The following is a 72,089-nucleotide window of genomic DNA, read 5'->3' on the forward strand; positions in this document are numbered from 1 at the left end:
CGAAATCCCACTTCGATAGCCATTACTTCTCGGGGATGAAATGTAGTTATAGCTTGCGCACACGTCGCACCCTGATATGACAAAACTAATCTTCCAAACTCCTTTTCTTCATTAATTGGTTTTATTAAAGTAGCACAAATCATAGAGTAATAAATCAGTTCCTGTATTTTATCAACTGTTTCTTCAAACAATATCTAGAAATTCTTGCAGTTATTACCGTATGGTTCTTACAAATATAACCGGTGCGAGCGCATGGTAAAGAACTGTATGCTCACCATCCTCCGAGTCTAAACTGACCCACAACCTCTGTCGACACGCTAGTCTCTCCCATCTAGACACTCCCAATTATGCATTAAGTCACACCCACAAGCAGGCAAAAAAGACATAAACTAGAAATATTAAAACAGCCATAACACAATGACAATAACTGAATTAAGCATAAATGGCTCCTACAGATGGAGACAGGACAGGGGTGTTCCTCTCCTAATGTCCACCATTAACTCCTCAGTCTTGTCTGTGTTGAGCTGCAGGTGATTCAGCCCACACCACTCAACAAAGTCGTTGACTACACCTCTGTATTCAGCTTCCCTCCCCTCACTGATGCAGCCCACAGTTGCAGTCATCCAAAAACGTCTGCAGGTGGCAGGAGTCCGAGTTATATCTGAAGTCCGAGGTGTAGATGGTGAACAGGAAGGGGGAGAGGACCCTGCGTTGCTCACTACCATGTCCGAGACACCGTTCTGTAGCCTGACATACTGTGGTCGGCCAGTTAGGTCGACAGCAATGCAGCATCCACCCGCATCTTTGTTAGTTTGCTCCCTAACAGTGCAGGCCATACGGTGTTAAAAGCACTGGAGAAGTTAAAAAAAACATGACTCTCACAATGCTTCCCGGCTTATCCAAGTGAACATAGGAACGACGGAGCAGGTGGATGATGGCGTCCTCAACCCCCATCTTTGGTAAGTGAACTTCAGGGGGTCCAGGTAGGGTTTAACCAGGGGTCGTGGGCGAGTGAGCACCAGCCTCTCCAGGGACTTAATGATTTGTGAAGTCAGGTCTGTAGTCATTCGAGGTGTTGGGGTGCGTCCATGCAAAACTATGCAAAACTGAAATAATCTTGGGGAATTGTACTGTGCTATGCGAGACAATTTTTTCCAGATCTGGTGACAATAGTGAGCAACACCATTACATATGTTACGGAAAAAAGATATTAAATTTGGAATGGAATACTTTATTGTCACATGTGACTAGGCACAGTGAAATTCTTTGCTTGCATACACAATGCATCTAAAAAGCAGCTACCTATGGCGCTGACAAAGTTACAAAGCACACCGGCTCCTCCTTTTGTTCCCCCCGCTGGGTCCGCATTGTTCTTCGTTCTCTCCCCACCTCCCTCACGGTGGTCCTCCAAGCCGGGTCCTCCATTGTTCTCCCCCCCCTTCACGGTGGTCCTCATTGACTGCCGACCGGGGGTCGACCCGTGAGGCATCACTGCTGCCACCGTGAGGCTTCACTACCATCCGGGCCCCATCGTCGCGAGGCTTCACCGCTGAGGCCTCACCGCTGTCGACGCCCCACTTCACTCCTCCGTGATGCCGACCCCGGGCCCCAGCCGCGGGCTCCGACGCCATAGTCGACCCGATATTTAAAATATTTTAAATAAAGGACAACGAAGCAACCAAGGAATTACAAGCGAATTTCTGCAATCACACAACATACCGGAGGAGATTGCCAGAACACCGGGCTCCCCGTGGATTGTTTTCGACCTTGGCGAACGTCGAAGGAGGAGGAGACACAGGAAACAAAAGCGCGGATGCCGGTCGGGTCTACTTGCTAGACTAAAGAAACAACCGCATAAACCACCTCTTCCCAGCGTATTTCTTACTAACGCCAGATCCATTACCAACAAAATGGACGAATTACATCTACAGATTTCCACGAACAACCTCATAAAAGACTGCTGCATCCTACTAATAACAGAGACGTGGTTAAACTCGTTCACACCCAATGCCGCCATGGAGCTAGCAGACTGCACAGCGTTCCGTTGGGACAGAAACAAACACTCTGGTAAGACCAAGGGCGGTGGGGTTTGCATCTACATACACAACGACTGGTGTACTAATACCAACATCGTAGACAGCCATTGTTCTCCTGATCTGGAGTACCTAGCGGTCAAATGCAGGCCCTTTTACCTTCCTCGGGAATTTACTGCTATAACTGTTACAGCTGTTTACATTCCACCGGACGCTAATGCTAGCACAGCTCAAGACTACCTACTAAACGCCATAAACTCTCAACAGAAGACTTATCCCGAGGCTGTCCATATTATAGCTGGTGATTTCAACCATTCAGACTTAAAAGCAGTTCTCCCGAAATTTCATCAACACATTAAATGTGCAACTAGGGGGATAAATACTTTGGACAAAGCCTATTCAAACATCAAGAGTGGCTACAGGACAACATCACTACCTCACTTGGGACAATCAGACCACCTATCCATACTCCTAACCCCAGCATACACCCCCCTAAGAAGGAAAGCCCCCCCTGCCATCAAAATTGTTAAAATGTGGCCTGAAGGAGCATCCTCGCAGCTTCAGGATTGCTTTGAAAGGACTAATTGGGACATTTTTGAGGACCAGGATTTGGAGGAGTACACATCAACAGTACTCTGTTACATTAAGAACTGTGTTGACATCCGGGTGCACTCAAACCAGAAGCCCTGGATGACAAAGGAGGTCAGAACTCGATTAAAGGATCGTAATGCTGCCTTTAGGTCCAAGGACAAAGCCCTCTACAGCGTGGCTAGAGCCAACCTTAAGAGAGCCATCAAAAGAGCAAAAGAAAATCACAAAAAGGAGATTGAGGACCACTTCACCCACATGGACCCACGACAACTTTGGCAGGGAATCCAGCACCTCACAAATTACAAAACCAGCAACTACAAGGTCGCTGATGCAAACGTCTCGTTGGCAGAGGAACTTAATGGCTTCTTTGCCCGTTTTGAGGTGAGAGCGGCAAAGTTAGTTACACCATCTACACCTGCCTTCAACAGCCACATGCTCACGGTACAGGAGCATGAGGTGAGGCGTGTGCTCAGGGCTGTCAACACAAGGAAGGCTGCAGGCCCGGATGGAGTGACGGGAAGGGTGTTGAAAGAATGTGCAGACCAGCTCTCAGTGGTCTTCACGAAGATCTTCAACCTGTCCCTGTCTAAAGCCATCATCCCATCCTGCCTGAAATCCGCAACAATAATCCCACTGCCAAAGAAACCAGTCATCCGTGATCTCAACGACTACCGTCCTGTTGCACTAACCCCAGTCATTATGAAGTGCTTTGAGATGCTGATCCAGCAGCACATCAAAGCCAGCCTCTCAGCCACTATCGACCCACACCAATTCGCGTACAGATCAAACAGGTCTACAGAGGACGTCATTACTACTGCCCTACACACCGCACTGACCCATCTTGAGCGGCAGGGCAGTTACGTGAGGATGCTCTTCATAGATTTTAGTTCAGCATTTAACACGGTCATCACGGACAGACTGGTTTCTAAACTAACTGATTTAGGACTCTCCCAATCTATCTGTAACTGGATTAAGGACTTCCTGACCAATCAGCCCCAGATGGTCAGATTAGGCCCTCACACATCCTCCACTCTCACAATCAGCACCGGCTGCCCACAAGGATGCGTGTTGAACCCCCTTCTCTACGCCCTTTACACCCACGACTGCACCCCCACTCATCCTACCAACACCATCATCAAGTTTGCGGATGACACGACTGTGGTTGGACTCGTCTCAGGAGATGACGAGACAGCCTACAGAGATGAAGTCCAAAAACTGATAGGATGGTGTGCGGAAAACAATCTGGCTCTGAATCCTTCCAAGACAAAAGAACTCATAATAGACTTCCAAAGACACAATACGGGCTACACACCACTGCATATCAGCGGGGTTTGTGTGGAAAGGGTCCCTGCCTTCAAGTTCCTGGGCACGCATATTGCTGAGGATCTCTCCTGGACCACAAACACCATAGCGGCAGTCAAAAAGGCACAGCAGCGGCTCTACTTTCTGAGGATCCTCAGGAAGAACAACCTGCAAGAGCAGCTGCTAGTGACTTTCTACCGTTGCACCATCGAGAGTGTGCTGACATACTGTATTTCTATGTGGTACACCAGCAGCTCAGAGGCAGACAAGAAAGCCCTTCAGAGGGTCATCAACTCTGCAAAGAAAATCATTGGTTGCCCACTGCCCTCTCTAGAGGAACTTTACTCCGTCCGCTGCCTCAGCAGAGCAGCCAACATCCTGAGGGATCCTTCCCACCCTGGTCATCAGCTGCTCCAACTGCTGCCATCTGGTAGACGGTTCAGGTCCATTACATCACGGACTAATAGACTCAAGAACAGCTTCTACCCCAGCGTCATACGTGAGCTGAACACTGCCAGACACTCACATAAAACTGGATGGAAGGAATGGAACTGATCGGAACACTGTCAGTTACTTGTCAGAAAACATAAGCCTCAATTTAATACATGTTTACATCCTACTGCACTTATATTGCTTAACATTTGCTAAACTTATTACCTGTTACACCCGACCGCACCTTATATTTAATTACATTATTATTTTTTTTTTTTTTTAAACGGCACTACCGATGCATTTGCAATATGTTAGCTCTCATTGCTGTGCAATAACTTGCTGTCTTGATTGCACTGTACACTGCCTTGACCATATTGTAATTGTTTTGTCAATATTGTATTAGAAGTCAGTTTGTTTAATTCAGTAGATTAGGTTTAGCTTGTTATAGATAAAGGTTTGCCCTTTGTACTGTCTGCTGTGCGTGATTGCATCATCTGGACTGCTTTAATTTCGCTGTACTTTGTGTAGTGACAATAAAGGTTTTTTACATTTTTTTAACATTTACATCTCAGCCGACCCGGACTGTGACCCGGACTGTGACCCGCGAGGGCCGGTCTCCTCCAACCGTCCCGAGGGGCCCCGGCCGGGTCCCAACCCGGGCTTCTACGTGGCAATCCGGGAGGCATCAAGACTGCGGCACCTCGATAAAGGCCTCCTGCTCCGTTCCCAGCCCACAGCCGCGGCCCGTCGGGAAACTATAAATGCTATAGATTTGGGGCATAAAACAGCAAAATACGTAATGAGTCCTGGAAGCAAGTCTTTGCTAGTTCACAGATACAAGAAATGAAAAGGTAATCTTCATACTGTAAATAAATAAATACCTTCGATACCTTTTGTGAATAAATACCTTCGATTTGTACCAGCATCTGCAGTTATTTTCTTATATCTTTCATACTGTAAATAGTAGGTGAGGCAGCTAGTAGAACTGCTATCTTACAACTCTGATAACTTGGGTCCAATCCTGACCTTGGGACTTTGCATATTTCCCTGTGACTGTACAGGGTTTCTCCAATGTCAAAAATATTTGATTGTCATATGTCCCAAAACTGAACAGTGAAATTCTTGCTTGCAGCAGCACAACAGATATGTATACATAGTAGTATAAGAAAATAACTGCAGATGCTGGTACAAATCGAAAGTATTTATTCACAAAGTGCTGGAGTAACTCAGCAGGTCGGGCAGCATCTCAGGAGAGAAGGAATGGGTGACGTTTCGGGTCGAGACACTTCTTCAGACTGATGTAAGGGGAGGCGGGACAAAGGAAGGATATAGGTGGAGACAGGAAGATAGAGGGAGATCTGGGAAGGGGGAGGGGAAGAGAAGGACAGAGGAACTATCTAAAGTTGGAGAAGTCGATGTTCATACCAAGGGGCTGCAAACTGCCCAGACGAAATATGAGGTGCTGTTCCTCCAATTTCCGGTGGGCCTCACTATGGCACTGGAGGAGGCCCATGACAGAATAGACAATAGACAATAGGTGCAGGAGTAGGCCATTCGGCCCTTCGAGCCAGCACCGCCATTCAATGTGATCATGGCTGATCATTCTCAATCAGTACCCCGTTCCTGCTTTCTCCCCATACCCCCTGACTCCGCTATCCTTAAGAGCTCTATCTAGCTCTCTCTTGAATGTATTCAGAGAATTGGCCTCCACTGCCCTCTGAGGCAGAGAATTCCACAGATTCCACAGAAAGGTCAGACTGGGAATGGGAGGGGGAGCTGAAGTGCTCGGCCACCGGGAGATCAGTGTGGTTAATGCGGACCGAGCGCAGGTGTTCAGCGAAGCGATCGCCGAGCCTGCGCTTGGTTTCGCCGATGTAAATAAGTTGGCATCTAGAGCAGCGGATGCAATAGATGAGGTTGGAGGAGGTGCAGGTGAACCTTTGTCTCACCTGGAGAAGACTGTTTAAGTCCTTGGATGGAGTTGAGGGGGGAGGTAAAGGGACAGGTGTTGCATCTCGTGCGGTTCCAGGGGAAAGTGCCCGGGGGATGGGGTGGTTTGGGTAGGAAGGGACGAGTGGACCAGGGAGTTGCGGAGGGAACGGTCTCTGCGGAATGCAGAGAGGGGAGGGGATGGGAAGATATGGCCAGTGGTGGGGTCCCATTGTAGGTGACGGAAATGTTGGCGGATAATTTGTTGGATCCGCTGGCTGGTGGGGTGGAAGGTGAGAACGAGGGGGATTCTGTCCTTGTTGCGAGTGGGGGGAGGGGGAGCAAGAGCGGAGTTGCGGGATGTAGAAGAGACCCTAGTGAGAGCCTCATCTATAATGGAGGAGGGGAAGCCCCGTTTCCTGAAGAACGAGGACATCTCTGAAGCCCTAGTGTGAAACACCTCATCCCGGGCGCAGATGCGGCATAGACGGAGGAATTGGGAGTAGGGGATAGACTTTTTGCAGGGGACCGGGTGGGAAGAAGTGTAGTCCAGATAGCTGTGTGAGTCAGTGGGTTTATAGTAAATGTCCGTCACTAGTCTGTCTCCTGTGATGGAGATGGTGAGGTCCAGAAACGGGAGGGAGATGTCGGAGATAGTCCAGGTATATTTAAGGGCAGGATGGAAATTGGAGGTGAAGTGTATGAAGTCAGTGAGTTCTGCATGGGTACAAGAGGTAGCACCAATGCAGTCGTCGATGTAGCGAATGCAGAGTTCGGGGATGGGGCCGGTGTACGTCCGGAACAGGGATTGTTCGACGTACCCGACAAAGAGGCAGGCGTAGCTCGGGCCCATGCGAGTGCCCATAGCTACGCCTCTGGTTTGGAGGAAGTGGGAGGAGTCAAAGGAGAAGTTGTTAAGGGTAAGAACCAGCTCTGCTAGGCGGAGGAGAGTGTTGGTAGATGGGAATTGGCTGGTTCTACGGTCGAGGAAGAAACGGAGGGCTTCGAGACCATCCTTGTGGGGGATGGAAGTGTAGAGTGACTGGACAAAACTGTAAACATAGTACTCAGTAGACATCATAAACAAAACAAAAAATAATAATTAAAAAATATTACAAAAATAATGCAAAAAATAAAAATAAAACCCCAAGTATCTAGTGCAATCAAGGCAGTTCAGAGTTTAGTTGGAATTTCTGGAATCAATAGCATGATTAAATTGCCAGTTTCCTCCTATATCCCAAAGATGTATGGATTTAGCACAAGTCAGTGCGTAAACTCGGTGGGCTCATGATTGTTTTGTGCTATGTGATTCTCTGTTACAGCAAAAGAGCCAATGGAGAAGGCACAAAAAGATATACATAGAAGATAGACATAAAATGCTGAAGTAACTCAGTGGGACAGGCAGCATCTCTGGAGAGAAGGAATGGGTGACATTTCAGGTCAAGACCCATTCCTTCCTTCAGAAAAGATATACATATTTGGGAACAATATGAACAAACTTTCAAGTGTCTATCTATCAGTATCAATCCCTTTGTTAAAATAACTGTGATGGGTGAACTCAACCACAGTGACATAACTGGTAGAATTGCTGCCTCACAATGCCAGAGACCCAGGTTAGATCCTGACCTGTGTAGAATTGGAACGTTCTCTCTTTTGTTTTCCTCTGGGTGCTCCGCCATCACAAAGACATGCCAAAGACATGTTAGGATTAACATGTTAATTGGCCTCTGTAAGATTGTCCCCATTGTATAGGGAGTAAATGAGTAAGTGCAATAAAATAGAACGAATGGGATCGGGAGATTGAAGGACCTGTTTCTATGCTACATCTCTAAACCAACCCAGTGTTATTCTTTGGAAAAATCGTACTGACCATTCAAAATGTGGAATGAATCAGACAAACATTTAGATGAAACCATGAGAATGTACTCTGAGCAACAATTTGAATTTTCAGTAAAATATGGTTTTGTTAAATAGAAAACTGAGTTGTTAAACCACATGGGTGGACGAGACAGAATATTTTGTCAAACTTCACGACTAACATTTTAAAACATTTGGTCCTGAAGGGTACATAATACCTCAGTGTGGTCTACCGTCTAACACTCTTGGAATTAGTATGATTGTGCCTAATGTAGAGTAGGATTGTCACTGAACTGCATGCAAAAAATAAATTTTACTGTAATTAGATACACGTGATAATAAAGTACCAATGACGAATGTTCCAGTATCGTAAGAATGAGGGAATTGGCAGGAATACTGTTTATTGACCCGGACCTTGAGAATCTAGTAAATGTTTGTTTTTTATCAACATTTCCGAGCCAAGCCAGTGAAAAAATAGTTAGATTTGGAAATGGCCAAGGAGATCATTCCGAAGAATATACATTGATTATTATTAAGAATGGGATTGACACCAGAATAGTTGGGTAGCCACTTGAAGTGGGTTTTGTACTACAGCAGAATGCACAAAGATCTGTGACACTTTATCTCACATCATAGCTTATTGAGAGATTTAGTTTATTTAATTTCCATTTAACTGCCCATATGATATGATTGATGCACATGCTTATTTCACCATTTGATCTTTGCACCAGTGATCAGTGAGAATCCTCCAGTAATTGTTACCAGGGTTTCCAAGTCAAACAAGAAAACATCAACTGGCAGAAGTGTTGCTAGCCTGCAGAGGAACACAACATTCCTAATCAAGTTATACTCCTGCAAAGCATGAAAAATTCAGATGTGATTGAACTCAGCTCAGATATATCTCGAGGGCAAATGTGATTAGTGATTCATTCTATTCCTGTTCTTAATTGCTGTTGGAATAGGAGCCTATTTTAATATTACAATGCCCCTCCCTCCAGATGGTTCCTTTGTATGCAAAGCACAACATTTGTTTCTGCATCAGGAATGTTGTGCGATCCACCTGGATGATATGGTTCTGTTTGAGGTTGAGGCAAATAACATTCAACATGAGGTAAAGGCACTGCCATGTTGATGGGGGTGAAGGGGGCACTTGTACTGTCTGAATCTGAGCAACAGATGAGCCTAAAGGAATGAGTATTTAGATACGATATTTAAAGCAGTATTCACCAAAGATGACCACTGATGAGTGAATGAACTTCCTGACTGGAGTTTCTTAAAATTAACATTAGCAGTTTTCACTACCTCACAATCTGGATCTTCAGGGTCTGCTAACCCATCACCAAATTCCTGGGGGTTTATACTCTCCCATTCTTTTTCAATGTCCAAATAACTTGTAGACTGATTGCTTGAAACTTCTTCAATCACATTTAATTTTATCGCTTAAAAGTTACTAATATTGGAAATATTGTTTGTGTAGCAATTACTCTGTAATTGTAACATATTGTAAGTAAATCAACAACAGATGCTGAGAAATGTTAATGGATTGAAACAGCACACTCGTTTGCAAGGCACTCCGCCCACAACCATTCAGACATCTTTAACCTCTCCCTACTCCACTCTGAGGTACCCACCTGATTCAAGAAAACCACCATCATCCCAGTGTCAAAGAAAAGCAAGATGCCATTCCTTAATGACTAACGCCCAGTGGCCGAGACATCCACCATCATGAAGTGCTTCGAGAGGCTGGTTATGGAACGCATAATATCCAGCTTGCCAAGCAGCCTTGATCCAATGCAATTCACCTTTCACCACAATAGGTCCCTGGGGCTGATGTCATCTCCCTGGCCCTACCCTCATGCCTGAAACACCTGGATAAGAAGGATACTACATCAACCTCCTACTCACAGACGGCAGCTTTACTTTCAATACCATTATACCAACCAAGCTCATGTGCAAACTCATGAAACCTGGAATTAGCATTCCCCTCTGCAACTGGCAAATCATCCTCTACGATAACCCTCAACACTGGTGCCCCCGACTATACTTGCACATCTATAACTGTGTAGCCAAATACCAATCCAACTCAATGTTCAAGTTCAAAGATGATACTACCATTGTCGGCCTGATAATAAATAATTACAAGACAGAGTACAGGAAGGAGATTGAGAACCTCGTAACCTGGTGCCAAGACAACAACCCCTCCCTCATTGGCAGCAAGACAAAGGAGAATGGGTGATCGACTTCACGAAGCAAAGTAATACACAAATACATTGATGGCCCAATGGTTCATTATTGTCACGTATGCACAGCACAGTGAAATTCTTTTCCACGACCCACAAATGCAGTCGCCACATTTTGTCGCCGTTTACAAAGAAAAAGATCCAAGTCCAAAGTCCGGTCCACGTGCTGGAGGTACTGGAGTACCCCCCATCCAGTGAAGCCCCAGGCTGCTGCTTGCCCGTGACCAGATGATCCTTTCCTCCCCCAACCGCGTCTGTTTCCCGGGGGGGGGGGGTGGGGGGGAGGGGGGGTGGGGGGGAGGGGGCACCTCCTCCTCCAGCCAACCTTGAAGGTGATGGAGGCAATACCCCAGTCCCTCTCCTACACCACTCCCACTCCACTCATCCTTAGTTGCCAGTGGCTCCCTCCTCGATTATCTTCAGGGCTTCCGAGCTTCCCAAACAGCAGTAGTGAGGTTGAGGATAGCATCAAACAGGAAATTGGGGATGGGTGTAGCAAAGGCAAAGCATGGGTGACTTTAATCGACATATAGATTGGGCTAACCAAATTGGTAACAATCTGGAGGAGGTAGATTTCCTGGAATGTATACAGGATGGTTTACTAAGCAAATTATGGAGAGGAACCAACTGGAGGGCAGGCCATCCGAGACTGGGTATTGTGTAATGAGGAAGGTTTAGTTAGCAATCGTGTTGTGCAAAGCCCCTTGGGCAACAGTGACCATAATATGGTAGAATTCTGCATTAAGATGGAAAGTGACATGGTTAATTCAGAGACAAGGGTCCTGAACTTAAAGAAAGGCAACTTTGATGGCATGAGATGGGACTTGGGTAGGATAGATGGCAAATGATACTCAAAGGGTTGACGGTGGATATGCAATAGCAAAGATTTAAAGATCGCATGGATGAATTACAACAATTGTTCATCCCAGTCTAAAAATAAAACAGGGAAGGCGGCTCAACCGTGGCTAACGAGGAAAATTAGGGATAGTGTTAAATCCAAGGAAGAGGCATATAAATTGGCCAGAGGAAGCAGCAAACCAGAGGACTGAGAGAAATTTAGAATTCAAGAGAGGAGGACAAAGGGGTTAATTAAGAGAGGGAAAATAGAGCATGAAAGAAAGCTTGCAGAGAATATAAAAACTGACAGTAAAAGCTTAAATAGATATGTGAAGAGGAAAAGATTAGTGAAGACAAATGTAGGTCCCTTACAGTCAGAAATAGGTAAATTTATAATCGAGAAACAAAGAAACGGCAGACCAGTTAAACAAGTACTTTGGTTCTGACTTCACGAACGAAGCCACAAACAATTTTCCAGAAATACTAGGGGAACGAGGATCCGGTGGGAGGGAGGAACTGAAGGAAATTCATATTAGTCAGGAAATGGTGTTAGGTAAACTGTTGGGACTGAAAGCAGATAAATCACCAGGGCCTGATGGTCTGCATCCCAGATTACTCAAAGAGATGGCCCTAGAAATCGTGGACGCACTGGTGATCATTTTCCAGTGTTCTATAGACTCTGGATCAGTTCCTGTGGACTGGAGGGTAACTCCACTTTTTAAGAAAGAAGGGAGAAAACAGAGAATTATACACCAGTAAGCCTGACATCGGTAGTGAGGAAGATGCATGAGTCGATTATTAAAGATGTAATACCAGCGCATTTGGAGAGCAGTGACAGGGTCGGTCAAAGTCAGCATGGATTTATGAAGAGGAAATCATACATGACTGATCTACTGGAATTTTTTGAGGAAGTAACAAGCAGAATGGATAAGGGAGAGCCAGTGGATGTGGTGCATCTGGACTTTCAAAAGGCCTTTGACAAGGTTCCGCCCAAGAGATTAGTGTGCAAAATTAGAGCACATGGTATTAGGGGTAGGGTATTAACATGGATAGAGAACTGGTTGGCAGACAGGAAGCAAAGAGTAGGAATTAATGGGTCCTTTTGAGAATTCCAGGCAGCGACATTGGGGTGCCACAAAGCTCAGTGCTGGGACATCAGTTATTTACAATATATATAAACGATTTAGACAAAGGAATAAAATGTAACATCAAGTTTGCGGATGACACAAAGCTGGGTGGCAGTGTGAGCTGCGAGGAGGATGCTATGTGGCTGCAGGGTGACTTGGATAGGTTGGGTGATTGGGCAGATGCATGACAGATGCAGTATAATGTTGATAAATGATAAGTTATCCACTTTGGTGCCAAGAACAAGGCAGATTACTATCTGAATGGTGTCAGATTAGGAAAAGGGGAGGTGCAACGAGACCTGTGTGTCCTTGTACATTAGTCACTGAAAGTAAGCTTGTAGGTACAGCAGGCAGTGAAGAAAGCAAATGGCATGTTGGCCTCAAGAGAATTTGAGTATTGGGGCAAAGAGGTCCAACTGCAGTTGTACGGGGCCCTGGTGAGACCACACCTGGAGTATTGTCTGCAGCTTTGGTCTCTTAATTTGAGGAAGGACATTCTTGCTATTGAGGGAGTGGTCCATTGGTCCATTGTTGACTGTAAAAGAGGTGATAAAGAAGGGAGATGAACAGTGAAGCTAGCAGGGTGACCAGGGAGTCTATTCCTTCCTATTCTTGTTATTGAGGGAGTGTAGCGTAGGTTCACCAGGTTAATTCCTGGGATGGTGGGACTGGGCTTGTATACACTGGACTTTTGACGGATGAGAGGGAATCTTATAAAAACATCTAAAATTCTTAGGGGATTAGACAGGCTAGATGCAGGAAAAATGTTCCCGATGTTTTTATTTTTATAGCATCTGCTGTTTCTTGACAAATACATGTTGGCCCTCCCATACATCCTTCTTCTCACAGCTTGTTCTTTAGAAATCTGTTACATAGTTCTTTAGTTCAGTAAGAAATGCTGGAATATAAACATTGGTCAATTTCTTGATGTGTACAGCACACAAACTGCCTTTTCTGAACAGCCACCCAGCCTTGTTAATGTTGGTACAGTTTATTTGCTGCTTCCTGCAGGTATCAGTGCAAGACTTTGAAAATAAAGTTTGAGTGAAGTATGTGAAGTTTGTGAATATTTGGGAATAGTTATCAGGCTATTAAACACTACAACCTCCAAATAATCTCCGAACTACGCAGATTCGGGGGCATTATTTTTGTCTTTGCTTTGTTTGTTTGTTTGCTATTGTTTGTTTGTATTATATATTCTGAACCTTTTTCTGTTGCTTAATATGGGTTTTACAGATTACTATCGTTACATGTTTGTTGAGCTGCTGCAAATGAGAATTTCTTTGTTCCGTTTTGGGACATAGACAATAGACAATAGACAATAGACAATAGACAATAGGTGCAGGAGTAGGCCATTCGGCCATTCGAGTCAGCACCACCATTCAATGTGATCATGGCTGATCATTCTCAATCAATACTCCGTTCCGGCCCTCTCCCCATACCCCCTGACTCCGCTATCCTTAAGAGCTCTATCTAGCTCTCTCTTAAATGCATTCAGAGAATTGGCCTCCACTACCTTCTGAGGCAGAGAATTCCACAGATTTACAACTCTCTGACTGAAAAAGTTTTTCCTCATCTCCATTCTAAATGTCCTACCCCTTATTCTTAAACTGTGGCCCCTGGTTCTGGACTCCCCCAACATTGGGAACATGTTTCCTGCCTCTAACTTGTCCAACCCCTTAATAATCTTATATGTTTTGAATAGGATATTGGTGGCAAGATGGCGGCGCGCACAGACGCAGCGGCTCACAGCTCTCCCTTTCGGTGCTTTTTATGTGTGTTATCTGTGTTATGTCTGTTAGTCAATTTTAGTCATGCAAATCAGGCAAATCCTACTTACAACCGCAAGGATCTTCTGATCATAGGATTCCAGTGCAATCGGGACCTTACGAGCGAATTGCTACACCCACGAAATATACCGGAGGAGATAGCCAGGACGCCGGGCTCTCCGTGAATAGTTGTCGGCGTGAACAGGCGTCGCAGGAGGAGGAGAAACAGGAAGCAAAAGCGAGGACGCCAGTCCGGTATACTTGCCAAGCTAAAGAGACAGCCACACAAACCACCGCTACCTAGCATGTTTCTCACCAACGTCAGATCCATCATCAACAAAATGGACGAATTAAAACTACAGATATCAGCAAACAAACTCGTGGAGGACTGTTGTATTCTCTTAGTAACAGAGACATGGCTTCATCCACTTATCCCAGACGGAGCCATTGAGCTAGCCGGGCGTACAGCGTTTCGCTGGGACAGAAACATCGACTCCGGTAAGAGCAAGGGAGGGGGGGTTATGCATTTACGTGCACAACAACTGGTGCACTAACATCCAAATCATGGATAGCCATTGTTCTCCTGATCTGGAGTTCCTAACAGTTAAATGCAGGCCTTTTAACCTTCCTCGTGAATTTACAGGGGTTATAGTAACAGCAGTCTACATCCCACCGAATGCTAACGCTAGCACAGCTTTAGGCTACCTGCTCGGTGCAATAAACTCACAACAGAGCACATATCCAGAAGCAGCCCACATCATAGCCGGGGACTTCAATCATGCAGACCTAACGACAGTTCTCCCGAAACTTGAACAACACATAAGATGTGCTACCAGGGGGAAAAACACACTAGACAAGGTTTATTCAAATATTAAGAAGGGTTTCAGGTCAGCACCACTACCACACCTGGGGCAGTCAGATCACCTGTCCATATTCTTAACTCCAGCATACACCCCACTCAGGAGGAAAGCTCCAGTCACCATAAAGACTGTTAAGACATGGCCTGAAGGAGCTTCCTCGCAGCTGCAGGATTGCTTCGAAAGGACCAACTGGGATATTTTTGAGGATCAGGACTTGGAGGAGTATACATCAACTGTACTCTGCTACATCCAAAACTGTGTTGACAATGTCACCGTCGACAAACGTATCCGGTTGTATCCCAATCAGAAGCCCTGGATGACAAAGGATGTCAGGTCTCTCCTCAAGGACCGTAACACCGCCTTCAGGTCTAGTGATAGAGCTCTATACAGTGCTGCTAGAACCAACCTGAAGAGAGGCTTCAAGGATGCCAAAGCATCCTACAAGAGGAAGATTGAGGACCACTTTACCAACAATGACCCACGGCGGGTATGGCAAGGCATCCAGCACATCATCAACTACAGGACCAGCAACCACACGACTGCCGACGGCGACGCCTCGCTGGCAGAGGAACTTAACTGTTTCTTTGCTCGTTTCGAGGTGAAAGCTGCAGGGGCAGACATAACACCCTCTCCAGCACCTGACAGCAACACCTTCACTGTGCAGGAGTATGATGTTAAGCGCGTGCTCAGAGCTGTGAATCCCAGGAAAGCTGCAGGCCCCGATGGTGTGACGGGCAGAGTGCTGAGGGAATGTGCAGACCAATTATCTGAGGTCTTCACAAAAATCTTCAACCTGTTCCTTTTAAAATCCACCATCCCTCCCTGCCTGAAGTCCGCCACAATCATCCCACTGCCGAAAAAGTCTGTCATCAGCGGCCTTAACGACTACCGTCCGGTAGCACTCACACCGGTCATCACAAAGTGCTTCGAGAGACTGGTCCTGCAGCACATCAAAGCCAGCCTCCCACCCACCTTCGACCCATACCAGTTTGCCTACAGAGCAAATAGGTCTACAGGGGATGCCATCGACACTGCTCTTCACACTGCACTGACCCACCTTGAACACCAGGGGAGCTATGTGAGGATGCTCTTCCTCGACTTCAGCTCTGCCTTTAACACGGTCATCCCGAGCAGACTGGTCACCAAACTTTCTGACCTTGGATTTTCCCAAACCATCTGCCAATGGATCAAGGACTTCCTGACCAACCGCCCCCAGACCGTCAAAATAGGCCCTCACCTCTCCTCCACCATTACACTGAGCACCGGCTCACCACAGGGCTGTGTGTTGAGCCCCATCCTTTACTCCCTCTACACTCACGACTGCGCCCCCACCCATCCCACCAACACCATCATCAACTTCGCGGATGACACGACTGTGGTTGGACTCATCTCAGGAGGAGATGAGACAGCCTACAGGGATGAAATCCAAAGGCTGGCAGCATGGTGTTCAATGAACAATCTTGTCCTGAACTCCTCCAAAACAAAGGAACTTATAATTGACTTCAGGAAAACCAGTGCAGAATACGACCCACTCTACATCAATGGGGTCTGTGTGGAAAGGGTACCCGCTTTCAGGTTCCTGGGTACGCACATCGCAGAGGATCTTACCTGGTCTACCAACACCATCACCACAGTGAAGAAGGCACAGCATAGACTCCACTTCCTGAGGATCCTCAGGAAAACCAACCTGCAGGAGAAGCTCATGATGTCCTTCTATCGCTGCTCCATCGAGAGTGTGCTGGCATACTGTATAACCACATGGTATGCCAGCTGCTCAGAAAAGGACAGGAAGGCCCTTCAGAGGGTCATCACGACGGCCCAGAAGATCATCGGCTGCTCACTGCCCTCCCTGGAGCACCTGTTCAGCCTACGCTGCCTCAGTAGAGCAGGCAAAATAATAAAAGATCCATCCCACCCCGGCCACCGTCTGTTTGTTCATCTGCCCTCTGGTCGACGTTTCAGGTCGATCAAATCCCGAACAAACAGACTTAAGAACAGTTTTTACCCCAGGGCCATACGAGAACTGAACACTACCTTCTGCACTAGGCAACACTGTTAAAACTTTTGTACTTAATATAATTGTATTTATTTGTTTTTGCATTTATTGCATATATGTTTTTACGCACCGTCAGGATTGGCTATTTTTTTAATTTCGTTGTACTCGTTGCAATGACAATAAATTAATATTATTATTATAAAAGAACATTCTTGACTCTTGAATCAAGTAATTGCCTTTACCCTATGTCCCGTGCTGTATTATTTTACAGTTTCTGGGATTGCTTTTAGAAGATAATGTCATACGTCAAGGTTGACAACTGTTGCCGTGGCAACCGTAACACATTATACTTTGGCTACTCCCAATAATAAAGCTGTTAGATTGTGGGTTGAACACATTTTCAGTCAGTGCACAGGAGAAGAAGGACGGAACCACAAAGTTGCTGAGTGAATAGTTAAATGGTAAGTTTTCTTTTTCATATTGTTAAATACTCTGTGCTGTAAACCCGGAACTGGACTCGAGAGTGGAAGAAATGCTTTTCATTTTGTGCGTGAATGTTATGTTTTATGTGCTCCATGCTGTGCGGTATGTGATGTGTGTTTGCTGCACACTTTGTGTGTGTGTGCGCGTGCAATGTGTGCTTCAAGGAGAAGCTTAGGATCTTTCCTAAGGGAAAGACATTGTGGCCTTCCATCACAGTGAGGAGAGAGAGGACTGGAGGAGACTCACTGTGATGGATGTTTCTTTGATGGATGTTTCTTTTTTGTGTGTTTTTGGGGTTGGGTGGTTTGAGTGCCTGTTTGATGCTTTTATTGTTGGACTGTGTTTTTGGGGGTTTTGGGGTGTGTGATTTGAATGCCTATTTAATGCTTTTATTGTTGGACTGTGTTTTGGGGGGTTTTTGGGGTTGGGTAATTTGGGTGCCTGTTTAGTGCTTTTATTGTTGGACTGTGGGTGATTGAATTAACATTTTGTTCAAGATGGCCGCGCCGTTGTGTTTGGCTGCCTGCCACTGTATGTTTCTTTTTTTTCCTAGTCAGATGTGCAGCACTTTGGTCAACGTGGGTTGTTTTTAAATGTGCTATACAAATAAATTGACTTGACTTGACTTGACTTTCCTGAGAGCTGAATCATCTGGAGCCTGTCACTGGAACTGGGGCAACAGCTTTACCAGCTGCTCCACTGGGCCAGCAGTGTTTACATCTTCTGCAATGTCCCGTTCCATGGTAGAGAATCAAAGGCTTCCACGACCTTGATGTAAATTAAATTGATTGTTTACAAGAACTTGGTCACGACAGAAAGTTAAGTTGTGGCACTAAATATGGTTATGATTCACAAAGGGCGGCACAGCTGGTCGAGCTGAAGAGACAGCACCAGAGACCTGGGTTTGATCCTGACCTCGGGTGCTGTCAGTATAGAGTTTGCATGTTCTGTCCATGATTGTGTGAGTTTCCTCCCACATCCCAAAGGCATGTGGGTTTATAGATTAATTGGCCTCTCTAAATTGCCCTAATGTGTAGGGAGCGAATACAAAAGCAGGATAACATGGAACCGGTGTGAACAGGTGACCGCTAGTCAGCGTGGACTTGATGGGCCAAAGGGCCTGTTTCCATGCTCTATCTCTAAACTAAAATAAACCAAAACATAAACTCCCTTCCCTGAGGAGGCATCTTTTATGATATCTGTGTGGTTTTAAACTAAGTAGTGGGGGGAAGGGGTTGACAAATTGGGAATATGAAGATGGAGTTAAAGGGGAAGCGAATACAGGAGAAATTGCAAAGGACTCTCGAATGAATGGGAAGGGAAGTTCTGGAAGGGATAAGAGAGTAAGGTCAGGGCCAATTGTTACCGGTGTGAGAGGGGAGGTGAATACCGAAGTTAAAGTGTTGTATTTAAATGCGCGAAGTATAAAAAATAAAGTGGATGAGCTTGAGGCTCAGTTAGACATTGGCAGGTATGATGTTGTGGGAATCACTGAGACATGGCTACAAGAGAGCCAGGCTGGGAGCTGAATATTCAGGGGTACACAACGTACAGAAAAGACAGACACGTGGGGAGAGGAGGCAGGGTTGCTCTGTTGGTAAGGAATGATATTCACTCCCTTGCAAGGGTGACATAGAATCAGGAGATGTAGAATCAGTATGGATAGAAATGAGGAATTGTAAGGGTAAAAAGACCCTAATGGGAGTCATCTACAGGCCCCCAAACAGTAGCCTCGACATAGGGTGCAAGTTGAATCAGGAGCTGAAATTGGCATGTCGCAAATGTAATGCTACGGTGGTTATGGGAGATTTCAACATGCAGGTAGACTGGGAAAATCAGGTTGGTAATGGACCCCAGGAAAGAGAGTTTATGGATTGCCTCCGAGATGGATTCTTAGAACAGCTTATACTGGAGCCTACCAGGGAGAAGGCAATTCCGGATTTAGTGTTGTGTAATGAACCTGATCTGATAAGGGGACTCAAGGTAAAAGAGCCATTAGGAGGCAGTGACCACAATATGATAAGTTTTACTCTACAAATTGAGAGGGAGAAGGGAAAATCGGAAGTGTCAGTATTACAGTATAGCAAAGGGGACTACAGAGGCATGAGCTGGCCAAAATCGACTGGAAGGAGGCCCAAGCAGGGAACAGCAATGACAGGTATTCCTGGGAATAATGCAGAAGTTGCAGGATCAATTTATCCCAAAGAGGAGGAAAGATTCTAAGGGGAGTAAGAGACACCTGTGGCTGACAAGGGAAGTCAAGGACAGCATAAAAATTGAGGAAGGATATTCTTGCTATTGAGGGCGTGCAGGGTAGGTTTACTAGGTTAATTCCCGGAATGGCGGGACTGTCATATGTTGAAAGACTGGAGCGACTAGGCTTGTATACACTAGAATTTAGAAGGATGAGAGGGGATCTTATCAAAAAGTATAAGATTATTAAGAGGTTGGACACGTTAGAGACAGGAAACATGTTCCCAATGTTGGTGGAGTCCAGAACCAGGGGCCACAGTTTAAGAATAAAGGGTCGGCCATTTAGAACGGAGATGAGGAAAAACTTTTTCAGTCAGAGAGTTGTTAATCTGTGGAATTCTCTGCCTCAGAAGGCAGTGGAGGCCAATTCTCTGAATGCATTCAAGAGAGAGCTAGATAGAGCTCTTAAGGATAGCGGAGTCAGGGGGTATGGGGAGAAGGCAGGCACGGGGTACTGATTGAGAATGATCAGCCATGATCACATTGAATGGTGGTGCTGGCTCGAAGGGCCGAATGGCCTACTCCTGCACCTATTGTCTATTGTCTGATACCACAGGAGCTATTACCAACTCTTTATTCAGAGGTGGAAAAGTTTTGTTCCAGGTGGCTAATTCCACATTTCTCTTTTGTGCTTCTGGTGCGTAATGCTTGCAGCTCATGTGTAAAGTCCACAAGTAAACCTGTGCATCACAGAACAAATATTGTAATAAGGCATTTTTTACATGATTCCCCTCTTTAACTTGGTGAGCACCATTTTAATCTAATAGAGGACCTCTGATCGAGAGGTCTATGGTGAACAGGTCATTGTATTAAACTGATGCGACTAGATTTCAAAATTACCTTTAGAAACATTTGTATTTGATTTACTATTAATTGCAAATGTAATCATTTTCTAGGCATCTGCTGTCCAGGGATCACATAATGGAATGAAATTCATGTTTCACGTTTTCATTCTGTGGCGACATGCATTTGTTTCTGGTAAGTCGTCTTTAATATTTATTTAACATTTAAACAATAACCTTTATTAAAAAAACACAGAAATTGCCAACTCTTGTACTTAATGCCCTGACCACTGAATATAGGTGTGTCAGATGCCTTCTTCACGACCCTGTCTACTGTGTTGCCATATTCAGGGATTAATGTACTGGTACCCCTAAGTCCCTCTGTTCTACAAGAATCTCCAGGGCCCTGCCATTTACTGTCCAAGTCTTGCCCTGGTTTAACTTCTCAAAATGTGAAACTTTGCAGTAGTTGTGTTAAATTCCATCTGCCAAATCTTGACTCACTTTCCCACATAATCTAGACCCTGTTGTAATTTGAAATCACTTTTTTCATTGTCCATTATATCACCCATTTTAGTGAAATCCACAAACTTACTAACCATACCAACTACATTCTCATCCAGATCATTAATAAAGATGACAAACAAAAGTGAACCCTCCCGTCTTTCAGTATCTCAGCTATGATACATTCTGGGAGTACTTCCAGCATTTAAAAAAAAATATTTCAGCTATCCAGGTATTTTTTTTATTTGCAACTCCATCAAAGGATGCTTGCGCATTTTTTTTTAAAGAGAGGCTGTTGTTGAGCTTTGTCAGAGGAGAATTGTCACCTTGAATTTGAACCTTAAAAGTGCCAGAAATCTACGCATTTGAATTGCAGTCCTTTCAGAGTTGTTGATCATTGAGACACGTAGAATGTTTGGAAATGATCACAGCCCAACATACAGTAAACTTATATTGATGTCACCAATTACAGCATTTGTTCACAATTTATATTCAGTTGGCTTTCAGAACATTTTGATTTTGCATGCCTACATCTTTACTATTGAACAGTTTAATTTTTTTAATTGATAAAATTACAGATTAATCTTTTAAACAGTTAATTTAAATCCTACCATTTTTGTGTTTGTGGTTCACCTACTTCATTTACTTAGTCCCCACAACTGCCCGATATTGTAAATCTCAGCAGGACTATACAATGAATCTAAGTCAGTTCTGGATTTACTCTGTGTTGACCATTTAACATTGGTGTTAAGTTTTTTAATAACAGCACTGTAACTTTTGAATGATTTTGTCAACGCATTAATTGTTATGAGGTTGTTTGAAAATTATTTTTTCCAGATGCATTTGATGTCACTGTACCGAAAACTGCTATACTTGGTATCCACAGTCACAGTATCATCCTTGGATGCAGTTTTAATGCTATCGGTGACTTCTCACTTGAACATTTTGTAATTAATTGGCAACGCACTGAAAACAACGAGGTGGTGCACAGTTATCATTATGGCAAAGATCAGCTTGGTCAACAGAGTAAACAGTATTCAGGCAGAACAAGTCTATTTCCAGGGGAATTCAATAATGGCAATGTTTCACTGAAGTTGGATGGACTGAGAGTTGAGGATGCTGGTCAGTACATGTGTTATATCAGCAGTACAATGGGAAGTGCCAAGGGAACAGTGTCATTGACAGTTGCAGGTAAGCTGTCTCTAATTTTCTTATTGTTCGTCTTTTTGGGGCAAAATGTGTAGCAGATGCAAATAATTTTGATCACAATGAATTGCAATGTGTCTTCACAAAGTTAATCTATATAAAAATCCAAGTCAAAGTACTTACCCCTGCAACCGCAGGAGAAGCAACACCTGTCCTGAAACCTCCTCCCTGGACAGCATCCAGGGTCCCTGACAGTTCTTTCAGTCTAGGCAGACGTTCACTTGCGCCGCCTCCATCCTCATCTACTGTATCCGTTGTTCGCGGTGTATGCTCCTATATATCGGCAAGACCAAGCGCAGACAGGGCGATCGTTTCGCTGAACAGTTACACGCAGTCTGCCTTGGCCTACACAATCCCCCGGTTTTCAAACATTTTAGCTCCCCTTCCTATTCCCATACTGACCTTTCTGTCCTGGGTCTCCTCCACTGTCAGAGTGTGGCCACATGCAAATTGGAGGAACAGCACCTCATATTTTGCTTGGGCAGCTCACAACCCAATGGTATCAACATTGATTTCTCTAATTTCAAGTAACCCCTGCATTCCCTCTCCACCACCCCCCCCCCCCCCACCCCCACCCACCGCACCCTAATCATCCTACTAGTGCCACAGTTCACAATCTTGTATCCCTTCATTATCATCCCATCCCCAGCTAACAATGGGCCATTATGGGCTCCACCCATCCTTGGTCATCTGTTGCCGGCCCTGTTTTGTTCCGGCCTTTTCTTACTTCCAGTTCCTTCTCCTCTACTTTCAATCTGAAGAAGGGTCCAATCCGATCCATTTTTCCTAACCCTCCTGTTGGATAACTTCTCTCCATTCTAAAACATTGGCCCAAATGCCATGAGCTTTTGTGCTATACCTTTCATGTAACATCTTATTGAAAGCATTGTGGAAATCCAAATACATTGACAGCTGATTCTCCTCTATTCACGTTGCTTGTTAAAACCTCAAAGAACTCCAATAGTCCTCTTAACTCTCTTTCATTTAAACATATCAACTTCACTTGGTGGCATCCTGATTTTCTAAATGTGCTGCTGTTACTTCTTTTATAATAGATTCCAGCATTTGACAGATATTAGACTAACTTGCATTTGCTTCTTGCTTAGTCTTCTCACTTTCTTGATTAGGGTTCTTATATTTGCACTTTCCGAATCCGCACAAACACTTTTGCAATCCAGGACATTTTCAATGATCATAACCAAAGCATTGACTTCAACCACTTTAAAATCCTGGAAGGCTGCCCATCAAGTCTAGGGGTTTTCCAAGATCTTAATCTTACTAGTTTGCCTACTACTTTTGCCTTAATCTTACTAGTTTGCCTACTACTTTTCTCATGAGATCATGATTGTCTTTTTGCTTTTTGGAAACTGTAAACACATCCAAAATATTTGTTCACCACCTCTGCTTTCTTTATTTTATATTACGATTTCCCAATTTTTGACCCCCAGGAGATAGAATATACCTTAGCCATACACTTCTTTTAGGTCCATTTAGATTAGAAATTCCTTCTGTCTGTTTTTATATTTCTCACCAGCTTATTTGCATTAGCGATTTAGTGTTCTTTACTTGGCTAGACTCCATATTCCATGCGTTAACAAAAGCCTCCTGTGTTTATAATGAGAAATATTCCAAGGAACTGAGTCAATTCCTGACAGTAATTACAGGATAACCAGTTCCTCCTTGTGTAGCAAGAGTGGTATTTCCAATATGTTCAGCTATGTCTGAATACATACAGAAACTTGATGAGCTATTTATTACAAAAATAAAGTACTTCTCTGTTTGGGTAATCTAATCAAACTTATGTTATAACCTACAGCTTACTACAAGGAGCCGGACCTGCTGATCAAACTCCAGTCATCCAGTGTGACCTTTGTTCTAACATCTCAAGGTTATCCTAAAGCATCTGTTTTCTGGCAATGTGCAGAAGACGTGCTCTTTAAGCCCGATGTTTTATTTGCTGAAACTGAAGATGGTCTTTACTCACTCCAAAGTACTCTTGAAGTTGCGAACACACAGACATCTTGTAACGTTGAAATACACAACCATCTTGTCAATCAGACTATCATCAGGAAATTCAACCTCTTTATTCCACGTGAGTTATTTCTTTTGCTCCGCAATAAGTTTTTCTCTTTGGAATTTTCAGTGAATTTGACAAAGAATATGGAAATGGTCAATCTATTCACTTCCAGTCTCATGTACACCAGCACAGCACTTTGTAAGATATTGTGGCTCATTCTTCATAATTTCCTGTTTGGAGCATTTAATGCATAGAATACTATCGGGGTAGAGCCCAACATTTCTTTTTGATATTTGGTCACGATCAGTGGTGAAAGTATTTGCATTCCTGGATGTCCACTCCCATTGGGTGGAACTTAATGCAGAGGCCGTACATTTGCAAAATTGTTTTTAACCGTACAATGGGGATTTTTTTTCAAAGACTGCAGCATAAACCACTTTTGTTGGATTTTTACAGAATTATATCTTGATAAGGGTGGTGGGTGTATGGAGCAAGTTGCCAGAGGAGGTAGTTGAGGCTGGGACTATCTTAATTTTTAAGAAAGTTAGACAGGTACATGGATAGGACAGGTTTGGAGGGATATGGACCAAGCGCAGGTAGGTGGAACGTGTAGCTGGGACATGTTGGCCAGTGTGGGCAAATTGGGCCAAAGGGCTTGTTTCCACACTGTATCACTCTATGACTCCAAGAAGCCAGTGCATTGTTTCTATAGGGATTTCAAGTCTCCTTCTGTATGTATGAAGCGAAGACGTGAATGGGAAAATTTGAAAATCCCACTTGAAGTTGCTTTGAAGTTTTGAAACATGATCCAACATGATTGATTATTTCACATTTATATGTGTTTCAGTTTCAGGAAGGATGGAAGTACAGATGTACATTTGGATCGTTCTGGGCCTTCTCCTACTAATATCTGCAGCACTGATCATTCTGAATATGTGGTTAAACGTAAAAAAACAACACAAGCTACAAAACAAAATAATGAGCAGTCTGAAGAAGGGTCTCGACCCGAAACATCACCCATTCCTTTTCTCCCGAGATGCTGCCTGACCTGCTGAGTTACTCCAGCATTTTGTGAATAAATCGATTTGTACCAGCATCTGCAGTTATTTTCTTAAAATAATGAGCATGTGAATATGGAAGTATGAATAAGACGTTTGATATCTACTTATCCCTGTGGTACTGGAAAAGTCAGTATGGAAATCTGATCACATGATGTTGTTTAATATCAGTCTTACACAATTGGAAATCTTTTGTTTCCTGTGTCTGAAGGGAAAACGATCATTCTGGGTTGTTTTGCATCAGTTGGAATATTTGGACTGGGTGTTTTTTGTTATCACACTTCACTGGTGACTCTGACACGATTTCCAAGTCAATGGTATACGTAACGAGCAATTGTAAGGAACTTGGAGGAGGGTGTTTTGGGCTTAATTGAGTATTGCTAGACAACATAAGTACAAATCTTCCACTGACTACAAGATCATTGGTCACCTGTCCGTGGACCATGCTGGTTCTTCCAGCACACAGCTTCCCACTGGTTTCCAGCTCTCACATGATCAGACTTGCACAGCACAGTCTCTGCCCAGCACAACACTCTCAGCATGTGGTCAGCTGCATTCACAGAATGACCTTCAGACCAGTGGAGGTCCTGTCCGGGGGCTTAAAAGCTGCTCAACTAATCCATGAGATTAAATGTTTCTAAAGTTTCTAAGATTTACAAACATTCAAACAAAAAACTCAGGGAGAGCAAATGGGGAGATGGGAGGGCATTAAAATAAAGAGGACTACAAGTGGAGTGGATTCAATGGTTGCTATCGGCCTGTAGATTGGCAGAAAAAAACATACAGTGCAACTGACAATTTAATGTGCATGGATCGCGAAGATAATATATTGTGGCTCTAAAAACAAATCAACATGCTGTGACCCCTCTCGACATACCCAAATGTGGGCTTCACAGGCTCCACCACTTCCCTCTGAGAGTTTGTACAGTCATCTAGAGTTGATCTCACTCTCAGTAGTCGCTGAGTTTACTGTGAGTACTTCCTCTGCCCATCCTCTGATTCCACTGCATTTGACATCTGCCTGCTTTGGAGGCTGTTGGAATATCCAGTCTAGTTTACTTGCAGGGAAACTCCCAGTCTTAACCCCTTCATCTTGATTCACGGGGATGATCCGATGATAGGATTAACAGAAAGCAAGATCAATTGAGAACCTTCTTGATATATAGATGTGCCTAATCTCACGAGGCATGCCGATACATGCAGGATCACAAAGGAGGTAGTAGAAACCCTGTTGTAGAGAGATTTTGATGCTGTGTTGCTGTTATAATTATTTGCCTCTTAGCTGCAGGTACGTCAGATCTCGAACTTAAGCAACTGGTAGAGCTGCTGCCTCACAACTCCAGTGACCCAAGTTCATTCCTGAACTCTGGTGAAATTTGCACATTCTCCCTGTGTCCGAGTGGGGTTTCATCCACATCCTGAAAATGCACAGGATGATAGATCAGTTGGCCACGATAAAGTTATTCCTAGTGTATAGGCAAGTGGTAGAATCTTGGGGGAATTCATATGTGGGGAGAATGCAATGGGTTTAGTCTAAATGGGTGCCTCAGAGTTAGTGCAGACATGGTATGTAGGTTAATTGACTGGGTAAATGTAAAAATTGTCCCTAGTGTGTGTAGGATAGTGTTAATGTGTGGGGATCGCTGGGCGGCGCGGACTTGGTGGGCCGAAAAGGCCTGTTTCCGCGCTGTATCTGAAATATGAAAATAAAAAAATATGGTGGGCCAAAGGCCATTGCTATGCTACATGACTTCCTTAAACCTGATCCCTTTTGATTTCTGTTTGGTGCTGCCAAAATAATGGTTAAAGCTGGGAGATTTACTTTGGACTTTAAGATCCAAATTTATTTAATATGTTTTCAGTTAATTTATAATCAGTATTGATAGATACCTTCAAGGCTAATCTCCCGATTACAGTTGAATGCACGGAGCAGATTCAGATCATGGTGTGGATGATAAACTGATTACAGTCTTGCCCAACTTCACATTTGAAATTACTTCACTGGTGCTCAAAATCAGGCAGATTGCAATTGGATATCTTACTAAGTATATTCCATTCACTGAGACCATAAGGTACAAATGAGGTGTGTAGGAAGGTATTTATTTATTTTCTGGAACCCTCTGCTGGGTAGGTCACGAAAGCAGGATAATTAGAAATATTTAAAGTGAAGGTGGATAAATATTTGATAGATTAAGGAGAGAGGGTTATGGAGAAATGACAAAGAATAGTTGAGGCCAGCACAGATCAAACCTGATCGTATTATATGGTGGGGCAGGCGTAAAAACTCTGATGGTCAACTCCAGCTCCTATTTCTATTGTTCTTGTGAAAACGGATTTAAATTCAATTCTAAATTATAAATACAGCATTGACAGAAACTATAAACTTAGATTGTTTCACTCCCATATTTATTGTCAAGTTATCATTTTTATTCAGCTTTAAATTGTACCTTTAAGACAGGTCATTGTTTGTTTTGTGAATGTATTTATGCTAACCTTATATTTTATTGTTTGTACAAATAATTCACTGAAAAAAATTACTGATATTTGCTTATCTTGACCAGATGAGATGTCCTATTAGCTAGGAATACTTTCCTTATGCTTAAAGTATTTCACTGCAGCATGTCCGCTTATTTATATTGTAATTTTCTGTCCAATTGATTTAATGATATTAAACATCAGAAGTTATCGGAGTATAGTTTGTGAATTTATTTAACTTGTTTACACCTTGACTTCATTTAACTAGAAATACAGGAGTGATGGCAAGGAACAACATTTCATTATTTGTCCCCAGTCTAGGCTCAGAGGACTCCCAGATCAGATATGAAATGGTCCATTGCACAGTTGTTGCAGCTCTACCCAAGTAACAGCATAAACCCACATTAGTTTTTCACAGGACACTATTACACATATGTGCATGATGAAAGTGTGACTTAGTTTATAGAGTCATTCAGCTCGGAAACAGGTCCTTCAGCCCAACGTGTCCATGTCACCTACATGCCTCATTTACACTAGTTCCACCTGTCCACATTTGGCCTATATCCCTCTAAACATTTCCTATCCATGTACTTGTCCAAATGTCTGTTAAATGTTGTTTTAGTTTTAGTTTTAGAGATACAGCACGGAACGGCCCCTTCGGCCTACCGAGTCCGCACCGACTGACCCCGCACATTAACACCACTAGTCACAGGCCTCCAGTGCTCAAAACAACCTTCCACCATCACCCTCTGCTTCCTTCCATGAAGCCAATTCTCTATCCAGCCAGCTAGCTCTCCCTGGATCCCATGTAATCTAACCTTCCATAGCAGCCGACCATACGGAACCTTATCAAATGCCTTGCTGAAGTCCATGTAGACATAATTTATGATTTTGTCCTCATCAACCTTTTCATTTACTTCTTCAAAAAACTCAGATTCATATGACATGATCTCCCACGTAAAAACCTTCCCAAATCAGCCCCTGTCTATCCAAATACACATATATCTTATCCCTCAAATTCATCTCCAGTAACGTGCCTACCACCAATGTTAGACTCACTGGCCTATAGTTTCAAGACATCTTTGCAACCCTTCAAAAAACATAGGCGCAACATTAGCCACCCTCCGGTCCTCAGGCACCTCATCCGTGTCGAATGATAATTTATATTTCTCAGCAAGGGTGTCTGCATTTCCTACTCTAGCTTCCCACAGTGTCCTCAGAAATATCTGATCAGGCCTTGAAAATGTATCTACCTTCATACGTCTGGACATCCAGAACATCCTTTACCTTAATCCAAACTGTCCTCAAGACATCCCCCTTAACTATCCCATGTTCCCCAGTCTTCATGTCTTCCTCCACAGTAAAAACTGAAACTGAAAAATACAACCATGTCTGTGGAGAGCAAACATGGAGCAAACAAGGGCGGCACGGTAGCGCAGCAGTAGAGTTGCTGCTTTACAGCGAATGCAGCGCCGGAGACTCAGGTTCGATCCTGACTACGGGTGCTGCACTGTAAGGAGTTTGTACGTTCTCCCCGTGACCTGCGTGGGTTTTCTCCGAGATCTTCGGTTTCCTCCCACACTCCAAAGACGTACAGGTATGTAGGTTAATTGGCTGGGTAAATGTAAAAATTGTCCCTAGTGGGTGTAGGATAGTGTTAATGTACGGGGATCACTGGGCGGCATGGACTTGGAGGGCCGAAAAGGCCTGTTTCCGGCTGTATATATATGATATGATATGGTTATTTACTCGCTCTTACCTTCTCTCCCCCTAATCAGAACAAAGATAGGATTCTCTTTGACTTCACCTTCCACCCATCAGCCTCCATATTCATCAGATCAGCCATCATTATTGCCACCACTTTCCATGGGATATCATCACCAGATAAATCTTACCCTCCCCACCTCTTATCATCATGCAAAGGGGCTCTTCCCTCTGTAAATTCTTGATCCACTCTTCTATCAGCACATAGGATTTCCCATTTAATGGCATTTTCCCAGAGTTGCTCTCCCTGCACGTTTATCTCCTTTCCTTCCAAAGATCCAGGGACTCAAGCAGTCATTCTAGGTGAGGCAGCACGTCTAGGGTTGCCAACTGTCCCGTATTAGCCGGGACATCCCATATTTTGGGCTAAATTTGTTTGTCCTGTACGGGACCGCCCTGGTCCTGTATTAGGCCCATGGGCCGCTGTAGATCCTGCAACTGTAGGCCTGGACAGTAGGCTAATGGAGCTCGTTAACGTTAACAGAGGTCGGGGAGCGGGGCCAAGCGTGTTCAGGGAGCGGGGCTGAATGTGTTCGGGGAGCGGGGATGATTTTTTTTGCCTAACGGAGGTTGCAACCCACCTCTCGGCCCGGGCGGTCATCATTGGTGGAGCGGGAGCAAGTGGCCGCTGGCTGGGTGAGGTCACATGGGGCGCGGGCGGTGACATCACCTTGTCCCGTATTTGGGAGTTAGAAAGTTGGCATCCCTAAGCACGTCACTTGCAGTGGTAGTTGAGTGAAGTGCACTTGGCATTTGCAAGAAAAACTCCATTGTTGCTATTGTTAAAACCTAACCGACAAACCTGCACGTCTTTGGGATGTGGGAGGAAACTGGAGCACGCGGAGAAAATCCAAGTGGTCACAGGGAGAATGTACAAACTCTGCACAGTCAGGATCAAACCTGGGGTCTCTGGCGCTGTGAGGAAGCGGCTCTACCACTACACCACTTTAAATAATTGTGTTACTCCTTCTGTGTAATTAATTTCCAAACCATTTTGAATGTATTTACAAAATTGCAGTGCATATTAACTGGAGTGGGTGGGGGTTCATTAAACACTACAGCTTTGTTAGTTAATTGTTTCCAGACACACTTTCAGTCAGTGAAGCATTATAACAATTACATCATAATGAAATGGTGTTGCCTCTCCCCTATATCATCAGTTAATGCTGAAGGGAGCGAAAACAAGGAATGGCAGATGCAGATTTACACAAAAGGACACAAAGTGTTGGAGTAACTCAGCGGATCTGGCAGCATCCCTGGAGAACATGGATAGGTGATGTTCTGGGTAGGGGTCCTTCATCAGGCATTTCAGAATTTGTTCTGGGCAAATTACTCACGTTTCCAGGTAGGATGATGGGCAGAGCCAGATAAAGTTTTACACCTGAATGAATGCACTGGAGTGAAGTGGGATTATGTTATCCTACCCAAACTATTGTAAGAACATAGTGAATGCCTGTGACAGAATGCACATAAATCGTTAAGAATCATTTAAAAACATCTTCCCAGTTATGTCCAGTTGTTTTCAAAGTAAGTGTTATCCTACAATTGTTCGGCTCAGAGAGCCGTAGTCAGGTGTAAAACTTCATCTGTCTATCGCCTTACCAGGAAACATGAGCAACCCATGTGGCTGTTAAAATTGCCCAGAACAAGCTGCCATTGGTCTGAGGGAGGGGCAGTGCTGTTTCATTGTGGTTTGTCGGTTGTAGTAATCAGTTACAAAAAACGAGTCAACAAACATTTCAACATTGGAGAAGGTGCAGTACCAATTACCATGCACTGCAAGTTTATTCGTGCATCAAGATTATTTGGAAATTAGTAACACAAAATAAGCAGTTTGAATACTTACTATGCAGGAAGGAGCTGCAGATGATGGTTTAAACCGAAGACGGACACAAAAAGCTGGAGTAACTCAGCGGGACAGGCAGCATCTCTGGAGGGAAGGAATGGGTGATGTTTCGGGTCAAGACCCTTCTTCAGCATCTGGTCTTATATTTATAATGGCAAATAACAGCCACTCAAGCGATCAGATGAATGCAGGTGCCCAGAGAATAATCCCAGCAGTCCCATTCCCCCTCTCATTATTCCCCTGTATCTCTGTAACTTATATTTTCTCACAAATGCCCATTGGGTCCTCTTTGAAGCAATTCACAGCAGCCAATTAACAGAGCAATATTTCTTTGTGATGCTGGCATAAACTGGAGCACCCAGAGGAAACCCTGCGATCCTGGATGACCATACAACTCTGCTCAAATAGACAAGCACTTCAACTTTTTAGTATCACATAGAACACAGTTTGCAGATCATTGTAAGTATCAGGCACCACAAAACCTCTCTTAGTACAAATATTTTTCAGCATGCTAATATAGAGTTGCTTCATAAAGCAGCCCAGATCTCCACACTCTGTGTGAGATCTCCACACTCATTCCTCTATATTGACTGATCAAGGCGTGGTACTCAGAAGCAGAACATAGAAACATCGAGACATAGAAAATAGGTGCAGGAGTAGGCCATTCGGCCCCTCGAGCCAGCACCGCCATTCAATATGATCATGGCTGATCATCCAAAATCAGTACCCTGTTCCTGCTTTTTCCCCATATCCCTTGATTCTGTTAGCCCTAAGAGCTACACCTAACTCTTTCTTGAAAACATCCAGTGAATTGGCCTCCACTGCCTTCTGTGGCAGATAATTCCACAGATTCACAACTCTCTGGGTGAAAAGTTTTTTCCTCATCTCAGTCCAGAATGGTCTACCGCTTTTTCTTAAACTGTGACCCCTGGTTCTGGACTCCCCCAACATCGGGAACTTGTTTCCTGCATCTAGATTTTAGATTTACATTTAGAGATACAGTGCAGAAACAGGCCCTTCGGCCCACCGGGTCCACGCCACCCAGCGATCCCTGCACACTAACACTATCCTACACCCACTAGGGACAATTTTTACATTTGCCCAGCCAATTAACCTACATACCTGTACGTCTTTGGAGTGTGGGAGGAAACCGAAGATCTCGGAGAAAATCCACGCAGGTCACGGGGAGAACGTACAAACTCCGTACAGACGGCGCCCGTAGTCAGGATCGAACCCGAGTCTCTGGCGCTGCATTCGCTGTAAAGCAGCAACTCTACCTCTGCGCTACCGTGCTGTCCAATCCCTTAAGAATTTTATATGTTTCTATAAGATCCCCTCTCATCCTACATAACTGCATATCTCTTCCAGATATTGGTATCTCTTAAACCAAATTTTGGTAAATGATAGAAATTATTTTGTTCCAATTTGCACAGATAGCTGGAATAATCCACTGGAGGTAATGAAGAAATGAATCGTCTGGTAAAGCGTCAGAAAGTCTCAGCAGCTGTTAACAACTGCTTTTAACTGTTGAAGCTTGTTAGATCCCCTTGGCAACAGAGTAGAACACAAGTGAGAACAGGACCACAGACAAAAAGATTATCCAAGTGTCAATCAAGGAAGACAGAGTTCACATAACTTTGGTGGCTGGAAACATGAGTAAACCTGTTCAGTTGTAAAATTTGTCTGGTATGGCGAGTCTGGAGGCTTGTACTTTGTTAAAGAAGTTTATTGCGGCAGCAATATTCAATTACAAAGGATTGCTGTGTAAGACCTGTGTGATCTCCCGGACAAGTTTCGATCGCCTAGCTTGGGGTCGGAGAGGAATTTCCCGGATTTTTTTTCCCAAATTGGCCTGGGTTTTTAATCCGGTTTTTTGCCTCTCCCAGGAGATCACTCAGTTCTTTTGGGTGGGCGGTTGGAGCAGTTGGAGCAGCGGCCAGGCGGTAGGTTTAGTAACCGAGCACGGGGCTTTGTTTGGGGAGTATGAGTGCCAGGGCAGTTTTTTGTTCTGGGTGTCGGATGTGGGGAATCTGGGAGTCTGATAGTCTTCCAGACATCCACATCTGCGCCAGGTGTGACGAGATGGGGCTCCTAAGGGACCGTATTAGGAACCTGGAGCGGCAGATTGATGACCTCCGTCTGATCAGGGAGAGTGAGGAGGTTATAGATAGGAGTTACAGAGAGGTGGTCACTCCTAGACCACGGGAGGTAGACAAGTGGGTCACTGTTAGGGGGGGCAAGGAGCAGAGGTAGGGACTAGGGAGTACCCCGGTGGCTGTACCCCTTGGAAATAAGTACTTCTGTTTAAGTACTGTTGGGGGGGACAGCCTACCTGGGGGCAGCGACGGTGCCCGGGCCTCTGGCAAGGAGTCCGGCCCTGTTGCTCAGAAGGGTAGGGAAAGGAAGAGGAGAGCGATAGTAATAGGGGACTCTATAGTGAGGGGGTCAGATAGGCGTTTCTGTGGACGCAGTCGGGAGACCCGGATGGTGGTTTGCCTCCCTGGTGCCGGTGTCCGGGATGTGTCTGAGCGTGTCCAGGATATCCTGAAAGGGGAGGGAGAGGAGCCAGAGGTCGTGGTACATATAGGTACCAACAATATAGGTAGGATAAGGGAAGAGGTCCTGAAAGGAGAATTTAGGGGGCTAGGAAGAGAGTTAAAAAAAAGGACTTCCAAAGCAATAATCTCAGGCTTACTGCCTGTGCCACGCGATAGTGAGAATAGGAATGGAGTGAGGTGGAGGATAAATACGTGGCTGAGGAACTGGTGCAGGGAGCAGGGTTTCAAGTTTCTGGATCATTGGGACCTCTTCTGGGGGAAGTATGACCTGTACAAAAAGGACGGGTTGCATCTGAACCTGAGGGGAACCAATATCCTGGCGGGGAGATTTGCTAAAATAATTGCGGAGACTTTAAACTAGTACGGTTGGGGGGAGGGACTCAAACACAGATAGCTAACAGGCAGTGTGTGAGGCAGGAGGCAGAAAAGGGAAACACTCAGACCCAATATGTAGGAGAGAAAGAAGGGAAAAGAAATAAACTGAGAATAAGAAATGATGGGTCCCTTAAATGTGTATATTTTAATGCTAGGAGCATTGTAAGAAAGGTGGATGAGCTTAGAGCCTGGATTGACATCTGGAAGTATGATGTTGTGGCGATCAGTGAAACATGGTTGCAGGAGGGTTGCGATTGGCAATGAAATATTCCAGGATTTCATTGTTTCAGATGTGATAGAATCGGAGGGGCAAGAGGTGGGGGTGTTGCATTGCTTGTCAGGGAGGATATCACAGCAGTGCTTTGGCAGGACAGACTAGAAGGCTCGATTAGGGAGGCTGTTTGGGTGGAACTCAGAAATGAGAAAGGTTTAGCAACACTTATAGGGGTGTATTATAGACCGCCAAATAGGGAACGAGAATTGGAAGAGCAAATATGTAAGGAGATAGCAGATATTAGTAGTAAGCACAGAGTAGTGATTGTGGGTGATTTCAATTTTCCGTATATAGACTGGGAATCACATTCTGTTAAAGGGCTGGATGGTTTGGAGTTTGTAAAATGTGTGCAGGATAGTTTTTTGCAACAATACGTAGAGGTGCCTACCAGAGAAGGGGCAGTGTTGGACCTCCTGTTAGGAAATGAGATGGGTCAGGTGACGGAGGTATGTGTTGAGGAGCACTTTGGGTCTAGTGATCACAATGCCATTAGTTTCAATATCATTATGGAGAAGGTCAAATCTGGACCAAGGGTTGAGATTTTGGATTGGAGAAAGGCTAATTTTGAGGAGATGAGAAAGGATTTAAAAGGAGTGAAATGGAAATTTTTGTTTTATAAAAAGGATATAATAGAGAAATGGAGGATATTTAAAGGTGAAATTTTGAGAGTACAGAGTCTTTATGTCCCTGTTCGGTGGAAAGGAAAGAATAATAATTTGAAAGAGCCGTGGTTTTCCAGGGAAATTGGACACACGGTTCGGAAAAAGAGGGAGATATACAATAAATATAAGCGGCAGGGAGTAAATGAGGTTCTTGAGGAATATAAAGAATGTAAAAGGAATCTTAAGAAGGAAATTAGAAAAGCGAAAAAAAGATATGAGGCTGCTTTGGCAAGTAATGTAAAAGTAAACCCCAAGGGGTTCTACAGATATGTCAATAGCAAAAGGATAGTGAGGGATAAAATTGGTCCATTAGAGAGTCAGAGTGGACAGCTATGTGCTGAGCCGGAAGAAATGGGGGAGATGTTAAACAATTTCTTTTCTTCGGTATTTACCGAGGAGAAGGATATTGAATTATGTGAGGTAAGCGAAACAAGTAGAGTAGTGATGGAAATTAGGAGGATTAAAGAAGAGGAGGTACGGACACTTTTGAAAAATATAAAAGTGGATAAGTCTCCAGGTCCTGATAGGATATTCCCTAGGACATTGAGGGAAGTTAGTGCAGAAATAGCAGGGGCTATGACGGAAATATTTCAAACGTCATTAGAAACGGGGATGGTGCCGGAAGATTGGCGCATTGCGCATGTTGTGCCTTTGTTTAAAAAAGGTTCTAAAAGTAAACCTAGCAATTATAGACCTATTAGTTTGACGTCTGTGGTGGGAAAATTAATGGAAAAGATACTTAGGGACAATATATATAATTATTTGGATAATCAAGGCCTGATTAGAAACAGTCAACATGGATTTGTGCCTGGAAGGTCATGTTTGACTAATCTTCTTGAATTTTTTGAAGAGGTTACCAGGGAAATTGATAAGGGCAAGGCTGTGGATGTTGTCTATATGGACTTCAGTAAGGCATTTGACAAGGTTCCACATGGAAGGTTGATTAAGAAGGTTAAATCGTTGGGTATTAATAGTGAGGTTGCAAGATGGATTCAACAATGGCTGAATGGGAGATACCAGAGGGTAACGGTTGACAATTGTATGTCAGGTTGGAGGCCAGTGTCTAGTGGAGTACCCCAAGGATCTGTGTTGGGTCCACTGTTGTTTGTCATTTACATTAATGATCTGGATGATGGTGTGGCAAATTGGATTAGTAAATATGCAGATGATACTAAGATAGGTGGTGTAGTTGATAGTGAGGTAGATTTTCAAAGTCTACAGAGAGACTTGGGCCTTTTGGAAGGGTGGGCTGAAAGATGGCAGATGGAGTTTAATGCTGATAAGTGTGAGGTGCTGCATTTTGGTAGGACAAATCAAAAAAGGACGTACAGGGTAAATGGTAGGGAATTGAGGAATGCAGTGGAACTGCAAAAAAGAGGTACCGGGACAAGATGGAGTCACAGATGGAGCAGCAGGACACCAGGCGCCTTTGGCAGGGGCTACGGACAATAACTAGCTACAGGTCCAGCACCCCCTCAACCGGAAGTGCCGGCTCCTCCTTAGCTGATGACCTGAACTCTTTTTATGCACGGTTTGAGATGGGTAACACCACCAGCTCGCCGTCTAAAAACAGCACCGAAGGGGCGCTGGCTAGCGAGGCTGGAGGGGGATCCATCACCGGGGATGTGCACAGATTCTCGGTGTCCGAGCATGAGGTGAGGTGGGCTCTGACGCGTGTGAACACGAGGAAAGCTGGAGGCCCAGATGGTATATCTGGGCGAGTACTAAAGTCTTGTGCTACTCAGCTTGCTCCAGTGCTCACCACAATATTCAACCTCTCCTTGGCAAAGTCCGTGGTCCCTGCATGCTTCAAAAGATCCATCATTGTACCGGTGCCAAAGAATGCCTCTCCAGCGTGTTTAAATGACTACCGACCGGTGGCCCTCACCTCTGTTGTCATGAAATGCTTCGAGAGGCTAGTCAAGAAGCACATCTGCGCCCTCCTTCCTCGCAACATGGACCCACTACAGTTCGCATACCGTCCGAACAGGTCCACGGATGATGCGGTCTCCCAGGTTCTACACACCGCTCTCTCTCATCTGGACAACCAGGGGGGCTATGTGAGGATGTTGTTCATTGACTTTAGTTCAGCATTCAACACAATAGTCCCCAGCAGACTGGTTGAGAAGCTGCTGGAACTGGGGCTTAGCACCCCTCTGTGTGCCTGGGTCCTGGACTTTCTCACTGCCAGGCCCCAAGTGGTCAGGATGGGGGAACACACATCTAGCTCCCTCACCCTGAACATAGGATCCCCCCAGGGCTGCGTCCTTAGCCCCCTACTGTACTCCCTGTACACACATGACTGTGGGGCCAGGTTCAGCTCAAACTCCATCATCAAGTTTGCTGATGACACTGTGGTGGTGGGCCGGATCTCCAACAACGATGAGAAGGCCTACCGGGAGGAGGTGGCTGATCTGGCACTCTGGTGTCAGGACAATAGCCTCCTCTTGAATGTCACTAAAACAAAGGAGCTGATTGTGGACTTCAGAAGAGCTAAACATCCAAGGACGTACACGCCACTGGAGATAAATGGGTCTATTGTGGATAGGGTGAGCAGTTTCAAATACTTGGGAGTCCGCATCACAGAGGATCTGACGTGGGCAACGCACATTGCCGCACTGGTGGGTAAGGCAAAGCAGCACCTTTACCACCTTAGATAACTGAGGAAATTCAGAGTGTCGCTGAGGATCCTTCATTGCTTCTACTCGGGGGCTGTAGAGAGCATCCTGTCCGGCAACATTACAGTCTGGTTTGGGAACAGCTCTGCCCAGGACAGGATGGCCCTGCAGAGAGTAGTGCGTTCGGCAGAACGCACCATGGGAACTACACTCGTCCCCCTGCAGGACCTATACATCAGGAGGTGCAGATCCAGAGCAAGCAAGATCATGAGGGACCCCTGCCACCCCAGTAACGGACTGTTCCAGATGCTACGATCAGGCAAACGCCTCCGCTGTCACGCTGTGAAAACGGAGAGGATGAGACGGAGCTTCTTCCCACAGGCCATCAGGACTGTCAACTTTTATAACCCCAGAGACTAAATTTTTGTCGACACTTTTTGTGCTATGTTTAGTAACTTATTAACTTTATTTATATGCTGTAACTGTAATTCTTTTTGTGCACAACCCGCAGGCATTGCCACTTTCATTTCACTGCACATCGAGTATGTGTATGTGACAAATAAATTTGACTTGACTTGACTTGACTTGAACAGAGGGATCTGGGAATAACTGTGCATTGTTCCCTGAAGGTGGAATCTCATGTGGATAGGGTGGTGAAGAAGGCGTTTGGTATGCTTGCCTTTATAAATCAGAGCATCGAGTATAGAAGTTGGGATGTAATGTTAAAATTGTACAGGGCATTGGTGAGGCCGAATCTGGAGTATGGTGTGCAGTTCTGGTCGCCAAATTATAGGAAGGATGTCGACAAAATGGAGAGGGTACAGAGGAGATTTACTAGAATGTTGCCTGGGTTTCAGCACTTAGGCTACAGAGAGAGGTTGAACAGGTTGGGTCTTTATTCTTTGGAGCGTAGAAGGTTGAGGGGGGACTTGATAGAGGTTTTAAAAATTTTGAGAGGGACGGACAGAGTTGACGTGGGTAGGCTTTTCCCTTTGAGAGTGGGGAAGATTCCAACAAGGGGACATAGCTTCAGAATTGAGGGACAAAGGTTTAGGGGTAACATGAGGGGGAACTTCTTTACTCAGAGGGTGGTGGCTGTATGGAATGGGCTTCCGGTGGAAGTGGTGGAGGCTGGCTCGATTTTATTATTTAAGAGTAAATTGGATAGGTATATGGATAGGAGGGGATTAGAGGGTTATGGTCTGAGTGCAGGTAGATAAGACTAGGTCAGGGAGAATGGTCGGCGTGGACTGGTAGGGCCGGACAGGCCTGTTTCCATGCTGTAGTTGTTATATGTTATATGTTATATGTTATAATAAACGAGATTACAGACAACCATTAACTCAAACTGTTCACATCGAAGTTCTCTTCCCACTGACTGGTTTTGGGCGCCAAAAACACCACGTGACCTTGCTGGCCAATCCGAGGGTTCGACTCTCAGGACCAATCCCTATGGTCGCTACATGACCCCCCCCCCCCCCCCCAGAACCCGAGGTACGGAACCTATCAGGGAGCCGGATTTCGCGACCAGAACGAGTAAGGAGAGGGCCTGCAGGAACCACAGGAGCAGGGGGTCCCGGATCAGGGGGAATTGCAGGAGGCCGGCCCCGTCGAGGCGGTTGACCGACCAGGACAGGGCGGTCCTGATCCAAGTGTGCAGGTTTGAGCCTGGACACAGAGACGAGCTCACTCTTGCCCCCAACATCCAAGGTGAAGGTGACCGTCCCTTTACGCAACACGCGGAACGGCCCTTCATAGACCCTCTGTAACGGGGAATGATGGGCATCTCTACGCAGAAACACAAATTCACAGTCCTTCAAGGCAGGCGGTTCATGCACCATGGAAAACCCGTGACGCGAAGTAGGAACCGGAGCCAGGGAACCCACTCTCGCCCGGAGGGATGCTAAAACCGACGGAACCGAGGGCTGCTGACCAGAGGACTCCGGAAGGAAATCCCCGGGCACTCTGAGTGGCGAGCCATATACCAGTTCCGCGGACGAAGTTCCGAGATCCTGCTTAGGAGCAGTCCGGATGCCCAAAAGGACCCAGGGGAGCTGGTCTACCCAGTCAGGGCCGTCCAGCCGCGCACTGAGGGCCGCCTTAAGTTGCCTGTGAAACCTCTCCACGAGCCCATTAGCCTGTGGGTGGTACGCCGTGGTCTGCTGCAACTGGGAACCGTACATCTCCGCTAGCGTAGCCCAAAGGGCAGAGGTGAACTGGGACCCCCGGTCGGTGGTAATGACGGACGGAACACCGAAACGGGCTACCCAATGGAGAGCCAGGGCCCGGTCACAAGAGGCGGCGGAGGTGTCGGACAACGGGAAGGCCTCCGGCCAACTGGTAAATCGGTCAACCACCGTGAGTAGGTGAGTGTAGCCTCTGGAGGAATGTAAAGGCCCAACTAAATCAACATGAATATGTCGGAGACAGTAGGACTGGTGGGAGAACTGAGAAGGGGGACAAATAGTTAGATCTGCTTTAATACTCAGCAACCAAAAATGGTAGATTAAGGCCTAGAGAGACCCACAACCAGGTTATCATTAGATTTGATATGCTGAAATGGAATCCTGCAAGAGATTGTAAAATAAATGTACTAAGTTGATTTAAAAGTTGTTAAACTGAAAAATGGGAAGTATGGGTCAGGGAGGGAAAACACACTGAGGCTTGACATTTCCATTTTATTTGCTGTATAGAAAATGGTCCAGAATATGTTTGGTAAATTGGGTCAAGGGATCCCACCATCTTCATGGGAGGTGGTCTTGGAGGGGAGGATGCTCCTCAAACTGCGGAGCATCTTGGACAATTCAGCTCACCCCCTCCATGACACACTAGCCAACCCGAGGAGTACCTTCAGCAACAGACTGGTTCCACCAAGATGCAGTACAGAACACCACAGGATATCCTTCTTCCCTGTGGCTATCAAACTGTACATCTTCTCTCACTTCCATCCTGGGATAGACTGACTCCCCTCCCCATATCTTTGCCTATCCCCAGTCCTTTCCACTTATCACTTTAATTTCAGGTTTCATGTATCTTGTTTTATGCTGTTGGCAGATCAATTTCCCTCCTGGGATAAATAAAGTTCTATCGTATCGTGCCGTAGCCACATCTTCCCATCTCCGCCCCTTTCTAATTTCCATAGGGACCATTCCCTCTGCAACTCCCTGGTTAACTCATCCTTTCCCACCCAAACCAGCCCCTCCCCAGGTACTTTCCTCTGCAAGCACAGGCGATGCAACACCTGTCTCTATACCTCCTCCCTCAACTCCGTCTCAGGACCCCGACAGTCCTTTCAGGTGAGGCAGAGGTTCATTTGCACCTCCTCCGACCTCATCTACTGTACCCGCTGTCCCAGGTGTGGATTCCTTCGTATCGGCGAGGCTAAGCACAGGTTTGGCAATCGTTTCGCTGAAATCCTTCGCTGAGTCAACTTAGGCCTACCCAATCCAGTTGCTAAACACTTTAATTCCCCCTCCCATTCCCACACTAACCTCTCTGTCCTGGGCCTCCTCCACTGTCAGAGCGAGGCCCAACGCAAATTGGAGGAACAGCACCTCATATTTCACTTGGGAAGCTTACAACCCAGCGGTATATTGATCTAAAGCCTCCAAGCTTCCTCCATGTCTAGTCTGTTGTTCAACTCCAATTTTAATTATTTAACGTTAGTGAATGTGTCCCAAGCTCTGGACATTACATCTAATGAGGCTCAATTCAAAAATATTGGTTGACACTGGTCCTGTGAAGAAACGTGGAGTATTTTACCGCAAACTCCTGCACCGGAGGTTGGACATGCCGGTGAACTTTAGCGGTCTGGCAGGAAACACAGGATCGGGCCCAAGCGGCTACTTGCTTCCGCAGGCCATGCCACACAAACCTAGCGGCTACTAAGGCAGCGGTGGAGCGAATGGACGGGTGCGCCAGCCCATGAAAAGCATCAAACACCCGGCGCTGAAGGGCGGCCGGCACCACCGGCCTGGGGCGGGAAGGGAAACATCACACCAGACTTTTGTACCCGCAGGCCCGCAAGCCACTTGGGACAACTTCAACCCCGAATTGGTGGACTGGTATGCTGAGGCAGTGTCTGCCAGGCGCTGTGCCTCCGCAAGCACCTGGAAATCCACCTCGCATTCCACCGCTGAAATTGGGGAAATGGCTGGCCTGGACAGGGCATCAGCAACGGCATTAAGCTTACCCGCGACGTGGCGGACATCGGTGGTAAACTCTGAGATGGCAGTCAGGTGCCGCTGCTGGCGGGCCGACCATGGGTCGGACACTTTCGAAAAAGCAAAAGTCAATGGTGGTTGGTCAGTAAATGCCACAAATGGGCGGCCTTCTAGAAAATACCTAAAGTGGCGGACAGCTAAATAGAGAGCCAGAAGCTCGGTCAAAGGCGCTATATTTCAGCTCAGCCGGATGAAGCTGTCGGCTGAAAAACGCCAAGGGCTGCCAACTGCCATCTACATGCTGTTCCAAAACCCATCCAACCGCCACGTCCGACGCATCGACCATCAGGGCCGTGGGGGCGGAGGCGCTTGGGTGGACGAGCATGGTGGCGTCTGCCAGAGCCACTTTAGCTGCCTCAAAGGCCATCTCAGCGGCCGCGGACCATTCCAACTCGACAGGTTTGCCTGCTAGACACTGGAAGAGCGGATGCATGATCCGTGCCGCTGCCGGCACAAACCTGTGATAGAAATTCACCATCCCCACGAACTCCTGCAACCCCTTTACCGTGGTGGGCCGCGGGAAGGCACGAACAGCCTCCACTTTTTCGGGCAAAGGAGTGGCGCCGGCTGAGGTGATCCGGTGTCCTAAGAAATCAATAGAGGGGAGGCCAAATTGACACGGAGGGGTGGATGATGAGCCCGTGGTCTTGAAGCCGCTGGAACACGGTCCGTAAATGGACCAGGTGTTCCTGCTCCGAGCGACTGGCAACCAGGATATCATCTAAATAAATGAAAACAAAGGACAATTCCCGACCAACATGGTCTATAAGCCGCTGGAAAGCCTGTGCCGCGTTTTTCAAACCGAAAGGCATACGCAACCATTCGAACAACCCGAACGGAGTGATCGTGGCAGTCTTCGGCACGTCTTCCGGATGCACAGGAATCTAGTGGTACCCCGCACCAAATCAATTTTAGAGAATACCATGGCACTTTCCAGCCTAGACGAGAAGTCTTGGATGTGCGGTATGGGCTAGCGGTCGGCCGTGGTGACGGCGTTAAGGCGCCGGTAATGTCCACATGGTCTCCACCCCCCCCAGATGTTTTGGAGACCATATGCAACGGAGAGGCCCACGGGCTGTCGGACCGACGGACAATGCCCATTTGTTCAATCTTCTGAAATTCTTCACGCGCTACCATCAGTTTGTCCGGCGGCAACCTCTGGGCCCGAGCGAAAACGAGGGGCCCCTCGGTGGAAATGTAATGGACAACGCCGTGCTTTGCAGAAGGGGCGTCGAAATGCTGAACGAGCAGCTCCGGAAACTCAGCCAGGACCGCAGCGTACGGGTCGGAGGCCGCGACAACGGCCTGGACAGTCGGGCTGGGCGGGGTGGCAGGCGGTGGAGCAGCGGGCTCATCGCTGCTAGCGGAGGGTCGAAGGCCTTTACCTCAGACATCGGCTACTAGCGAAAAGGCCCAGAGGAAATCTGCGCCCAGGATCGCCTGACCGACTTCCGCGACGATAAACGACCATTCGTACGTGCGGGTGCCTAAGGACAGAGACATTGCCTGCGTACCATACGTGCGGATGGTGCTACCGTTAAGCGCGATGAGGGTAGGCCCTCTCTTACCCGATCGAGCTTCGAGATCGGTCGGCGGTACGATGCTGACTATGGCTCCCGTGTCGACCAAGAACTCTGTGTCTGTGAATCAATCTCTGCCACATGGATGATGTACTGGTCTGGGGCCAAACACGAGAGGAGCACGACGCTCGTCTGCATACTGTGCTGGCAAGGATCTAAAAGGCGGGCATTACGCTTAACATTGACAAATATGACCTGTCGAAGGAAGAGGTGACCTTTTTTGGTCATGTCCTCTCCTCCAGTGGCATTAGTCCTGACCCGAGCAAGACTGAGGCTGTAAGGAAGATGGAGGAGCCGACCAATGTGAGTGAGCTGACGAGCTTTCTCGGAATGGTTAACCAGCTGGGGAAGTTCATCCCGCAACTAGCAGAGAGAGACAAGGCTCTGCGAGACCTCCTGTCAAAGAGGAACTGCTGGCTGTGGGGCGTCGACCAGGCAAGAGCGTTTCAAGATTTGAAAAATGCACTGGTATCCCCACCTGTACTAGCCATGTACGACACGAACCGTGAATGCAAAGTCTCAGCAGATGCGTCATCTTATGGCCTGGGAAGTGTACTTCTCCAAAAATGGGATGAGGAGTGGAGACCGGTAGCCTACGTGTCGCGATCTCTCACACAGACGGAGCAGAGATACGCGCAGGTGGAGAAAGAGGCCTTGGGCCTGACCTGGGCTTGTGAAAGGTTCCGCAACTTTCTCATCGGTAAACACTTCCAGATGGAGACGGATCATAAGCCTCTCCTGAGTCTGCTGGGGTCACAGGCACTGGATGCTCTCCCTCCACGGATTCAGCGTTTCCGGATGCGCCTCATGCGCTATTCTTACTCCATTTCTCATGTGCCAGGAAAGTGTCTGTGGACAGCTGATACGCTGTCGCGTGCTCCTGTGAAAATGGGGGAAACGCCTGACGAAAAGGAGTTGTTTGAGAATACAAACATCTATGTGGACATGATAATAGAGAACCTGCCGGCAAGCACTGCCTACCTGGATGAGTTGAGAGCGGAGCTAAAAAGGGACAGTGTGTGCGCACGCGTAATGCAGCTGTGTCAGGAAGGATGGCCAACGAATAGCAACAGTGAACCGGCACTCAGGCTGTACTGGGCAGAACAAGCATTGCTCACGGTAAATGACGGACTGTTACTCAAAGGGGACAGATTAGTCATACCCTCAACTATGAGGAACGACGTGCTGACCAGACTACATGAAGATCACCAGGGAGTGGTGAAGTGTAGAGAGCGTGCGCGACGGTCAGTGTGGTGGCCTGGACTAAGTCAGCAGCTGAACGAATTAGTCCTCAACTGCCGGACATGCAGCAAAGAGAGACAGAACCACACAGAGCCGCTGATGCCATCACAATACCCAGGCCGACCATGGCAAAAGCTGGGAGCTGACTTGTTCATGCTGGGAAGCAAGAACTACCTGCTGGTAGTGGATTATGCATCGAGATACGTGGAAATCGCTCCACTCAGCCCCACCAAGTCGACAGATGTAATCCACCACCTCAAATCAATGTTTGCACGTCACGGCATTCCGGAGACATTGGTCACAGACAATGGGCCTCAGTTTGCCCGAACCGCCTTTGCTGCGTTTGCAAAGTCGTATGGTTTCCACCATGTCACAAGCAACCAGTGAAGGGTCTCCTGAAGAAAGCGGCGGATCCCTACCTCGCTTTACTTTCATATAGAGCGACCCCACTGCAAAACGGGTACAGCCCAGCCCAACTCCTTATGGGGAGAAGGCTTCGCACTACGGTACCAACACTTCCAGCCCTGCTGAATCCTGCTCTTCCCGACAATGAAGTGGTTGCGTGGAAGGAAAAGGAGAAGAGAATCAGAGATGCACAACGGTACAACCTGCGGCATCGTGCACGGAGTCTCGACAGGCTCTTTCCCGGACAAGAAGTGTGGGTCACGGATCAAGGCGAAGCTGGAGCTGTGATCGGCAGCCACACCGCCCCCCGCTCTTACATCGTGGAGGGACCTCACGGGACGGTCAGGCGAAACCGTCGCCATCTAATTCCCATGAAACCCTTGCCGGACCAGAGTGGGGGTGGTATGAAAGAGCAACTCCCGGGTTGCATTCCAGAGCAGAGCTCAGCAGAACCACCAAAAGAGAACATTCCAGAGCAGAGCTCAGCAGAGCCACCAAAAGAGAACATTCCAGAACTGCCATCCAGTCCCAGAACCAGGTTTGGGAGAAGAGTGGTGAGACCAGATAGGTTGAACTATAAGTGAAAAAAAAAGAGAGTTTCTAAAGAAAAATGTTTTTCTAATTTAGTGAAAAGGGTAAAATCCTTTTCACTAAGACAATGTGTTTACATGTACTTATGTTGAATTAATTTAGTTCAGATAGGAACAGACCTTCCAGCTAAAGAGGCAGAATAATCCTCTAAGGTCTGGTGAACGTATAAGATTATTAAGGGGTTGGACACGTTAGAGGCAGGAAACATGTTCCCAGTGTTGGGGGAGTCCAGAACAAGGGGCCACAGTTTAAGAATAAGGGGTAGGCCATTTAGAACTGAGATGAGGAAAAACTTTTTCAGTCAGAGAGTTGTGAATCTGTGGAATTCTCTGCCTCAGAAGGCAGTGGAGGCCAATTCTCTGAATGCATTCAAGAGAGAGCTGGATAGAGCTCTTAAGGATAGCGGAGTCAGGGGGTATGGGGAGAAGGCAAGAACGGGGTACTGATTGAGAATGATCAGCCATGATCACATTGAATGGCGGTGCTGGCTCGAAGGGCCGAATGGCCTACTCCTGCACCTATTGTCTATTGTCTATTGTCTATTGTCTAACTCTTCCACTCAGATCTCTCTGTCTGCAGCCTCCTGTACTGTTATAATAAGATCTAAACTTAAGGAACAACATCTCTTCTTCCATTTGGGCATGTTGCAGCCTTCCAAACTTAATATTAATTTCTATATTTCAGATAACTCATTCTCTGTCTGTATCAGAACCGGCCATTTCTGCTGTAAGTCATCCATCTATTGTAATGGCTCAGTATTTTTTATCTTTCCAATGGCACAGCCAGACCTGCTAGGCATAAGGTCATAAGGAATAGGAGTAGAATTAGGCCATTCGGCCCATCAAGTCTACTCCGCCATTCAATCATGGCTGATCTATCACTCCCTCAAGGGATATGAGGAGAAGGCAGGCACAGGTAAGTGATTGTAGATGATCAGCCATGATCGCAATAAATGGCGGTGCTGGCTCGAAGGGCCAAATGGCCTCCTCCTGCACCTATTTTCTATGTTTCTAACCCCATTCTCCTGCCTTCTCCCCGTAGCCTCTGACACCTGTACTAATCAAGAATGTACCACAGCCCTGCATGTCACCTTTCTTTGCATTTTCATTCTGTAACAGTGTTTACCTTATAGGTTTTGTTTATTGTCTCTCTCTGTAACTGCCCACTATTGATCCGTTGACTGGAGAACCTCCACAACTTATCCTCAGCCTAAACTCTGACCTCGCCTACCACAGACATTGTCTTGGTCCTATCCCTCTCCCATTCTATGTCCAACTTTAAAGTAACTTCTTTTTCATCTACCCTATTTCTTTTTGGTTATTGACCTGAAGAGTTAATATTATTTCTCCTTTCGCCGATGCTGCCTAATCTGCTGAGTTTTCTAGATTTTCAGCAACTGCAGTTTTCGTTTATTTACCGCTCTTTGTGGATTGATGTACTCATTATGTTGAGGCACCTGATTGTGAATGTCAGGTATAAACTCCATAATCTTTATCCATGAATGCTGCAGATTGATGGTCAGTCAAGTTCAGTGCAGACAACCTCTTCATTGATGCAATTTAACACCCACCTGAGCAAAGGTGATATGGAACCCCCTCAAGTGGTGAAAGTGTGTCATTGCAATATCACCCCCAGGTTTGTTTTCAAGTCAAATCAGCAATTTAGGGGCAAGCTACATAAATATTGCAGCAGCAGATATTTTACACAATCTATTTTAGACGATTTTTTTAATACTTCAGAAACATTATTCAATGAACTTGTAACATTGACAAGGTGCCGCAGTGGCACAACGGTAGAGTTGCTGTCTTACAGTACCAGAGGCCCTGGTTCAATCCTGACTGCAGGTGGTGTCTGTGTGGAGTTTGTAGGTTCTCCCTGTGACCTGCGTGGGCTTTCTCCGGGTGCTCCGGTTTCCTCCCATGCTCCAAAGGCATACAGGTTTGTAGGCTAATTGGCTTAGGTAAAATTGTAAATGATCCCCAATTTGTGTAGGATGGTATTAGTGTGCGAGGATCGCTGGTCGGTGCGGACTCGGTGGGCCGAAGGGCCTATTTCCACACTGGATCTCTAAACTGAATTAAACTAAACTAAATTAAACTAAGATGACAAAGAATGGGGGGAAGGCTTTGCTGGTTATTAATACTTTTAAGGATTTATTTGGGCCATTGACTCCCATCTACACTGGACACCAGTAGTGTGGTCTAAGCGTAGGCTGGGCCTCCAGTGGTGGAGTGAGCAGATATCGCACCCCTGGTGGAGAAATTCACCAGGATGTTGCCTGGGATAGAGCTGGGTCTGTTCTCCCTGGGGCAGAGGAGGTGGGGCTTGGGGAGATAGGACTGAGCTATATCACATTATGAGGAGTATAGATCTAATGATCTATTCCACATTTATTTATTGCTGTTGAAATATTCATGGGCAAAAGGACAAATAAAATCTGAAGGAGAAACATAAACACATTGGTGGCTTAACAGGCAAAAATAAATGAACTCAACAGTTCATGCAGTTGAACACAAACAGTATAAATCAGCCAGCCATCATAATATTCATCATCAACCCAGCAGCAGTTTGTGATCAATCCAATTAGAAAACCTGCTGTTTCAGCTGCAGGCTGCCTGTGGAAGTCAAGATATCTGTTTAACTCTGCTCAATGAGTTGTTACATTCAGTCCCTCAAACATTTTGAAATCTCAGCATATACCAAATCAAGGTATGAATTTAAATATTTTGAGCCTTCAGCAAAAATAATTAGGATACAAATTGGATAGTGCTGGAAAATAGGCTTGGGACTTGCAGTATGAGATTAGCTTGTGTTCCTTTGAGCTATTGGAAGGAACCGTGCTCAGACCTCATTAGCACAATAGTAGCACCATCCAACCCGAACTTGCTAAAGCAAGCCTAATCCGTAAAACCATGGTGCGTTATGAAAGTCCTTCCAAAATTGGAGTGAGCAGAAACTTCTCTCCCACCATCCACTGTTTCTCTGAGCCTGTTATTGAGCCACTGGTGGACAAGGTTTGAGGAACAGAGATCATCAGAAAGACATCAAGGTTCTGTCAATGTAAGTGAGAGGACTTTAGGGGAATTCAGTGCCTGAGGTCCAGGCTAAAGGGTTTGATTTAATAACTACACATAATGCCACCGGAGATGCAGACACTATTAAAGATGATGATAGTGCTTATGACTTAGTCTCTTTCTTACATTTCATATTCTCCTTCCTGCTGCTAAACATTGAGGCCTCATATACCATCACCTCTCCTGCCAATTATAAGAGGAAGTTATGACTTCATGAGGAGGCAAAATTGGCTGATAGCCCATTGGCTTTATACCTTACGGTCTAACATTTAAATGTAAATAACCAAATTATTTCTGATGAAATTTCCTGGGAAAATGTTAGTTGGGAGAGCTATTAGCTGCAAAACTCTTTCAGGAATATACATATGAATCAGAGTTTATGGTTTGAGTGTTTTAGCCCCAATTTGCTACATTCCTTTAACAAGTGTAATATATTTACTTGCAGAGCAGTTGAATTGACAAAATGAAATAACACGCACAGAGGTTGAGGAGAAGTCATTTGATTTTTGTCCATTTTCTGTTAGCTGCATACACAAGTTCAACCTCCATAAAGAACAGTGGTGTTGGACAGATTTCAATAGAAGCTCATAATTTCATCTTTAAGAATTAGTTCCTTTGATCATGTGCTTCTTTCTTTTTGTCATAGTCACAGAGTCATGGTGAGATACAGCACAGGCTCTTTGGCCCATCAAGTCCATGCCCACCATCAAGCATACATATCCCCATGAGTTATGATGAAGAGTCTCTGTCCTGAAACTTTGACTCCGTTTCTCTTCCCACTGATGTGACTCGAGCAGCTGAGCATTTCCAGTTTTCTGTTTTGTTTAAGATTTCTAACATGTGTAGTTTGGTTTGGATTTTCACCCACATACTAATCCTGCATGAACCCGCTTTATTCCACCACCTTACCCACCAGATTTTCCCACTCATCCTCACACTAGGGGCATTTGCCAGAGGCCAATTAACCCCTCCAACCCGCACATTTTTGGGCTGCGAGAGGAAATTGTAGCACCCAGAGGAAGCCCTCTGGGAGACTAAGATCAGGACACTGAACCTTGGACACTGAAGGTAAGAGGCACTGGCTCGTTCAGCGATGCACTGTGCTCACAAAACAAACTGTGTTATTAATTTAGCAATAATTGTTAATAGTTACACCTTGCTTGGTATATGTTACATTTCTCACTATACGGGAGGAAACACCTGAGCCGTTACCTCTTCATAACACTCAGTCCCTCTCTTCTGCCTTCCACCTATGATGACATCTCATCTGTTATTTCCCTTCTAAGCTGTGCTCTTATCATTGCTGCCCTTTTGCAACCATGGCAACCAATGGTTACAGACTTCCAGTCAGTAAAACAACCCTCTGTCTCCATCCCAAAGCCAATTTCTGAAGTTTCTAAACAAGCCTGTTGGGGATCTTATCAAAAGTCCATCCACTGCCTTGTCTTCATCCATTTTCTTAGTAACCTTAAAGAAATTAAAAGGATTTATTAGCCCAGGCTTCTTGTGGTCTCTTGATGTGTTTGGTTATCATAGAAACATAGAAAATAGGTGCAGGAGTAAGCCATTCAGCCCTTCGAGTCAACACCGCCCTTCAATATGATCATGGCTGCTCATCCAAAATCAGTACCCCGTTCCTGTTTTCTCCCCACATCCCTTGATTCCATTAGCCCTAAGGTTATCCTGGAAAGTTGTTCAAAATTTATTGCTTCAAGAACAAGTTATTGATTTACTGCCATGTTTCCATGTTCGAATGGTTTTGCGATCCAACCCGCCTTCTGCACTCTACTTTTGCCCATGGCTTGTGTGTAGGGTTGCCAACTTCCTCGCTCCCAAATAAGGGACAAAGGGTGACGTCACGGTCCCACGCCCCACATGACCTCACCCAGCCAGCGGCCACGTGCTCCTCCGCTCCACCAATGGCGCCCGCCTGGGCCGGGAGGCCGCCATTGGTGGAGCGGGAACAGGTGGCCACAGGCTGGGTGAGGTCACGTGGGGCGTGGGACCGTGAGGTCACCCTTTGTCCCTTATCTGGAAGTGAGGAAGTTGGCAATCCTACTAATACGGGACAAGGGCGGTCCCGTATGGGAGAAACTAATTTAACCCAAAAGACGGAATGTCCCGGCTAATATGCGACAGTTGGCAACCCTACTTGTGTGGGTGAGCCCAATCACTCTGGGTCTTCTGGTGACAATGTCAGGCTGCAAGGTGTATTCAGGCTTCAGCAGTGACTGGGCCTCAGCTGGCATACTTAAGGGGTTCCACGTCTGGAACACCCCTCGGATCTTTGACAGCTGCTGCCGCAGGCTTATGTTATTCAGAGACATTTCAATAGCATTTAAATAAATGCAAACGGTTAATTATTTTAAATTACATTTAAAATGATAAAAATAAGTAAAATAAAAATAAAGTAAATTTATTTAAGGACCCATTCAAATACTGACAAGTGATTAAAACGTTTAAAAAGTGTATAATTACGCAAGCAATAACCTGAACTTAGCTTTTTCCACACGGGTGATCTTCCCATTCAAGTGAACAAAGTTCTCGTTTGTACCCCTGCTGTGAAGCTAAGTGGACAGATATGAAGAAAGCATGCCCCTTATACAACTCTCACCAACGTCTGCACATGCATCATAGAAAGCATTTTATCAGGATGCCTCACAGCTTGGTTTGGGAACAGCTCCATCCAAGATCACAAGAAATAATAGCAAACTGTGGACGCAGCCCAGACCATCACACAAACCAATCTCCCTTCCATTGATTCCATTTATATCTCACATTGCCTCGGCAAGGGCATAAGATCATAAGGTCTTAAGTGATAGGACTAGAATTAGGCCATTTGGCCCATCAAGTCTACTCCGCCGATAGACACAAAAAGCTGGAGTGATTCAGCAGGACAGGCAGCGTCTCTGGAGAGAAGGAATGGGTGACGTTTTGGGTCAAGACCTTTCTTCAGCTCCACCATTCAATCATGGCTGATCTATCTCTCCCTCCTAACCCCATCCTCCTGCCTTCTTCCCATAACCTCTGACACCTGTACTAATCAAGAATCTATCTATCTCTGCCTTAAAAATATCCACTGACTTGGCCTCCACAGCCTTCTGTGGCTAGGAATTGCACAGATTCACCACCCTCTAACTAAAGAAATTTCTCCTCATCTCCTTCCTAAAAGAACTACCTTTATTTCTGAGGCTATGACTAGTCCTAGACTAGTGGATACATCACATCCACTCTATCCAAGCCTTTCACTATTCTGTATGTTTCAATGAAGTCCCCCTCATTCTTCTAAACTCCAGCGAGTACAGGCCCAGTGTTGACAAATGCTCATCATAGGTTAACCTACTAATTCCTCAGATTATTCTTATAAACCTTCTCTGGACCCTCTCCAGAGTCAGCACATTCTTCCTCAGAATTACTCACAATATTTCAAATGTGGCCTTACCAGCACCTCATAGAGCCTCAGCATTACATCCCTGCTTTGGTATACAAGCCCTCTTGACAGCAGCATAATCAAGGATAAGTCACACCCTGGCCACTCCCTCTTCTCCCCTCTCCCATCAGGCAAAAGATGGAGAAGTGATAAAACACACATCTCCAGATTCAGGGTCAGTTTCTTCCCCGCCGTTATCAGGCAACTGAATCATCCTACCACAACCAGAGAGCAGTTCTAAACTACTATCTACCTCATTGGTGACTCTCAGACTATCCTTGATTGGACTTTGCTGGCTTTACCTTGCACTAAACGTTATTCCCTTATCATGTATCTATACACTGTAAATGGCTGGATTATAATCATGTATTGTCTTTCCACTGACTGGATAGCATGAAACAAAAACTTTTCACTGTACCTTGGTACACATGACAAAAAACTAAACTAAACTAGGTCCAGCACCGTGTTCCAGTATTTCCAGCTGGCCTCAGAGCATACCACTAACTTTTGTACTGTAACAAGCCATGCATGCGTTTGAGTTACACTGGGCAACAAAAGGCTGATGTCCATTTCATTGATTGGAAGTAGCACAATTTAACTCTAGGTCCTTTTCATCGTGATTTTTTAATTTTGCCTGTACAAATTTGTGATAGCTTTCAGCATCCAATGGACAAAATGAGAATTTTATACAATATCTTTTTCAGTCAGAGAGTGGTGAAGGTGTGGAATTCTCTGCCTCAGAAGGCAGTGGAGGCCAGTTCGTTGGATGCTTTCAAGAGAGAGCTGGATAGAGCTCTTAAGGATAGCGGAGTGAGGGGGTACGGGGAGAAGGCAGGAACGGGGTACTGATTGAGAGTGATCAGCCATGATCGCATTGAATGGCGGTGCTGGCTCGAAGGGCTGAATGGCCTACTCCTGCACCTATTGTCTATTGTCTATTGTCCTCATACACCACAACAAAACACTGCAAACTGAAATAATATTGTAGACTGGCTTTGTATTCACTGAAAGGATAGAAATTGAAAGGCATGGATTTCAGTAATCGAGAGATAGGATTGTATTGAACAAACATTGGACTGTTTAATAGAGAAAAAAATGAATGTTAAATGCCAAATTCCTAACATTAGAGAAGTAGATAGCTAAATTAATTTGATGAATAGTTCCTAATATGTATGGGGATTATTCTGTGATACTTGGCTCCTCTGCAGTCTTAACTGTGTTAGAAGTTTTCAATGTATTTTGTTCATTATCTCTACTTTGGCAGTTTGCGTTAATGCTGGGACTTGAATAGACTTACATTACATCATGCCAATACCCCAGCAGGTTTCCCTCTGCTGGCTAACTGGCTCTGGCATGTGCGATTGAATGTGTCAGTAATTGTGCTTCTGACTTTATTTTCTGACTTAAATTGATAAAAAGCTGAATTTTCAAGTAGTTCAATATAGTTTAGAGCATTGTTTTTAATTACAGAGTTGTGGGTTTAGGTACTGTTTATTAAAGAATCTGCAAAACATTTTAAATGGTCAACAATATTTAAGAAACAGAGAGACGAGTCCAGTCAATGAATCACCATTAGCTTGAAGATCAGAAGACAGCGATCAAGTTCTGAAGAAGGGTCTCAACCTGAAAGGTCACCTATTTTCTCCAGAGATGCTGCCTGACTCGCCAAGTTACTGCAGCATTTTCTGTCTAACTAATATAAACCAGCATCTGCAGTTCCTTTTTATTATATCAATTAGTTCAGTTGCATTTTCCCTCCAGCATTGAATATACACTCTTATTCCACCTTCCTGCCTTTTCCCGTGTCCAATATACTCCTTGGGTGCTTCTTTTATAGATATTGTCTCACACTTTATATTATTAATTTTGCATTAATTTTGTATCAGCATTAACAATCTTACTTTGTGTTTCCTTCTCTAATTGTCCTCTTCCTGTTCAGATAGATAGATGAGTTAATTTTTAATACATGTCCTACATCAAAAGTCTTTAAATGACAATATTTCATTTTGGAATAATTCTTTTGGAAAACGTCTTCTAACATTCCCTTCATTCTTTCAGTGGTAATTCTCAGTCCTTACCAGTTTCTTCCTTTCTGAAAATGAATACCAGTGCTATTTAGATGGACAGATGTTATAATATTCTCTAACCATCAGCCCATATTTTTTCTCTTTTGTATTATTTTTAACTACGAGAACAATGCCATGTTCTTTACCTGACTCTAATATTCTTTCTGGCTCCAGTATTGATATTGGTATTGGTGTTGGTTTATGATAGTCATATGTACTGAGATACAGTGAAAAGCTTTGTTTTGCATGCTATCTAGGTAAATCATGGATACATTAGATATTGCAAACGTATTTAAAAAGTATTAAAAAAAGGTAGACTGGAAGATTAGAAGGTTGGGAATTCATTCTCAGCGGAGCAATGGCGGCGCTGCCCTAGCAGCTGCGGCTCACCTGCGGTCCATTTGTCTTTGTGTTTTTGTTGTTTTTTTTTGTCTGAATTGTAGTTGTGATGTGGTGTTTTTGTGTTTGTGTACTGTGTGTGTATGTGGGGGGGAGGGGGGGAACTGTAACATTGTAAATAGATGTAAATAGATGTCCCTTCCGAACGGAGACCCGACCTTTGTTTTCTGGGCCGTGTCTCCGTTCCTGCTGCGGCCTACCATCGGCCCAACTCCTGGAGCTGTCGGCCTCCAGGGCTCTGGTTCGCAGAGCCCGCGGATCGGACTTACCATCACCGGAGCCGGCCGTCTTCGGAGGCTGCGGGAGCGGCTGCGGCTGCGGCTGCGACTCGCCTTAGGCTCGGGCCGCGTGGATGCCGACATCGGGAGCTCCGGCAGCGGCAGCGGGTTCGCCCACCCCGGATCGCGGGGCTTGGGGCGCGGACATTTCACCGTCCGGCGCGGCCTAAGATGGCCGCGGGATATTTCACTGCTGGGCGGGGGCTTCAATGTCGGGAGCCACGACCGCCCCGACGTGCAACAACAGCGGCAGCAGCAGCGTGTTCGCCCGCCCCGGATCGGACTTATCATCGGCGGAGCCGGCCGTCTTCGGAGGCTGCGGGAGCGGCTGCGACGCGACGCGCCTTGGGCTTGGCCCGCTGTGGACCGTCCGGCGCGGCCTGCAACCACAACAACCTGACTGCGGGCGAGGACAGCAGGAGAAGGGAAAGACATTGTGGCCTTCCATCACAGTGAGGAGAGAGAGGACTGGAGGAGACTCACTGTGATGGATGTTTCTTTGATGGATGTTTCTTTTTTTGTGTGTTTTTGGGGTTGGGTAATTTGAATGCCTATTTAATGCTTTTATTGTTGGACTGTGTTTTTGGGGGTTTTGGGGTTGTGTAATTTGAATGCATATTTAATGCTTTTATTGTTGGGCTGTGTTTTGGGGGTTTTGGGGTTGTGTAATTTGAATGCCTATTTAATGCTTTTATTGTTGGACTGTGTTTCGGGAGTTTTTTGGGGTTGTGTAATTTTAATGCTTATTTAATGCTTTTATTGTTGGACTGTGGGTGACTGAATTTCGTCCAATATTGGATGACAAATAAAGCTATCTTGAATCTTGAATCTTGAATATGGAAATTCTGTTTGATAACAGATAATAGCCAACTAATGTCTTGTAAAAGTTCAAAAACACATTTTGCTAGTTAAATTCAATGCACCTTAAAGTTTAATTTTTTTTATTAATCCTGCGCTCACCTGTTAAAGATCTGGCTCTTACTTTTCTCCATTCTTTTGAGGGTTGCATAATTTAAAAATAAGTTTCTTTCATTCTCGTTTTCTCAGAATTTGCCAAACTGCATTTCATTGCATTTTGCATCCTATTTTGCCATGTGACCATCTCAGCTGTTTTGTCCTGCAGTTTCTATATCCTCACCCTTTGCTGCGCCACTAATTTGGTATAAACAAACTTAATGGCATCATTTCTCTTGTGTTTATATCCGAATCAGTCACATGGAGTGGGAAGCAGATCCAAGGACACTTCTCTGTGCCACATTTCTTCCGTACCCGCTGCTTCTGTACCTCAACATTTTCCATTAATTCACTTAGATATCACTCTAAAGCAAAATGTTTTGTTTTGTGTTTATGTTGTGCAGCAACATATTGAACAGCTTTCAAAATATTTCCTTTTCCATATCCATTACTCTTACTATATTTTAACAACCAAATCCTTCACATTAGTCAATTCAACCTGTCGTATGTTGAAAGGCTGGAGCAATTAGGCTTGTATACACTGGAATTTAGAAGGATGAGGGGGGATCTTATTGAAACATATAAGATAATTAGGGGATTGGACACATTAGAGGCAGGAAACATGTTCCCAATGTTGGGGGAGTCCAGAACAAGGGGCCACAGTTTAAGAATAAGGGGTAGACCATTTAGAACGGAGATGAGGAAGAACGTTTTCAGTCAGAGAATGGTGAAGGTGTGGAATTCTCTGCCTCAGAAGGCAGTGGAGGCCAGTTCGTTGGATGCTTTCAAGAGAGAGCTGGATAGAGCTCTTAAGGATAGCGGAGTGAGGGGGTATGGGGAGAAGGCAGGAACGGGGTACTGATTGAGAGTGATCAGCCATGATCGCATTGAATGGCGGTGCTGGCTCGAAGGGCTGAATGGCCTACTCCTGCACCTATTGTCTATTGTCTATTGTCTATTGTCTATTGTCTATTGTCTATTGTCAACCGGCCAAGTATAGCTGCCTTGATGCGTGCAGAATATCCATACATCATCCATTTCTTGTTACATGTGCAGAAAACAAATAACATAAAAATAAACAATGTATTTTTGAATTCTATTAACGGATTTTAAATTTAACAATTAGAGGTTTTGCAATGAGTTAAATTGCAAGATTTACTTTTACACTGTAGGCAGTTGCCCTTGAGAATGGATTTTTAATTGGACCACTACAGTTACTGTGCTCACACAACCTTGAGAAAAGAATTCCAGGGCGTGCAATAGTTCCAGGATACACCACAATTCTAAATTCACCATGTTATTTGGAGCATAACCCCTGCAATGTCTGTTAGATGGGAACATTAGATACTCTGCTTGCTTGCTCAATCTCTGCTAAATGCTATTTTTATGTCAGAGGAAAACCAAATGCTATAGTCTCAGAATGCACCTTAATCCACATAATCCTAATAGGCTGAAACAGGCCTTCCAAATTCATCCTGATAGAAAAATAATCAACCACTTTGACTTAACTTAACTCTGGCCTTGTGTAACTTTGACACAAATTTCTAAAATCAATTGCAATTTCAAATTACAACTATGATGATATTTCAAAAGTCATTAATTATTTGTAAAGCCATTTGGAATGTGAGGAGAGTAATATTAAATGTTACTGCTATACATACTCAGGATTCAAAATGATCAAATATGAATGCCGTAAATAAATGTTAATAACCGAATAGTTAATAACCAAAGGTTAACTCAAGCTTTTTATGACTGGAATATCTGTAACTGGCTGTCAGAGTATGCTACTTTCTCAAGAAAGAAGGTAATCACCAAATGATAGTATATCCCATGGAAAATTACTGTAATAAAACTGGGACATGTAAGTGCCGAAAGCAATGAGCCTGTACAATGCTGAAAAGGCTACACAAACTAGGACTGGATGTGTGTGTACTACTGTAACCTTGTAATGGAAGGAATGCCTCCTCAATAACAATGAATTTCCCACAGGGTTTAAGGGACATAATTAATATTGGGCTCCAAAGTAAATCAGTTTTGCTCCTTTAATACAGAACTGAGAAAAAAAACTTCCCTTGGCTTAGTTTACCCGCTATGTTAGAATTGGAGTAATTTCAATTAAAAAAAGACACAAAGTGCTGGATTATCTCAGCGGGTCAGGCAGTGTCTCTGGAGAACATGGACAGGTGACGTGTCGGGTCGGGACCCTTCTTCAATGTATGGGGACGGTGGGGATAAAACAACAAAGCATGACAGATTATAGCTTGATAATCTGGCGATGTTTTTTGTTGATAGGCAGATGTTTGTACAATGGCCAGAGAAGAAATGATGGAAGGTGTGAGACAAAAGGATTGAAGAGTCGCAAATTGTGAAGCTTGAGGTAGGAATGTAAATGGAATGGAGGGTGGGGTGGGGTGGGGAGGGGAGAAATAGGTGCGAGTGTGGGGCATAGGGGAGAAAAGAGGGGGGAAGAAGGGAGGGGGGTTGTGGGCGAAGAAGGAAGGGGCGAAGGGTTGTAGTTACCTAAAATTGTAGAATTCAATGTTCATACCTTTAGGTTGCAACTAACCAAGCGGAAAATGAAGTCTGTTCCTCCAGTGTGCACGTGGCTTCACTCTGGTAATGGAGTACAGAAAGGTCAGTGTGGGCATGCCTCTCTCCAGCAATTCTTTCACTTCACTTGTTTGTATCACGTCCAAATTAATGGACTGAGTGAGACAGTCTAGTTAGACCATCTTGCCTTTTGAAATGAGAGTAAAGTGCCCTTTGTATACCAGAAAGGAACACGTGATCTGGTCCATTGTAGTCAGCCAATTAAGTGCTGTCCCCCTTCTCTTTCCCGAAAATAGCTGTTCCGTCTCAAATAATTATATACTTCGGTGTTATTGATTTCAATTCCACCTAGATTTCCAGCGAAGGATTCCTTGGGATGTCCCTCCAAAAATCTACCACTCTTTTTAATGTGTTGATGACAATCCTATTCGTATTATTTCTCACAGAAACGTGCCAATGTTTCCTGTTTGAATTGTGCAAGATCTCTCTAAACCTTGAAAGTGTCCATTAAATCTTCTCTGGACTTTTGCTGCTCCAATAAAGAGGCTTTCAACGTTGGGGGCATGTGATGCTTGCGTTTAATATTGGGTGAGATATTTGGTTAATATTCAGCCAGTCTATCTCCCGATGGCATTGTAACTTTGGCCTTGGACGCATTGGCTTTGGTAAAAAAAATTATGATGTGATTTGAGGACAGCAGAGAAATAAAGTGGAGACATTAGGAGATTTGAAACATGAGTAGGAAACAAAGTCAGGATCCTTTATAATTAATGCTTGCCTGTACTGAGCAGTGAAGATTTTACTGGACGCTCTTCTCCAGCAGAGGGAGAAAGAATCCTGCAACCACTATCAAGTAAATGTGCCTGGATATGGTGGAGAAGGAGCATTGGACTCAGCATGGCAAACACTTCTTTATTCTAACATGTCAGGCACTGGCACAGTTACAGACATTCCCTTGTGCCCATCACCGCCAATTTCCTCTACCCCGTCCCTCTCCTTCAAACTGCCAACCGCCTTGCCATACATTGGCAATACAATCCCCATCTATCCTCGACCGTAGAACCGGCCAATCCCCATCTTCCTTGACCGTAGAACCAGCCAATCCCCATCTTCCTCGACCGTAGAACCAGCCAATCCCCATCTTCCTCGACCGTAGAACCAGCCAATCCCCATCTATCCTCGACCGTAGAACCAGCCAATCCCCATCTACTCCCTCATCTTTACCATGGATGTCCAGTTACTCTACACATCCATCCCCCACAAGGATGGTCTCGAAGCCCTCCGTTTCTTCCTCGACCATAGAACCAGCCAATCCCCATCTACTCCGCTCTACTGAACATTACCTCTCATCTCATCCTTTGTACAGCCCCCTTCGATCCAACCACTCCACCAGCCGCACAGCCAAACCTCACCTTGTCTTCCTTAGCAATATCCTGGCCTGACATCAGGTCATCAGCCTGACATCAGATCATATCCCAGTCTGAAGAAGGGTCTCAACCCGAAATGTCACCCATTCCTTCTCTCCAGAGATGCTGCCTGTCCCGCTGAGTTACTCCAGCTTTTTGTGTCTATCCTGGCCTGACAATTCTCTACTGAACATCTGCCAGCCCAGCCACTACTGACCCCTGGTCTGATCTTCACCCTAGGTCCTTTTGATCTTACCCTTGCTCCAACTGGTCAATGGCATCTGATGGAAACGATCATCCCCAATCTCGTCCACTGACCCTTTCTCACTCTTCATGTTCGAACTTCACGCCTTTGATTGATGTTCGAACTACCACCGCACCATCAAGGTTTCACTCTCCAAAGCTCTCCCCCTCACTCCATGGCCCAGGTTACCAAGGGTTTCCTCAGTGACAGTACATGTAAAGATCGGCCTGTTCAACAATAGATGCTGTGTCAGATCTTGGGTTTGACTGAACTTTGCAGTGGCAGGACCTTGAAAAACAACGATTATTAGCCTGACGTGCTCTGTCCCACAAATTCACCTCCACAGGCTCTATTCAAATTAGGCCATAATATTTTCACAAAACCTAGGCAGCAAATTGTGTCCTTTCAGCGTTATTGATTTTCTTTTGCAACACATATATCTGTTTATAAAGCAGATATATCTTGTTCCTTTTTTAAATGACATCTTACCCTTCCACATTTAAAAGATTTAATTGCACAATTCCTACATACACTGTCGATTTAGTTTTTTTAGTTTAGTTTAGAGATACAGAATGGAAACAGGCGCTTTGTTCTACCGAGTCCATGCTGACCAGTAATTACCCGTTCACACCAGTTATCCCACAACACTCAAGGGGCAATTCACCCACAAACCTAAACATCTTCGGGATATGGGAAGAAACCAGAGCACCCGGAGGAAACGCGTGGTCACAGGGAGAACGTACAAACTCCACACAGACAGCACCCAAGATCAGGATCATATCCGGGTCTCTGGCACTGTGAGGCAGCAGCTCTATCGCTATGCTGCCCTTTTGTTTTACTGTATACTATAGTGTAAATTTACTCACTGTGTTCTTCCCCTACCCCCAAAATATATTATGCTATACTTCCCTTCATTAAACTCCATCCATCTCCTACTTTCCTGATCTATCATTCTGCTAGCAATATCCTGAAGTCACTCACAACCCACTGCACAGCTAATTGTTCCTTATTTTTGTGCCATCTGCCAATTCTGACTCTTAAAAATGAGCTCAATCTATTTCCATGCCCAAATTGTTCAGTCTATGTCTTAACTTCTCTTTTGTTCTGAGAAGTTTTTAAATCCTAATCTTTTTGAAATTTTCACACTCATAGAACATTAATGACTTTTAAAAATTGCTTTTGAAGTGAACCAAAACAAATAAATGACTACCCTTTGAAAATATCAATTGGCAGTGCCCAGGGCACTTGGTCAGATGCAGTTAGCTTGCTGTTCAGTGCCATGAATAATTGCATGCACACAGGACCAGAGTGGATTGGAACTGTGATGTTACAGAGGAAGCTGGGCAGAGACAGACAGCTGTTATCATGCCAGGAAATTACCTCAGCATAAAGTAGAATATTTCTAATGGAAGAACCATTCCTGCATGTTTATTATTTACTGTAACGCGGAAGGCTGTATTAATGAGTTTTGTTTAAGCAGCTGTCACAATAAACATTGTTGCCAGGACTCTGAAAAATCTTGCCATTCGTCTGTGGATTTGAGATTTATTTATTTTTTTAATTGCATTTGTAGGTTTTAACCTGCCTTCCAGGATCAAGTGGGAAGCAACAAAGCAATCATCTGGTCTTCATAGTCATAGGTAAATATAGCACAGAAATAGGCCCTTTGGCCCAACTCATTCACACCGACCAAGGTGCCCCTTTTCAGTTCAGCCCATATGCCCACATTTGGTCCAAATCCCTCTAAACATTTCCTATGCATGTACCTGTCCAAGTGTATTTTAAACCTCCTTTGCCATCTCATTCCATAAACCCACCATCCTCTGAGTGAAAAAGAAAAGTCTTATTCTTGATACCAACGTATCAACTCCTTATATAACTGTTTAGTCACATTATGTTGAGTGGAAACAAGAAAAAAAAAAGTGACATTCACTTTAAACATACCACTGCTGGTGGTGTTGGAGTCAAGAGGTGGGGATTATGGGATTACACCGGAGCCAGGCTCTTCAACAATAAGTGAAGGAAGCAACAATGCTAAACGTTTGGAACCCTCATTCACAAGTGACAACTCATGTTCCATCAGTTGTTAATTTTACATCTGCTGTTGAATTCCAATTTACAAAAGATGCTTACAGATGAGGGGAAAATTAGCTAGGTCACAGATGTGCCATTAACATATTGCATGGCAGAATAGTTGAAGTCCAATATAGTTTTTAGTTTGTGTAAGAAGGAACTGCAGATGCTTGTTTATACCAAAAATTGACACATAATGCTGGAGTAACTCAGCGGGTCAGGCAGCATCTCTGGAAAAACGGAACAGGTGATGTTTCAGGTCAAACCCCTTCTTCAGACTGAAAGATAGAGAAGCTCAGAACAAAACATTTGTTCTGGCCTTCTCTATCTTTCAGTTTGAAGATGGGGTTGGACCCGACTATGACTCAGTTAACCTGGAGTTGTTTCCAGGGTCAGACAATCTTCAAGTAATTGGGGTTTCCACTTCTGCCCAGGAGACCCCTCAGATTGGTTGCAGGAAATTCTTGAAGCTGAAGGAGAATAGCTCAAACTCAGTCTTCCTCCTTTCTACAAAAAGACACTCTGCCCTTTTGCTGATCTAGAATACTATAATATGGAAGCACTGATCAAATGTCCCTGTGACAGTTTACATCCCCCAGTGTACAACAATGCTAGATGGCACTGCAAATAGTTTCCTCATAGTCAATGCATCAGTGGTCATAACGACAAACCATTTCACATAGGATACCGCAACATCATCGCTGCTTTATTTGGTTGTTCTGTGTCCAATGAAAGTCACAGATTGATTGATATCAACGAAGGGACCCGAGGGTGTAGGAAGGAACTGCAGATGCTGGTTTAAACCAAAGGTGGACGCCAAATGCTGGAGTAAGTCAGCGGAACAGGCAGCAACTCTGGAGATAAGGAATGGGTGACGTTTCAGGTTGAGACCCTTCTTCACATAGGGGAGCCTGAAGGAAGAAGGAGGGACCCAAGGGGACAAGTTCCCTATGGGCAAATGGTCCCCCTGTCTGAGTGAGATGCACAAGTTTGACTCAAGTGAAAATCTACTTAGTACTTTGTTTGGCAGAGGAAATAAAGTAGGATTGTCATTCAGTTCATGGACTGCTTAGCTTTCCTCACACCATTATTTCATTTCAAGGAAATGTTCCCGGAATTACTTATTGTTGAATTACAAACTGCACTTTATTACCTCATTGAAGAAAATCACTTCATGTCCTCCGCACACCTTCCCATAATCTCGGAAATTAACAGCACATCCATGGTTTTATTCTGGTCTCTCTGAATGTTATTTAGGATTTGCAAATATCTTTCAATTAAGAGGATAATAATGCAATAATTTCTATTCCAGATGTACTCAAGTGGGAGTAGGGTGTGCCCATCTTTTATACAATTCAGCTAATTGAATTTCACTAATTATTGACCGCTTGATTTTATATTTCTCTGTAAATAGCTCCTAATTTGCATGTCAGCAACATTGCTTATCCACTTATCAGTCAACCAGTTTGGTGACACACTACTGTATCACTTGATCCCTTGAATCCGACAAACTATCAATCTCAGCTTTGAATACAGTCAATGAGTGAATGTTTGCAACCTTCTGTATAATAATATGTGGCCAAAGTGTGAGAAAGCTTGGCCATCGTATGCAGCATCTCCAGTATTAATGTATCTGCCAGTAGCTCCAGATTATACTTTAAACCAATTGAATAGTTACAGGCGGCACGGTAGCGCAGTGGTAGAGTTGCTGCTTTACAGCGAATGCAGCGCCGGAGACTCAGGTTCGATCCTGACTACGGGTGCTGCACTGTAAGGAGTTTGTACGTTCTCCCCGTGGCCTGCGTGGGTTTTCTCCGAGATCTTCGGTTTCCTCCCACACTCCAAAGACGTACAGGTATGTAGGTTAATTGGCTGGGTAAAATGTAAAAATTGTCCCTAGTGGGTGTAGGATAGTGTTAATGTGCGGGGATCGCTGGGCGGCACGGACTTGGTGGGCCAAAAAGGCCTGTTTCCGGCTGTATATATATGATATGATATGATAATTGGAAGAAATTACAGTATTTCATTACGTCAGTGAAATTAGTTTTCCAGGAACTCTCTCCTTGACAGTTATTGAGAGTATACCAGGAAATCAAGTTAAATTCAAGTGAGTTGGAACCCTTTCGAAAACATGGCAGTTGAAACAAATTCATCTGTAATTTCCAAAAGGGATGAATGCTCAGGGGTGACCGCGCTTTTGCGGTTGCAGCTCCTAGACTGTGGAACAGCATCCCTCTCCCGATCAGAACTGCCCCCTCCATCGACTCCTTTAAGTCCAGGCTCAAAACATATTTCTACTCCCTAGCGTTTGAGGCTCATTGAGGAGGCGCTGTGAACTGTTTGCGTACTACTGTATGTTTTCATTTTTTTTTCTATTGGAACCTAATCAAATGTACAGCACTTTGGTCAACGTGGGTTGTTTTTAAATGTGCTATACAAATAAAATTGACTTGACTTGACTTGACTTGAAAGAGGAAAGACTGTGATGGGAATTGGATAGCTCTTTGAAAAAGGCAAACAGTGAAGATGACCTTATTATACAAAATGGCATTTTATGTAAAACTGTACATCATATGTATATGTTATAAAATAAATCTTGTTTATCGCGCTCCAGAGAGACAATATCAGATATTTGTTTTCATACATGGTAAAGCTTACTAAGATTAAAAACTCAACACTGCAGCTACTATTTTACAGCTGTGGCAATATTGTATCATGTTTGCCTCCACCACCATCCCTGAAATCCAGAGCGTTCCAGGCATCCTCCACTCTCTGTGTAAAAAAACTTCCCCTGCACATCTATATACCAAAACTCTCATTTGTTTGTTTGTTTGTTTGTTCCTGAACTACAGCCAAAACGGTACACGATAGTGCGACAATTTTAGGCCCACCTTACTCACCATCATCCCTTTGGTGCTAATGGAAGAAGTTTCATTGAAATCGGTGTTATATTTTAAAAGTTATTCACATTTTAAAGTTTAAATCTATCTCCTAGGGAGGGAGGGGGGAGGGAGGGAGAGGGGGGAAGGAGGGAGAGTAAGGGGGGTTGAGGGGGATGGAGTGGGGGGGAGGGGGAGGGGGAAGAGGGGGAGGGGGTGGAGGGAGGGGGAGGGGGTGGAGGGAGGGGGAGGAGGGGAGGGGAGGGAGAGAGAGGGAGGGAGGGGGGAGGGGGGAGGGGGAAGGGGAGGGGGAGGGGGGAGGAGAGGGTGCTGCACCAATGCAGGAGAGGTTTGGGCCCAACTGATCCACTTGGTCTAGTATCCTTTAGATTTTGCCCCTCTCACCTTAAAACTATGCCCTGTAGCCTTTGACATATCCACCTCGGGAAATGGTTTGACTGTCTACCTTATCAATGCTTTTCATAATTTTGCCATCATTTTTTATAATCTAGCCAGAATAACCCTTCCACCACATCCCTCTGTCTTCTTTGAGAAAACCAATTCTGAATCCATATAACCATGGTCTCATTAATCTTATTCTTCTGAATCGACCTATCATGAGGGACATTATCAAATGCCTTACTAAAATCTATGTAGACAACATCCACAGCTGTACTGGCATCGATCATGTTCATCACCTCCTCAAAATCTCAGTCGTTCAAAAGTCATTACCTGCCACAGACAGGTCATGTCTCATGTCACATGTCTCATGTTCCTCCTCCATTGTCAGCAGTCACAGGCCAACAATTTTCGCAAGATGAGGCAATGTTACATGTTCAAGGACATTCTGGTAATCTCTTGCCATGATGGCACTTGGAATAGACTGCCTTTCAAGAGTCCGGTGCTGAATTTGCAAATGGAGTGCTCTGCCTATTTGAACCGACTGAATGTAATTAGAGCCTCAATGCTGGAGATATTGGACAGGGGGAGGCTGCTGATATTTGCCAAAGTGTCGTGAGGTAGGAACTGCTGCCTGGTAGATCATGAGTTTTGTGCTGGTCTTCTTCCTTAAATAGGTTAATCCTCAGACAGTCAATGATTGTGCCAGTGCACCAAAGACAACGGTGAATTTCATCATTGATCTCTGCCTTCGCTAAGATATGGATAGTGTTTTCCTACTCTCCATGTTTTCCAGGTCTCCTTGTAGACAATAATTGTTGGTGTGCAGTGTTGCACAGAGCAGAGGTGTCGTGGGGAAGATCGGTAAAGGGCCTTTAATTTGTGATGATAAGTGCATAAGGTATATTCTCTTCTTTGCTTCAGCAAACAAATTCTCAGCGACTTGAAGTACAACCTGTGAACGCTCAGATGTACTTCATGTCCAACCTGACAACCCCAAGTAATAGGAGATGTAGCATGTCTGAACTGCCTTGAAGCCCTCAATAATTAGCACCAGAGGAGAGACTTTTGGCTTCTTTACCAGGCCTGGTTTGGTGGTCCTAAGGGAGAAGATCTGTCTTTAAATGTCCTTTGCGGGCTTCAACAATGATTTTCTTGCAGTAATGTATCTGCCACCTTTGTTACTTTGGGACCAGGCTGACAAAGATAAGTCAGTACTCATCATACTTTGAGTGATGTGGACATCCTTACTTGAATGATGATATTGTGGCGGCTCCCGAGGGTCGGGCCATACCACTCACGACCCCTCGGCACGGGAATGGGTCGATCCAAGGAGGCGGACTTCGGCCGGGAGTATAAAGGTCAAGGACCGCATGACTCTCATTCCCTTTTGGAGTTCCAGAGATACAGTAAACACACTTTCGTTAATCCTGACTACTTGTCGTTATTTCGGCCTACTTGGCCCACTACATTGGTGACCCCGACGTGATCCCTGGGCGCTACACCGGATATCGAGGCAATTTCCGTAGCCCTCCCTACCTTTATACTCCCGGCGGGTGGCCTTAACTTTGTCCGGCAGAGGAACCGCACCCTGCGAAGCCACGCGGTGGCCGAGGAAATCGATGGTGTCCACGCCGAGCTGGCACTTGGCGATGTTGATGGCCAAGCCGTGCTCACTCAGCCTTTGAAACAGCTGTCGAAGGTGGGCACAGTGCTCTTTCCGCGAGCGGCTGGCTATCAATATCACGTCGAGGTCACCACGTCCACCCACGGGAAAATGCCCCGACGGCCCTTACAGTGGACGCATCAGAGGTAGCTATCGGCGCCGTGCTGGAACAACTGACAGACAGGGGTTGGTGTCCCCTGGCCTTTTTCAGCCGACACCTTGCCAGCGCCACGTCCGGGCGCCTCTCCAGCAAATCGGTCTGCCAAACCGCCGATTTGACCACCTGCACGTGGACATTGTGGGTCCCCTCCCGACTTCGAGGGGCATTACTCACCTCCTCACGGTGGTTGACAGGTTCACCCGGTGGCCAGAGGCCATACCATTGACCGACACGTCCACGGCCACGTGTGCTCGAGCGTTGGCTGCAAATTGGATCGCACGCTTTGGGGTGCCGGTGGACCTTACATCAGACCGGGGACCGCAGTTCACCTCTGAATTGTGGTCAGCCATGGCTGAGCTGTTAGGGGTTCGGCTTCACCACACCACGGCCTACCATCCGCAGGCTAACGGCCTGGTGGAGAGGTTCCACCGGCAGCTCAAGGCTGCGTAGAAGGCACGACTCTCCGGCCCCGATTGGATGGACGCACTGCCGTGGGTCTTATTAGGCATCCGGACGGCACCAAAGGAAGACCTCGCAACGTCATCAGCCGAGCTCGTCTACGGGTCGCCGCTCACCGTGCCCGGGGAGTTCGTGCCCTCGTTGCCGGGGCAGGAGGAACCGTCCTCGTCCACCCTACAGCGCCTTCGTGAACGAGTGGGAAAACTGGCACCCGTCCCTACGTCTCACCATGGGACGTTCCACCCGCACGTCCCATTGGACCTTCGGGATTGTGCCTACGTTTTTCTCCGCCGCGACGCCCATCGAGCATCGCTTCAGAGACCTTATGAGGGCCCCTTCAAGGTGCTGAAGCACGGTGAGACAACTTTTGTGTTGGACATGGGGGGCCGACCGGAGGCCGTGTCAATTAATCGCCTCAAGCCAGCGCACTTGGACATTGACCAGCCGGTGCGGGTTGCACAGCCTCGGCCGCGCGGGTGCCCCCCTTTGCAAGTGCCTCCAACACCGCACCCGCCGATCCCCTCATCTCGACCGGTATTTGTACCCCCTTCTCCGCCCCCGTTTGTCCCTCCAGCTGTGCCCCCGCCAGCCCCCCCAGTCGTCCCTCCAGCTGTGCCCCCGCCAGACCCCCCGTCGGACGGGTACCGTACACGGTTCGGTCGACTAGTGCGACCACCGGTGCGTTTCGTGCCTCTGGTTCTGGGGGGGGGGGTCCTGTGGCGGCTCCCGAGGGTCGGGCCATACCACTCACGACCCCTCGGCACGGGAATGGGTCGATCCAAGGAGGCGGACTTCGGCCGGGAGTATAAAGGTCAAGGACCGCATGACTCTCATTCCCTTTTGGAGTTCCAGAGATACAGTAAACACACTTTCGTTAATCCTGACTACTTGTCGTTATTTCGGCCTACTTGGCCCACTACAATATAATCTAATGGGCTCCAGTGGTTGGATTTGATTGTTGGGGTCTTGTGCTTGTTTCTCTGGTAAAATTGTCTGATGGTTTTGGTAAGACTTTGTTCCATACATTTTGATAGGATGAGTGCTCCATTGGAATTAATTGTCCCTATTCCCTCGAAGCTAATCATGACAGGCAGTAGATTTTGTCTTTACTGAACCTGGCATTGAAGTCACCCAGGAGAATCGGTTTCTCTTCCTCTGGGTTGTGGACCAAGGTCTTTTTAAAGTGGAAAAGAAGCTTCCTCTGCCACATCCACAACTTCTAAGGTTGGGATATCAGCACTGATGACCATGGCATGCTGGTTCAACTGGAAACCCCACACTGTGATGCTACTGTGCTTGTAGTGTGCGAGATAATCAATACTGATAGGTCAACAGGTTGCTAATTACATGCTTGGGTTTGGGAAGATTGTAAGAAGAAGCAAAGAAAGTTTTGTAGAGAAGGCAAGGAATGATTCAATACATGAGCTTAATGCATGCATTTTAGCACATCCCCTCACAGTAGGAATGTAGAAAGAGAAAATAATGTACTCCGAGGTGTTGTGTTCAAAGAACTATAGAAGAGCTACATTAATAAACAAGAGAAGGAAGGTTGTAATGGGAGAAACCGAAGAGGAGAAGATTGGAACTGGACCTAACATTGAAATTGCAAATGCTTTCTTGGTTCCTGTTAGGTTAGTGAGAAAGGAACTGGAAATATTTTCCTCAATATGAGCACAGTACTAGTTTAATGGTATTTCATAAAATTGCGGCTTCCCATTATCTCTCTGCTCAGTTTTCTTTGTAAAATTATTATACAAAGTATTTTAATGATTTGGGCACTTTGTCTGCCATAACAAGTTCAGTTGGGGTAAATAGAGGGAAGCTGTTTCCATGAGTGGATGATTTATGGTCCAGGACACACTTATTAAATTTGGGGTAAATGTTTAAGAGTGAAATGAGAAAATAGCTTTTTAGGAAGATAAATGCTCCGAAATCCACTGCCTGTAGGGATGCTGGACATCAATCAGTATCTGAAATAGAGTATAATAATTTGCAAGTTTGTGCTTTTTCAAGACAAGTAGCTTTATGAGCATTTGTGTAAGGTTAATGGGTTAAATGTTCTCCTGACCAAGTGTAGCAGAGTTAAATTATTTGTAGCAAAGCAGTACATTAAAAATGAAACATATGTCTAGGTAGGCTCCATTGGGAAAGTTAATAACCTTGCACTGAAACTAAGTCATAATCTTCATTATTCTATTACACATTACTCAGGTGGAGCAAGTTTGGTGAATAGGCTGATATTGTAGGGACATAGGGATTGGCCAGGTAATAGAACCCTCGGATTGGGTTACGGTCACGGGGTGAGGAAGCGCGGGGTATTTAAATGCTTGGCGCCAAACGTTAGATTAGAGATTAGATTAGTGAGTGAAGTTAGTGTTCGTCCAGAAAGAAGTCTGTTGCGTTTGTTACGGGTTTTATACCAATAAAGTATTTGGATAATACCACTCGTCTGGACTCACTACATTGGTGACCTCGAACGTAGGAAGAAAGCAGCAGCATGTCGCAGGCAGGAGCGAGCGCGGGCGAAATCCATCTACTGCCGTTCTGGGCCCATCAGCCGCACCTGTGGTTTGTGCAGGCAGAATCACAGTTCCATCTTAAAAAGGTGGAGGAAGACCAGGAGAAGTACCACCACCTGGTGAGCTGTCTGCAGGCGGAGGTGGCTGCGCGGGTCAGCCGATACCTGACCAGTCCACCCCAAACGAACCAGTACGTGGGGCTCAAGAAGCTCCTGCTGCGGACCTTCGGCTGGGCCCAGAACCAGCGGGCTCTGAAGCTCCTCCATTTGCCAGACCTGGGGCAGCGGCTGCCGTCGGAGCTGATGTCCGAGATGCTGGCTTTGGCGGGCGACCATCAGCCGTGCATGATATTCGAAGCGGCCTTTCGGGAGAAGCTACCTGGGGACTTCAGGTTGGTGTTGGCAGACGTCCCTTTTGAAGATCCGGTAGCGTTCGCCGAGAAGGCCGACACGCTCGTGAGGGAACGCAACACCCGAGACGGCTCCGTTAACCGGGTCTCGAGGCCCAGCGGCAGTCGGGGGTGCGGCCGGGAGAGCGACGCATCGGCCGCTATTGCGCAGCCGGCCCGCCAAGAGAGGGCGGCGGCGCCTGTTCATTGGCAGCGGGCTCGACCAACAGAGCCGGATAGGCGTGGCTGGTGCTCTTTCCATCGGCGGTGGGGCAGCGAGGCACGAAGCTGTAGATCCCCATGTTCGTTTCCGGGAAACGCCTGGGCCGATCGACTGTAGAGGCAGTCTCGGTTGGCCGTAACCACCGCCTCTACGCTACGGATCGGAGTACCGGGATCGTTTTCCTAGTGGATACGGGAGCGGTCGTAAGTATTGTGCCCCCCTATGACTGTGAAGTTCGAGTGGGGGAAAAGGGCCCGCCCCTAATTGCAGTGAATGGTAGCACCATCCGTACATACGGTAAAAGGACCATGTCCCTGTCCTTCGAGTCCAGGACTTACCGTTGGGAATTCATCGTTGCGGATGTGGGCCAGGCCATATTGGGGGCAGATTTCCTATGGGCGTTTTCCTTGGTCGCAGACGTCCGAGGGAGGGGCCTACAACCCTCGGCTGATGTACGGCCTCGGGGTACTGGGCCAGAGGCTTCTACAAGCGCCGCCCCACCCAGCCTAGTTATCCAGTCCATTACCACGGCTCCCGGTCAGTTCGATGCGGTCCTGGCCGACTTCCCGCAGCTCCTCGTCCAGCGTTTTGATTCACCTTCGGAGAAGCACGGGGTCGTCCATTTCATTCCAACCGAAGGGCCGCCGGTTTTTGCCCGGGCACGGCGCCTCCCACCCGACAAGCTGGCCAGGGCGCGAGAGGAGTTCCTAAACTTGGAGAGGTTGGGAATTATTCGGCCTTCGAGTAGTCTGTGGGCCTCCCCCTTGCACATGGTTTCCAAAGCATCTGGGGGGTGGAGACCATGTGGTGACTTCCGTCGACTCAACGCGGCAACACGGCCGGACCGCTATCCGATTCCACACATTCAGGACTTTTCAGCTAGCCTGGAGGGGGCGACAATATTTTCAAAAATTGATTTGGTGCGGGGATACCATCAGATCCCGGTCCACCCGCCGGACATTCCGAAAACAGCGACCATCACCCCGTTCGGACTGTTTGAGTGGTTGCGTATGCCTTTCGGCCTTAAAAATGC

The 72,089-nt window shown here is 45.6% G+C and overlaps 1 protein-coding gene across 2 annotated transcripts; it reads left to right on the plus strand.

Moving 5' to 3' along the window:
* The first annotated feature begins 17,415 nt into the window (after positions 1-17,415).
* LOC144606842 (CD276 antigen-like) lies at positions 17,416-27,945 on the plus strand. Of its 2 annotated transcripts, none has more exons than XM_078423266.1 (5): positions 17,416-17,434; positions 20,606-20,687; positions 21,833-22,186; positions 24,018-24,293; positions 25,066-27,945. In XM_078423266.1, exons 1-5 carry the CDS (start codon positions 17,432-17,434, stop codon positions 25,263-25,265), a joined length of 915 nt encoding a protein of 304 aa, XP_078279392.1. In that variant the 5' UTR covers positions 17,416-17,431; the 3' UTR covers positions 25,266-27,945. The 2 variants fall into 2 exon arrangements, with proteins under 2 accessions (XP_078279392.1, XP_078279391.1); XM_078423265.1 differs by lacking the exon at positions 17,416-17,434 and adding an exon at positions 18,170-18,199.
* Positions 27,946-72,089: the final 44,144 nt, after the last annotated feature.

This window comes from Rhinoraja longicauda, chromosome 27 (genome assembly GCF_053455715.1).
Source record: "Rhinoraja longicauda isolate Sanriku21f chromosome 27, sRhiLon1.1, whole genome shotgun sequence".
Taxonomy (NCBI): Eukaryota; Metazoa; Chordata; class Chondrichthyes; order Rajiformes; family Arhynchobatidae; genus Rhinoraja; species Rhinoraja longicauda.

Excerpts from the sequence above, each read along its gene's own strand:
- LOC144606842 (XM_078423265.1), top strand. Across the intron at positions 20,688-21,832 it reads GCGACATGCATTTGTTTCTG|ATGCATTTGATGTCACTGTA; the intron begins GTAAGTCGTCTT and ends TATTTTTTCCAG. Across the intron at positions 22,187-24,017 it reads AGTGTCATTGACAGTTGCAG|CTTACTACAAGGAGCCGGAC; the intron begins GTAAGCTGTCTC and ends TATAACCTACAG.